This window comes from Camelus dromedarius, chromosome 16, assembly GCF_036321535.1.
Source record: "Camelus dromedarius isolate mCamDro1 chromosome 16, mCamDro1.pat, whole genome shotgun sequence".
In the NCBI taxonomy this organism is placed as follows: Eukaryota; Metazoa; Chordata; class Mammalia; order Artiodactyla; family Camelidae; genus Camelus; species Camelus dromedarius.
In genome coordinates, this window is record NC_087451.1 from 24,167,926 (window position 1) to 24,219,314 (window position 51,389).

At 51.7% G+C, this 51,389-nt stretch overlaps 1 protein-coding gene across 2 annotated transcripts; it reads right to left on the reverse strand.

The window, feature by feature from the left end:
• Positions 1-876: 876 nt before the first annotated feature.
• On the reverse strand, positions 877-28,075 carry PMP22 (peripheral myelin protein 22). Of its 2 annotated transcripts, none has more exons than XM_031467581.2 (5): positions 27,931-28,075; positions 23,694-23,805; positions 22,382-22,481; positions 8,554-8,694; positions 877-2,255 (listed from the first exon to the last, which is right to left on the reverse strand). In XM_031467581.2, exons 2-5 carry the CDS (start codon positions 23,769-23,771, stop codon positions 2,092-2,094), a joined length of 483 nt encoding a protein of 160 aa, XP_031323441.1. In that variant the 5' UTR covers positions 23,772-23,805; positions 27,931-28,075; the 3' UTR covers positions 877-2,091. The 2 variants fall into 2 exon arrangements, with proteins under 2 accessions (XP_031323441.1, XP_031323440.1); XM_031467580.2 differs by lacking the exon at positions 27,931-28,075 and adding an exon at positions 25,334-25,492.
• Between the last annotated feature and the right edge of the window lie 23,314 nt (positions 28,076-51,389).

The window sequence follows — 51,389 nt, forward strand, 5'->3', positions numbered from 1 at the left end:
TCTACCAGTCACGATGCCGCACGTTTACACGTATCTAGCAGCTCCTCTTATCTGCCTTCCTGTGAACTTGGCGTTGGCACCTTCATCTCACAGACAAGGGGACTGAACCTCAGAGTCTGAGGAGACTGTCCAGCTTCAAACAGAGGGCAAGGGGCAGGGAGCAGGTCCCCGCCCCAGGTCTCTAATTTATACACTCTTTGCTGTAATAAAGCCAAGTGTTTGCTTGTCCTCTCATGAGAATGCGACCATCAAGATGAAGTATGTCATTCAACAGCTCAACACAGGCGCTCCCGAACGCTGAGGAATACTGAGGTCCTCGTTAGCGTGAGGCGTTGCAGGCGCGCAATAAACGTGGGAGTGGGACACAGCTCAGGACCCAGGAGCTGGTGGTACGGCGGCCCCGGCCCCCCTGGGGACGGCATGGGGAGGAGCTGGTGCCAACTCACATCTGATCTGAAAGTCTGGCCGCGGGTCAGCATCACACAGACGTTCCACGTATCTTACCTGCACCCCCCCAAAGTTTAGGGGCCTGTGCTGTTCACCCAACATCCCCATCGGTTTGGTGAACGTGTGACGTGCTCCGGGCCCCCATGCGGGGCATCAGAGACCAGAACGCAAGGTGGAGGGTTCAGCTGAGTGACACTCACGTTCCTCCATCCGTTTCAGCTGCAATGCCCGGCCTCTCCAGTCTGCATAGATTTCTGGGAAGCATAATGTGCCCCCTAGAGCCTCTGCAAAAGCAACAATTTTGGTGCCTTAGCACCAAACTGCAACCCAGGTCCTCTGTCCAACGGTGGCGCTATGACCCTCCTCCCTCCACTCCAACACACCCCTCACACCGACACCGGCACCCCACAAAAACCCACGAGAGCTCAGTGAGTTACTCTGATGTTTATTTTAATGCATCTTAGTCCACACAGTTGGTATAAAATCAGAAAAAGCGAAGCAAAAAAAAAAAAAAAAAGAAAGAGAAAAGGTCTGGTGTCTTAGCATCAGAAGGGCACCGTATATACATCTACAGTTGGTGGCCAGTACGAGTCATTGCCAGACAGTCCTTGGAGGCAGAGGACAGTCTAGACCCAGCCGCGCCCTGGGCACCCACCGCCCCAGGGGGTCTAGAGGCTTGTCCTGGTGCTCCGACCATAAGAAAAAGGTGGGCACGATAAAGCCTGTGGTTTGCTCTTTATTTATTATAGTAATAATAGCAGCCTAGCTAGGTACAAACGCAGTTATAAACCATTTATATTACACAGAATTACTCGGGTCTCCATCCGACTTCATGTTGTAAAATTGTTAATTGAATTTCCAGTGAGGAGTTTAGATGATTAGTGATCGTAAGGAATGGTAAATACATAGCACCATTTCATAGGTTTGTTGTCACCGATTTCTCAACTAGACGCGTGACCGGGACACGTCCCCACCTTCAAGGGCAAGTATCCCAAAGCCACAAGCCATGGTTCTCCGAGGACTCCAGTTTGGGGCGGCGGAGGGGGGGGGGGGGGGGTCTGGCCGCGTGCACCAAGGTGGCACACGGAGGCACGGGATGGGCGCTCTGTGCGCCACGCCCTGGGTCACCGCAGGGAGCGGGCTCTGGGGCCATTCGGCGTTTCTCCCTGCGCTGTGGTTTCCTAAAGGGGGTGGAGTGGGAGGGATGTATCTTCTTCGATTGAAAGGGAAGGGGGCGAGACAGACTTCTTTTATTTCTGGGCCAAACAAAAACGAAAAACAAAACAAAACAGAAAAAAAAAAAAAAAACTGAGCCTGATTATACGGTTAGGATGTCAAGTTCCTTAGCTATTTCTTTAAGGTTCAACCCAAGGCTGATGGTCAACATGTAAAGCAAACAATACTATGTACATATATGTAAAAAGTGTTATAAATAGGTTTTATAAACCGTCGATATTATATACATCTTCAATCCACACCGACCACCCCCCGCCCGACTGCTTTCTGTTTGGTTTGGTTTGAGTTTGGGTTTTTGGCTAGCTCTTTTTTTCCTTTTCCTTTCCTTCTTCTCCCCTGGCTTCCGGTCTGCCGCCTCCCTCTCCGCGCGCGCGCAGAGCCCCGGCCGCGCCGCCGGGCGCAGGCGCCTCATTCACGCTTCCGCAGGATCACGTAGATGACGCCGCTGAGCAGGGCGAGCGGGAAGGCCACCCAGGCCAGGATGTAGGCGAAGCCGTAGGAGTCCCCCGAGCTGCCGTGCCAGTCCGGGTGCCGCACCGTGTAGATGGACGCCGCGCTCATCACGCACAGACCTGGGGAGGAGAGGGACCGGCCGGGGGCGGGGCCCCTCAGCATCCCCGCCCGGACCGGACCGGACCGGACCGGACCGGACCGGACGGGGGGACCCCGGGCACTGCCCCGCCCCGCCGCGCCGCGCCCTCCTCCCAGACCCGACCCCACCTCGCGCGCCCGCACACACACGCGCACACACGCGCGCACACACTCCGGACACCCGTCTCTCTTTCTTACGGAGCAGGACGTGGGCAGCAGGGAGGAAGGGCACCTCCAACCCTGGCAAGAATCTTCCTCCCGACCCTGAACTGATCAGAGGGGCTCAAAGGTACAGGAACAGGGAACGATCTGCTCTCTGCTTCTAACTGGCACGGCCCAGGTCCCTCATCCTCTTCTCTGCCTTTGTGCCTCAAACGGTCACCCATTCCCCGTAGACATGAGTGGGCCAGCGAGAAATCGGGTGGCAAGAGAAACTCACCCGTCTCTTTCCAAGGATGCCTGGGTGTGGGAGCCCCTGGAAACCCGCGAACCCCTCCACCTTATCTGCAGCCAGGGCAGGTGAGCTGACCCTTCACCCACATCTGGGCAGAGGCATCTCAGAAGCACTGGGCCCCCCGCGAGCACAGGGGCAGAACCCTGCTGTGCTGACCCCTGGAGGATGATCGCAACTTCAGAGACGGAGAAGCAACAACTACTGGCAGGACTAGGCAGACAGAGGAATCCCTGGAGGGGAGAGGGGGCAGGGGACACAAGGCAGAAAGACAGGACACTCGTGGGGAGCAGGCGGCAGAGGGAGGGGACGGTCACCAGCAAGCGGCCCAGCACCTGGTCTCTTTCAGCCATCCTCGGGGACCCCAGGTTGGGTCTGAAGCCCAAACGGGGAAAAGGGTATCAAAAGATATGCAGGCAGATCAGGCCACCCCACCCTTGTCCACCATGCAGCCTCGGGTGTGGGAGGGACAAGAAAAACCTCCACCTTGGGCCCCACGAAGCAGGCAAGTTCAAGCGTGACGGTCCATGCCCACGGTGGCGGTCAGCATCCCCTGTAGGGAGGGGGCCAGTGATGTCAGCACCCCTGCCTGGAGCAGCACAAAGCCAGCTCTGTTCCCTCCTAAAAACAGGGTCTTTGGCAGGCTCTGAGTGACTCTATTATAAGTCCAGCGAGCATGTGGGATTCCTGTGGTTCCAAAGCCCCCAGTGCCCGGACCACCTACCTCTAACCTCACTGCTATTTGGGCTATTTTCCTGGACACTGCAACTTTGTTCAAACAAAGTGCAGAAGTGGGAGCATTCACTGCCCTGATAAGACTGTTCTTCTCCAAGCCAGAGACAGAAAACTCCAACTCCACCGGCCCCCGCCGAGAGAGCCACACAACAGCCTCGGGACGACAGCGGGATCAGCTCCAGGACCCGCTACCGACGGGAATCCCGGGAGACAGCAAGGTGCCTGTGTCCGCGGGGAGAGCACGGCTGGTGAATCGTCGTGAGGGGGGAGGCTGCAGCTTCCACCTGCTGGAAACTCACGCTATTCACCTTGGGCTCCTCTCTCCACAGTGCTCGTTCGTTGTCTCCGGGGCTGCATCTGACCTGCCTACTGCAGAAGCGCTCTCAAAGGGGAGGCAGGGCTGAGGGAGAGGGAAGGGGTAAGCAGAGCCCCCAGATGCCAAGGCAGCCGTGTGGACCGCTGCGCCCAGATTTCACCGGCAAAGAGGAAACGCCAAAGAGAAAACACTCTGTCCGTGACCAAGAGGGAGGGGAAAAGGCAAGACACCCGAGTGCAGGGACTGAACGCTCGACGGCTTCATGACACGGCCTGTGCCCTGGGAGACTCCCAGACGGAAAGGAAGTTACACTCGCCTTTCAAGGCCAGCGAGAGGCTGGATGCACATTTTGTAATGACTGCTGTTGGGGGACTGATGTTTTAGGGGATATATCATTACGAGGCCGTCTGTCGGTAAAGCAACAGGCGTGCCCTGGCATGCAGGACAGGTGGTGACACACAACAGTCCCCAAATGCCAGACCGGCCTCCCGGACTCTGTCTCTGCAGCCAGGAGGTTGAGGTGCGGCTGCGAAGGTCCCGGCGGAGGAGGTAAGGGAGGCCGCTGACCATGCCCAGGCCCCGAGCCCCCTGCTGTGGGGACCACAGGGGAGCAGTCAGAGCCCAGAGTCTCTGGAAGGGAGCCACCAAGAGGCCAAAAGCAGGGGAAGAAACGGAGGGAATTCTCCACGCTCCCTTATCTGCATTCGGTCTGGCTCGTGCTGGTGTGATGAGTGAGGCCTCCGCCTGCCTCACCCTTCGGGCAGTGAGGTGGGGCAGGGAGGGCCTGGGAGGCCTGCCCCCGGCAGGCTCCTGGCTCGCTGTCTGATCCACACAGAGCTGCCTCTGAGCCGCTGGCCCTGTCTCCATTTTCAGCCTCTTCACGACCCCTGCAGCCTCAGGAATCAGATTGCGATCCGGGGCTGGCTAGGGCTGCATCCAGAATGATGCACTCAGAGCCAGCGCTGCTAAACGTAGTCTGAGCTTAAGCTGTCTTTGAACCCCTCAGAAGAGGGAGGGCCCTGGGTTTTTAATTCCACCTCCAAATGATTTAATTCCAAATGCCCTACGTCCACGTCCATCTGTATGTAAAAACCAAAGGGAACAACACAAACAGAAAAAGCGAGAGTCACTCAGGACTCTCCTTCGACCACCCTCACTGGGCCTCTAAACCACAAGAAATAGTAACTACACAGGCGGCCTGAGTTTGATTCTGCCCAAGGAACAAAGGATCCGGTCACCCAACCAGGCCGTCATTCGGGGCGTCCTGCGGGGTGTGCACGGAACTGGTTGCTGGGTGCAAGGAGTTAAATCAGTCGAAACACGGTCTGTATCAACATGAATTTCTTAATGCTTCCCCATCTGGAGCAACTGAACCCAACAGCTGCGGCCAGGGTAAGGGCCGTCTGGCCACAGGTCCTGACAGCAAGAATGACTCCAAAATCCAGATGTAGGATCAGGACGGCCCTTGCCTAAGAAAAGGGTTCAGAAGACTCATGAAATGAATGACTATCGGTGGGAATCGTCCTTGAAGACCTTACGGAGGGACCAGGGGCCATTCAGTGGCGACACTGGTGGTTCTCAACGCTGGAGGCACAGGAGTCACCCAGGACGCAGCTCCCCCACCCCAAGAGCTCTTAACTGAGACTCTCCAGGGATAAAGCCCCAGCCCTGGGGTTTTGTGAAAAGCGCCCCTTTTGTAAAAAGCTGATTCCGATGTGTAGACTGAATTAGACGAAGGGCCTCTCGCACGGTCTTCAGGAAGCAGCCAACCTAAGAAGAACGTAATCACGGAAAGCTGGCTCTTAAATGCGAGGCTGGGAGAACAGTAGGACGTGGAGAGGGATGAGACTGCAAACCAGCAGGGCTGTATCCAGTGCGAGGCAGAGACAGCTCCCAGGTCTGTCGTCGGCCCCCGGAGCCCCACACACAGCTCACTGCCTCCCCCGCACGTTGGGCCCTCCGAAGGGCAGCTCTGCACAGATAATCCAGCAGCAGCGGCCACACGGGACACTCAGATTCCGGTGGCTTCCACGCAAAGGGCTTCAGAGTTGGAAATGGCATCTGCGCTTCATGGAAGCCAGCTACGGCGGCCGGCTGCTTGTAGACGGCACATCCCATGACTGCAGGGTCACCTCCTCCCACCCGCCCCACTTTCTACTCTTCTTTTAGTTTTCTGTTTGTTTTCGCTTTTCTGCTTTGTCCCTTGTGGTTGAGCTGTCACCTCTCGGCTGCCACCAGTCCACATCCCCGACAGTCCTCACCTAATTGTCTCTCTTGTCCCTGGAGCCTTAGGGGGTCATGCACTGGGAAACACACGACCAAGGCAGTTTAGGGTTGCTGGACATTGAGCATTAGGACATCTCTAAGGGAAGACCCTGACCGTCTTGGTGCTCAACCTCCGTGCAAAGACCCTAAAGCAAGTTCAAAGAGGCATTCTAGAGAGCTGAGGTTTCTAGAAGAATAGATCTCGGGTCATTCCGACCAGAGGTAGTGAGCCCAGGACAGCCTTAGGACGTACCAGTGACAAACTCTGGCTGTAGCTTCGGGTAACTTCCTGTTCACATGGGGACGGCTAAACTGACCAACTGATAACCGAAGACTAGACCTCATGAGAGATAAGATGCTGGATCTGAAGAGGAGGATAACGTAAGAACAAATCATGTGCTTCTGTGTTCAGAGGTTTTCACAGCAGATTTCTAAAAGGCTTGTACCGAGTTTGGAGGAGAGTCAAAACAGTGAAGTGAATCCGGATTAGCAAATCAACTCTGGAAGATCAGAAACAGCTCCATCCCTAAGGGTGTTTGGACTGAACAGAAGTACTTAGCTCTGGACTTTGTTTTTTTTTAACCAAAAATGACATTGGCTAAAAAAGACATTTTTAGAGAATTTAAAGTGAAAATATCTCAGTGGGAAGAGTAAAGATGAGGCTCTCCTGCTCTGAGAAGCCCCTTCAGCAATGACTTCGCTCTGTCAGATGGTTTTAGCCTGACAGCGTAGACTCTGATTCATCACCGATGTCTGGGGACTTGGCAATAATGAATGGTGCAAATCTAAATTGATCTTCCACTGTAAATCAGGTTCCACGAAAGATCATAGAAAAAGCAGACTTCCTGCCTTGGATTTTGTGTTCCTTAAAAACTCTGGTGGATTCTGAGTCTCTAAATACAAGGAAGTACCTACTGATGTTCAGTCCATGTGGTATGGGAGGGAGTGGAGGCTTCCCACTGTCCTTGCAAGAGCTGAGTGTTCGTGTAGCCTCTCCCAGGCTCCATTTATTTATCAGTAAAATAACAAGCTGGTCTACATCACGTGTCAATATTTTATGAAACTTCTGGTTCCTGAGTTTCTGTCACTTTCCCTTGAGGACACTGTCAGGGATACAGTGGAGATGATCACCACTGATATCAAAGTGCAGACAGGGGGCCAAAAAAGGAATGCCTTCCAGTCTCTTGCCTTACTTCCGGAAATGGGGTTGGTGATGACCACTGCTCCTAATGTGCCAGAAATGATATCTCCCTGCAGAATTCGGACTTCAACAAAGCTGGCAACACTCGAGAAGCTTGGCTGGTATCATACAAGCTGTGCAAGCAGCAAAGCACAATTTGACTTGGAAATGCCAAGCTGTGCATGTCAACACGTTGTATTCAGGTGTTTGATGGGAAATGGCTCTCAAGTTTACTTCCTTTTTCCAGGAAAGGGCAGCTCTCTGGCTTCTAGAAAATGGCCTTGCCATAAAGCCATGTGTAAGCCATTGTATCTGCCTGTCCGTCCATCCATCCATCCATCCATCCTTCCATCCATCCGGACATGTGAGCTTTTATCAGCCCTCCAATGACTGCTCCTGAACACGGGGTGGTGTTTCAGCACCATGGACGGAAACCAAACAAGAGATGCCATGCCCTGGCCCACTCAGGGGCCAGAATCGAGAACTCTTCACAGTCCCCAGATGTACTCTGGGACGTATGGAGTTTGTGATTTATTAGCTTGGACATCTGCCCCCTACTTCTCTCCAGGGACCTGCTGACTCAGTCAACTGGAGGGTCAACAGACAGAAGGCAACAAAGTGAGAATGGCCAGAATCTAAGACAGAAGTTTGAAGACATCACTTCTAGGACTCCGCACACGGTGAGTGTGGAAAACCCATGCAAAGGGGGAGCTCAAAGACAGTTCAGGAAGGAGGTGAAGGAGACCCTGTGTCACGGTTCCATGTTTGGAACTGACAGCATGTGACACGGGGGTGCCAAAGTGAAGATGCCAGGGAATCGGAGCCCGGTGGACTCCAGGAGCTGGAGTAAAGGAGCGTAAGAGTTTGTCAGTGAGGCTCCATCACCATGTAGACAGAGGAGACACGGACCTGAGAGCAACCTCGGCAGCATGTCAGGGCCATTTCCACGCTGAAGTAGAGATGGTTCCTAGGGTGTAAGGTGATCTACAGAAACCACCCTCAAGACTTGCCTTTGCTCTACTGATACCCTCTGATTATGTGTCCAGACTGGAGCTTCAGTTTAGAGACCCTCCTTCCAGAGCCACTAAGTCCTATTTCCTATTTCCTTTGCACCTCCTTCCATGGAGATGTGGAGAGTCCCAGCTTCTAAGGTGCATGTACACACACACACACACACACACAGCCACACACACACACACACCTGTACTGGATGAAATCCATCCAGGGGAGGACTCAGGAACGCCAGTCACCCGGAGCCACGCCCTTCTAACCAATCATCCCATAGCCTGGGAGAGCCCCGCCCCCACATGGACTCTGTGGTCTCCAACTTACCAGCAAGGATCTGGAAGACCCCAGTGATGTAAAAGCGGCCCCCCTTGGTGAGGGTGAAGAGCTGGCAGAAGAACAGGAACAGAGACAGAACGCTGAAGATGACGGACAGGATCATGGTGGCCTGGACAGACTGCAGCCATTCTGGGGGGAGGAGACACTGGGTTAGGAAAAGCCAGCCCTGGCCAGGGTCGGGTAGGGGGTCTGCCTGCCCCCTGGGGGCGTGGCCCAGGCGCCAGGACTGCTGAAGGCCACAGCCCCCCTAGGCAGCAGCGACAGTCCTCTTGTGAACAGAACTCAGACGACTCACTTTGGTGCTCTTAAAGGGCACCTTTATTTCCTGGTTTCCTTTGGAGAAAAAAGATATCAATACATGTTCTTAATTGTGGACATTTTTTTAAAAGGCTGTAAGAAAATATGCAGCCCCACCCCTCGGAGTTAAACTCAAGTTAAAATAGACTGAATTCTCTTCCAGCCTTTCAGCCAGATGCGCTACTTACACATACGCACACGTGTTCCAGCGGGTCTGAGCCCCGCCGCCTCCCCTCCTTGCCCTCAGGGGGTTTGAAGGGTTTGTCTAAGGCACTGTATTCTGAGAATAGTTTCAAACCACTGTTCAAAATGTCAGCATTCCCCCAAGGAGACAGAGAGATCGTGGGGATGGCCGGGGAGAAGGAAACGGCATTGGAGCCAAAACTAATTTTGTAGAAAATTGGGAAAAAATGCTGGTGGAAAGAGTGTGCTTTATTTAGCTGTGAAGTCTTGCTTGGCCATGCTGTCCTTCCTCGGCTGATCGTGGCCCCAGTCAGAGCAGTTAGTGCTCAATCCGACCACCCGATAGGACCACATGTTACACTTCCTCGTCTTGGCTGAGCCTTTGATCAAATCTCCAAGCTTCCAAAAGAAATTCAGGCAAGGAAGAGAACTCTGTAGGTCATGTAGGTCACCATCCACTGCAAATTACTGTCATTTCAGGAAGGAACGAGCAAAAGGCAACAACCTGGGTTTGGCACTGGAGAGGGGAGCCTGCAGTGTCCTCCTGGGAGACCCCTCCAGTGGCCTCGCCAACCTGTCACCTGTGTCTTTTCTTCCAAGTACCAGGGAATCACTGGGGTGAATGCTGCCCTAAATGAGAAAGCACAACTGCAGAAGACCAAGGGTTTTACCCGCTCTGCTCAGTAACTGGCTGACGCACAGGGGCTTAGAGAAACACACACCAGTGCTTAAATAAACACAGCACACAAAGCTGTGAGAGCCAGACTGGTTATCCTCAATAATTCACAAAGAGGAACCTGGTGTGAGTTACCACTAGCTCATGGCAAAATTTTAAGGCTGCTCGTTTGGTGGACTGTGACTAGAGTTTCTCAGAAGAATTTTCCAGACACAGACTGCAAGCATTTTAGAGTTGGAAAAAGTCTGAGACACCAACTACCCAGCCCCTTGGTACCAAGAGACTTCCAGAGACGCTTGGATGAGTCCCACTGGCACAGCCAAAGCCGGGAGGCTCTTGGTTCTAGTCTAGTGTTCTCTCCACTGTGACAGACCACACGCTTCTTTTATCTTTGCAACTTCCTTGTCAATTAAGGCAAGAAAATGTCTAATGGGCACTGAGCCATCCTGACTTCATCTTTCTATCTCTCTAATTGAATCTGCTTGTCTTTAGCCAGCACAATGGTTCTACAGGAGGAGACGTCTGCAACAAAGCTAATATTGCCATAATACTATTTTTTCATAGACCAGTTATCCAGCTTTCTGGTAGGTGAAGCTAGAAACAAAGAAATCTGAGCCCCAAATCTAGAACCAAAACAGCGATTCTGTCTTGCTGGGGAATGTCCTTCAAGGCACAGCCTCAGAAGGCGCACAGTGGGCGCAGGTGACATCCTGGACTTCCTTCTCCGATTTTGGGATCTTTTCCTGAAGACTCATCACTAACAACAGGAAAACTTCTACCAGACCTCATATTTAGAGAAAACTCAAAATCGTACATGTTAAATCTACATGAATAGGAAAAGTCTTAACAATTTAATAATGTAATTAAGTCATTCTAGAAACTTCCTTACCAGTAATTTGAACTGTAGTGCCAACCTCATTACAACTGAGTTATTTTGCGATAAGTTGTTCTTCAAATCAGATCAGAATTAGGGGATCAAGGAAGCTTTTCTTCAGTGGGCATTGCCTGAACACCTACTATCTTGAGCCAAACCCTCTGGTGGGCTCTGGGGATACAAAGTTGAAGAAGAAAGCTTTCAACCCTAAGCACAAAAATAACACATAGATGATGAAAGTCCAGCCACACCATCAATCACAATATTTGTGAATGGATTCACGCCACTCATCATAAGATGTGGAACTTCATATGAATTACATGGTTCTTATCTGTGGTCTGATACAAGAGATACACCTAAAACGAATAACAGTTGAAAATCCAAACATTTTAAAAAAGGCACCAGACAAGTATTAACAAGAAAGCAAGCACAGTAATCACAGTGTCAGACAAAACAGAGTTCAAATTGAAAAAGATGAAAATGGCCAAAGAGGGATATTTCATAGCGAGGAAAGACCTACTTGGCCATGAAGAAATAAAAGTCATAAACTTGTATGCATGTAATAACATGGCCTGGAAAAAATATAAAGCAAAAAATAATTGAAATATGAGAAGAAGTCAAGAAAGCTACAATCATAATGGAAGACTTCAGCACACCTCTCTGGGCACAGATAAATCAAGTAGATCAAAAATATGGTTACAAGATAGATGATTTATATTACAGGATTAACCGATTCAGTTTAACAGATGTATAGAAAACGTATGTCCGTGTAACAAAGACTACGGATTACTTTCAGACACAAATGGGACAGTCTCACAAACTATGCAGGAGGCAGCAAAAAAAAAATCTCAACAAATCTCAAAGAAAGCAGCCATGTAGATACCACCAAAGGCAAACAATAAGCAGAAATTCAAAATAAATGAGCCAAAATAAATTTGGAAATTTTTAATAGTATTCCCTGGATGAGGACTTCAAGATAAGAAGTAAAACGTTCTTCAAAGGAACGATATTGACAGCACTGACCATCAAACCTACCGGCTGTGCCCCCAGCCACGCTCGGCTCATGCGCTCCATTAGAACAGGCCTGGGTACCACCTGCTTAACTTGCATCTTTTTGGCCTCCAATCCCTCTTCTCTAACAGGAGGGACTAATGATCCCACAGGATCATTGTAACGACCGAACAAAAGAGTTGGTATAAAAGCTCTGTTAAAGGACAATACAAAAAAACCCATTGAAAGGCTGGAGCTGAGGGCGTGCAAATAAGGATTCACAGGCTGTCCCAGGCCGGATCCCAGGGTGGGGGCCTCTCCATCTGGGCCACATCGAGGAATAGGGACCACCATGTCCACATAAGCCATGTTGGAGGGCACCAACCAGCACTCAAATAAAGACTTTAATTTGACATCAGTTCATGCAGCATCCTCAGCACAGAGGTTGGCCGCTTATCTGTGAAGAGTTAGACTGTAACTAGTTGAGCCCCTGCGGATCTTACGGTCTCCATGGTAACTACTCAAATTTGCCATCTTAGCACAAAATCGGCTTTAGTGCATACGCAGATGAATGAGTGTGACCTGGCCGCCTAATAAAAGCGTCTTTACAAAGTCAGGCGGTGGCCAGATTGGACCTGCAGGCTAGAGTCTGCCAACCTCTGCGATAGCCCAAAAAAACCGATGTACAGAGAACAATTATTAGAGCGGAGAGACCCATGACTCAGGGAAAAGCCTGTCGCTGCAGTCCTGTTTCACACAGACTGAACTGGATGTGAGGCCAGCATCCCAAGTGGCAAATCTGAACTTCCACCCAAGCCTGGGGCAGCGACACTCTTTCCTCCCAAACCCTAAGCTCACAGCCATCAGCAGGCCCTGACCAGCCCAGCACCGCTCTCCTCCCCCAGGCCTCGCTCGGGGCCCGGCCCCCAGGCAGATGCCCAGGGACGTCGTGTGGAACCCCCAGGGCCAGTGCTTTCGTCTCCGAACTTGGTGCTGGGCACGGGGACGAAAGCCCTGAAGCTGCCGGCAGGCCTGCGGTTCGGACAAGAGCGCCGGGCTGCTGACAGCTTTCTGGCGTGGGCCGGGCCGTGGCCTCCAGCAGAACCGCTCCCCCAGCAGATGGTCGGATTCCTGCCGCAGGACAGCTAAGCAATGGAGGAAATGCAGCTGCCCCCTCAGCTGTATTCTTAGCCCAGGGCCGACAAGCGGGTGAGCTGGGGCTCAGAAGGGATGGAATGCTTCCATGCTCAGTCCCTCGGTCTGCATCCCCCTGCACCCTTCCCTCCCAGCCTGGAGCCACCAGGCCCCTCGGGCAGTTCAGAAGAGCTCTCCTCGGACTCTGAAAAGAACAGGTTTTCCAGAAAGTGAATGGGAGGACTGTGGCAGGAGTCAGCACAGAAACTGGGGAGGCCAAGCCGCGAGGAAAGAGGCCCTGGGGGTCAGTCCTGACTGCGGGGGTTGGTCCCGCCCATCTGCCTAACGCTGGGCTGTTCTCAAAAGCACGTGACCCACAAGGCCTGGATCCCTACCCTCGAGCCTCTCAGTCCACTGCCAGCCCACAAATTGCCACTTCCCTTCCTTCTCAGGGTGAATGTCATCCCGGAGATGGCTGACCTGGCGGGAGCGGCCCCCACCCGGACCACAGGGCCTCTGCCGGGATGCTTCGGCCAGCCGTGGGAGCCTGTGCCGGGCCCGCGTGGGTCCTCACCCCGGGCTCCAGCTTCTTCCCACCCAGCCCAGCTGGGAGCTTTGAAATCAGGCCCAGGGCTGGGGCTGACTTGGCCTGTGACCCAGGCAGGATGATCCGGTGAGAGGGGACAGCTCCACGGGGCTCTCAGCCCACAGACCCCGGCCGGGAGCAACCAAGGGTGAGGAAGGCCGTGCGGAGGGCCCTTTCAGCTCACAATCGTGGTGGGTGTTTCGACCGGAGCAAAACCTACAGCCAACAACTAGTGGAACAAGCTTCAAGGCGCTGACAGCATCGTTCAGCCAACTTCTCTCCTAATTAAGAGGCTTCCTGGTGGGCACAGGAACCAGAGTCTAATCTCTATATGTGGTTTGATACCAACAGTCTGATTCCAGCCAGCCCTTAGGATTGAATAGGGAGAAGAACACGGTCACTGGGGCTCTGAGCTCACGGCAAAGATGAAGCTATTTCAGGCTTTCTCTGTGCCCTGGTTGGAAAACTCTGGCACAGGATGAGCAGGTTGGGCCACGTTTGCCCAAGAATTGCTGGAAGACATACCCCACCAGCTGATGAAACAGAAAACCAGAGGGTGTGGGTTCCACGTTCAAGTATATTAACCTCCCTCCTTGGACACGGCCGTGTCCAAGGAAGCGCTGAAGGCTTTCAGAAGTCTTGCCATTAAAAAAAGAAAAAAATTAGCCTGCATAACTTTTAAATCTCGGTGTTTTTCAAGTTGATTTATCAGAGAAGCCTTCTTATGGTTGTTGTTAAAAACAGGCCAGTTGGCAGTGCTGGGTTTGGCCGCAGAAAACGACAGCGGAGAAGAAAAGGGCGTTTTAGTACAAGCTGCCTGATCACAAGCTGCGTTAACAGAGATCATACGGGGGGTGAGGGGACGACTGGGCTATTTTCAAGATGTTTGGGCTGAAAAGGCATTTTCCATGTAAAAACAATCAGAGGCCCCCTCTCCTCTGCATTCCTAAAATATAATATTCCTAAATATCATGGACGTGGAGCCCCCACTCCACTCATCACAGCAAACCACGGCCCTCCTCTCGTCTCCTCCCCACGCCTAGTGAATTTCTTCCCGATTCCCAAGGCCCAGCTCAGAGGGGTCCGGCCACGTCACAGTGATGCCTGAGTGCACCGAGGCCCCAGGACCATGTGAGGTGATGGTCGCTGACTCCCATGTTTACCCTATTAGGCAGCCAGGGCGGCTGCCCCAGGTTCCCAGCTTATTAGAGGCAGACCCAGTGCAGAAAAGCAGGGAACTCCCAGTGAACATCCACTGGGGTCTCCCTACCACCCTGCGGTGCTGAGAAGGTCAATAGTGTGTTTGAAATCTAACGAATTAAATGATCCTACTGCCTGTCTTTAGGGTTGGAATCCACAGAAGACAGGGACGGGGGAGGGAGGACCAGATGGCAGAGAGAGGGGTCCCGCATCCTTTGTCATCCACCTGCCAAGCCAGACCACCAAGCCAGCAACAGAGGGGCAGGAAGGGGCCCATGCCTGCAGCTGGGACATCAGAATGACACCCCAAACTCTTCCTGCCTCAGGGCCCTGGCCCCTCCACCACCTCCTGGAATTTTCTTCCTGCGGTTCGTCATGTGACTGGTCCCTCCTGTCTTTTAAGCCTCAGTCCACATGATGCTGGCAGGAAGAGGCCTTCCGTGACCAGCTGCTTCCTTCCCAGCAGTGACTTTCTCTTCTATCTCTCTATCTGTCTCCTGCTGGGCACTCCGCCCACAATTACTCACTCCTTGTCTCTCCTCCATCTCCCCCCTCCCCTAGCAACTAACAGCTCCATCCACCAGGGCAGAGACGGGTCCTTCTTGCTCTGCTGCCTGCCTGGTAGGATGTGCTCCGTATATTTGAAGGATGGATGCATGGACCACGCTGTTGGCTCTTTGAAAATGGAAGAGGCTCTCTTGAAAGGTAGCGAGCTCCCCATCACCGGCAGGATGAGCACACAGTGGGCATGTTGTGGAGGGCTCTGAAGCTAGAGGGGTGGGGAGGCAGGCGGCCCTCATGGCCTCCCAGTTCCCTGCCGAGGCTGGAGTCTACGTATGTGTTGATGACCACGTACTCAGAAGACTTCATGCCGGGCATCCTTTTCTTGGGCACCAGAAACCCCCGTCCACACCTTCAGGCCGCCCACTCCCGAACTACGCGCGGTGCCTTCTCAGCTCTGCTAAAATCCTGGGAATGCAATTTACATTAAAAAAACAAACAAACAAAAAATGCAGAGACTGGGCTTCAAGGGCCATAAGGAGCAGACACAGGTTTGGACAAGCATTTTGAATTAACTCCTGGACGCTGGCATCGGGTGAGAGACCCCAGGGGTCGAGACATCAGCCTCAGGACGCCACGCCCTGGCCCTGTGGCCCCCTCGCCCGCCAGCGCTTCCGCATCCCCACGAGGGCCTGTGAGATCAAGAGAGCCATTAACGCGCGGAGCCTGTGGGCTGGCCCGGGGAGCCGCAGAGATTCTAAGTGGCAAAACATGAGCCCGTAAGTGCAGGGGGCCTCCCGGGTTTTCTCAGTTCTGACCAAAAGCTGAGCCACAGACGAGGAAGTGGTTTGATGTCCCTGCCGAAATAACCACGCCACCCAATGGATGAACAAAATACACGTGGGGTCACAGAGGACGCAGACACAGGGGACCACCGAGGGCTCAAGCTGGGGGCCTCCTGGGATGGGCGAGATTCTTTCTTCCTAATTTTCAGTCAGAAGCCTTGGTCTCCGCTCCCCACGACCTACTGCTGGCCGTGAGGTCGCTGCCACCGCAGCTGTTTAGAATGGGGAGGAAGGGCACCGAGGGTCATTTGCTTGGCTCCAGCCCACACTGCGCAGAGCAGACGTGCCCGGTGTCACTGGGGCAGGGGGTGGGGGGCACGTGCACAGCCAGCCTGTTACACCAGGGGTGCCAGGGGCTCTCTGGGGACAGGCTGGAGGAGGCCCGGTTTCTTCCTTCAGGCTTTCGTGTTGAAGGACCTCCTCTGTGATAATGAAAATGCTTCCGGAAAGGGTGCATTTTATGTTCCTAACACCTCGGGATGAAGAAGTCTGCCTCTTCTGGGACAAGAGAGGACGCTGTAAGTGGGGACTGGGAGGCGGGTTCTCCTGAAGACAGACCGGCCTGGGCCCGGCCTCAGTGTGATGCTCTGAAGGTGGGGGCCCGGCAAGGCCAGGGCCGTGCCCTGCCAGCTCCGGTGGCCTGACGGGGGCACTCTGACCCTTTCTGCCACACCCTGGGTCCACGTGGGTGACAGAGGGAGAGGAATCTTGTGTGTGCTCAGATGTCGTGTCTGGATGATTTGGAGAATTCAAAACAAAAAGCATTATCATCACAAGGCAAATGTTTTGCTGAAGCTTCTGGATCAGGAGATTTTTAAACCCCCCCGTGCTGGGACGCCTTGGGGAGACAGGCACCGTCAGGACTTGGGGGGAGGCCTGGCCGCCTCCCCACCCCCAGATCCCCGCCAGAGAGGCTCAGATCTTACTAGTTTGAAAACCAAGGCTCCAGGAATTGGCCTCGCCCATCTCTGGAGGGATGTCTGCTTGTGTGGACGCGACCCCGCCGGCCACACCCTGAGACGTCCCTTTCTGAATCAAGGCAGACAGGACTTGTTTGTTACTCAGACTTGCTTCCGAACGCGAGCAAGCCTTGATAGCTATTTTCTGATTGTGAAAATAAAGGATCTCGGGAGGACGCAGAGCAAGGCAGCAGAGGAAAAGAAAACCCCCACGTGAGTGGTAAGAACCCCCCGTCCCAGATAACCCCCAAAAGTGTGCGGGGGTGTCTCCACCAGTAAGATGCCTACATGCTCAGGACCGTGACCTCACCTTGGGAAAAGACAGCTGAGACGCGCATCTAAGACAGAGCAGGTCTAAATGAAATCGTGAAGATTCGAAACGGGTCCACTGGCACCAAACTGCTTCCTGGGGTCTGGGAGGTCCCACGGGCCAGCCTGTCGCTCTGCGCCTTGCACCCTCTGTTCCCACTGCCTGGCCTCTGTTCCTCAGCTCTGCCAGCCTCCTTCTCGCCCCAGAGATCCTGTCCTCTCGTCCTTTACAGTCCCTCGGTCTGGAACCTGCCCCCGATGCCTGTGTGGCTGACTCTTGGCAGCAAGGGACCTCAGAAAGGTTTTAAATTGAGAGTAATAAGATTAGGTCTGTATTTTGAAAATAGCACCCTGGATTCAATATGAAAAAGGAGCTACGAGGAACAGAGAAAGATCAGGGGTTGGGGGCTCCTGCAGTGGCCCTGATGAGTACCTGCAGGTGTGGCAGCGGGAATGGGGATGACAAGTGGCCGGTGGGACCTAGGAGGATTCTGAGAAGGGAGAAAAGGAAACACATCAGGGCAGAATCTGAGCGTTACGCTCACTGGACGGTGGGGCAGCGTTCACTAAAACACTGGAAATCAGCAAAGAGGTAGATTTGGTGGAGGAGGACGAAGACTGATGGGTTTGGGGCTGGCTGCCTCTGCGACACCGCGGCGGAACGATCTAGTGAGCAGCTGGATACGTTGGTCTGAAGTTCAGGGGAGAGGTCTGGGCTGGAAGGAAACAAGGATTCAAGAGACATCATGACACAGGAAGGCTTCATTAATGACCGGGGAGGTGGAGAGAAAGAGAGGGAAGTCACACCGTTTCCGGCACAGGCCCCTGTGATGCGGGGGGTGCCCGGGGTACGGCAGAGATGGCATGTTTGGAGAATCCTAAAGTAATTAAACTCTGCTCTGGAGCCCAGCAGGACACAGCAGGCCTACTCTAGAAGAACAGGACTGGGTATGGAGGGGTGGTCCGAGCCTTGAAGAGAAGTGCCTCAAGCCAGGCTTCCTGGGAGGGAGGTGCTTGCCGCTAAATTTCTATGAATTGAGAAGCCATGCTTCCTGCGAAGCCAAATGACTGCATTCTCAGCCTCCCTTGTCACTAGGTGTGGCTCAGAGACCAACTTCCAGTAAAAGATAGAAACTGCTGTGTGTGGTCTAACTGGAGACATTTCATTAAAAGGGAGTGGGACGCATTCTTCTCCTTCTCCTTTCTCTACCCTATTGCTTGAAGCATGGATGAAATGGCTGGAGCTCCATCAGCCTTTTGGTCCATGAGGATGAAGACCAAATCCAAAAGACGGCAAAGCAATGAGCCAGGAAGCGCTTGGGTCTCTGACAAGGTCATCAAACTGCCGTGTCCACCTCAGACTGCCTACTCCCACACTTCGTTTGAAAGAGAGAGAAAGAAACTGTCTTATTTAAGCCACTACCACTTGAAGATGTTCTGTTACATGCAGTCAACCGTAATCCCACCCGGGACCTCAGCCGACTGGTCTAACCCGCCCCCGCGCTGCCTTCCCCATGCTTTGGTCGCATCATTGCCTTGACAGGGGGCAGCCCCTCCTGGCCTCTACTTATTTAGACCCCGCCCATGCTTTGGAGGACGGCTCGGATCCCACCTCCCACGTGAGACTTCCCCTCCACTTCCTCCCCTGAACTCTGGCGCTGCCTGCCCGCCCCCACTTCTTGGGCATCTGCCTTCACAATGATTCATCCCTCTGCACTTGTCTTCTGACTCCGCACAGAGCTCAGGACCATCGGGGACAAGGTCCATGCTTCCCAAGGCCTTATGCACCCTGGGCCGAGAGGCATTCAAAACAAGGTCATGCTTACCATACGATCTAGCAGTCCCTCTCCTGGGCATGTATCTAGAGGGAACTCTAAATTGAAAAGATACATGCACCTCAGTGTTCACAGCAGCACTATTTACAGTAGCCAAGACATGGAAACAACCTAAATGTCCACTGACAGATGAATAGCTAAAGAAGATGTGATATATTTATACAATGGAATACTACTCAGCCATACAAAAGAATGAAGTAATGCCATTTGCAGCAATATGGATGGACCTAGAGACTGTTATTCTAAGTGAAGTAAGCCAGAAAGAGAAAGAAAAATACCATTTGATATCACACATATGTAGAATCTAAAAAAAAGAAAAAGAAAAAAGAGGACTCTAATGAACTCATCTACAAACAGAAACAGACTCGCAGACACAGTAAACAATCTTATTGTTACTGGGGAAAGGGGATGGGAAGGGATAAATTGGGGAGTTTGAGATTTGCAAAGGTTAACGACTATATACAAAAATAGATAAAAAACAAATTTCTTCTGTATAGCATAGAGAACTATATGCAATATCTTGTAATAACCTTTAATAAAAAAGAATATGAAAATGAATATATGTGTGTATCTGCATGACTGGGACATTGTGCTGCACACCAGAAACTGACACATTGTAACTGACTAAACTTCAGTTTAAAAAAACAAAAACAAAAACAAGGTCATGATAAATATTTCCCCTTTAAGCCTCTTTCACGTCTACCTGCAGCCAGGATCAGGATGGCGCCAGAAAGTATGTAAATAAATTTAGAAACTGGGAAAGCAGGCAGAATTGAGGGCATTTAGCAGAAAATCTAAAACTACTCTAAGAGCAAGCGGGAGCTTGAGGGAAAGATCTGGTGTGTCTCCTTCCAGCTCCATAACGTAGATGTTTGACTGTCATGAGGGTAACGAGGCAAGACACATGGTTCCCACAGGAAGAAAGTGAATGGCTCCGAGAGGTGCAGCTTCCCTGCCCCACGCCTGCGGAACAGTCCCCTTCCGAAGAAACCGTACGTCACATAAACCACCAGGTTGTCATGTGACACACTTCATGTAGTCCTCAAAAATCAGTGTCAGTAATAAGTTACTTTCGATTGCTTACATAAAACATATGTTTGAAACATTCTAAGAGCAAACACAGACCAAGGTGAGTGGTTTACAACTGACAGAGTTCATTTCGTCCAAGCAGTCTTACTCTTTTTAATTATGTATTTTTCCCACCTATTGTTTGGCACAGAAACTGTTAAAAGGCAAAGAAAAGGCAAAGGAGGTCCAGAGACTTTACCCCGTCAGAGCTGAGGCTGTAACACATGCTAATCCAGCAGGAAGATGAGAGCAGAGACACTGACCACCGAGGAAACATAAATGGAAACCTCTAACTTAGAATAAGTCCAAGGGCAGACAGGCCCAGCTTGCCCAGATTTCCTCAGAATGCCCTTCCTGGGAGAGCCGAGGCAGGTGTGCAGGAGAAGACCGCCCTGGGATCCCCAGGAAAGCACCCACGTGGACTTGGATGAAGACCCGCGGTGACTACCCCAAAGCCATCGCCAAGGAACCCAGGGAGGTGAACCAGCACATAGCCGAGGGGCAGGATGTCTCCCGCCTGAAATAACCCTGCTGCCGCTCTGAGAGGAGTAACAGACACTCCCGACCGCGCGAGACGCAGAAAACGCAGGTCAGTAACCGGCAAATGTTGCCGTCCTGCCTGCAGACGTCTGAGCACAATTTAGGTAACTGTTCCTCTGCCCACTCCCTTCTGTTGGAACCCAGCCGGGCTGGAACACGCCTGCCAGAACTGCCCCTTCCGGGCCGAGGAGTCATCCTCTGCCAACCCCACGTGGACAAATGCCACTCGGGAAAGGTGCCGGTGGACACCACGGGGTCTCAGGGAAAGCCGGCCCTTTCGGGCTCAGTCACCACGCCTGGCCACCAGGTGTCAGTCGCGAGTAGGGAGCCGCCCATCATGAGTCTTCAGGGACCTTCAGCCAAACCCCCCACCGGGAGACACCGGGTGCTGTGGCCCGGGCCCCAGCAGTGCTATCGCCACATGCGCAGGCCCTCCAGCATGCTTCATTTACCTGGCTGTCAGCTCACCATGCAACATCCAGGATGGTTTTAATTCAAGACCCCTCACTCACTCAAAGGACTGCTCCCTTCAGTAATGCCTGGGGTCTTTTCCTCTTCCCCCCAGAAAAGCGAAAACATCAAACAGGGTCTTCTGCTCCTCGGCCGCCCTCCCCGTATCAGCAGCACCAGTTCTAGCAGTTCCTCTTCGGACTGAGGTTGGAGACCTTCGGTTGGTGATGCTGCCCTGACAGCCTGGGTACCGCCAGGGGTGGAGTCCGTGGGAGCACCGTACAAAGCCGGAACTGACGGCCACTGTACTGCCTGCTTTGCTGAGCTATATCTGAACTGCCTTCTCTCATCGGAGGTGGCATCTTCAACAGAAATACTTGATCTAGGAGTAGCTGCAGCCACATGGAAACCTGCCCTTTATTGGACTTTCAACCCAGGATGTCAGGAAAGCTCTGTCAGATCTATAGCTACTTCCCTCTCCAGGCTGAGGGCAGGTACTTCGGAACATGAGGTCGTGCAGAGTTTGGCCCACTGTGTCCTCGACCCTTTCCAGGGTCCACGTGGCTGTCAGAAACCAACCAGCCACCAAAAAGAATGCATCCTATTCATCTCTGCCTCTCCAATTTCCAAAGACACCAGGCTGAGCCCTCCTTCTCTCTGGGCACTTGAAGTAGCTAAGTGTGTGCTTTCACTGCCAATTCACCCCTTAACTTGAATCCAAGAAAGCCTCGGTTCCAGGAAGCCACACGCAAAGATGCCCAGGACAGAGAAGAAACGTAATCTACTGGACGAAGGATCCTACGGGGCTCAGCTTAGGGTTTTGCAAATAGCTCCAGGGCTCCGTCTTGCCATGAGGAAGCACGCGAAGGTTTTGATGCTAGTAACACCACCGAGGCCCAAGACCTAGAAAGGCAGCCTTGTAACTGGGGAACAAACACTGGCCCATCTGTTCTTGGGACAGCCTCTCCATCGCTGCACCAGGAGGACACTCCTGGATATCGCTACCACCAAACCAAAGATGCTAGCCGAAGGTTTTGCACCATCATTGCTTATCTGTGTCCACATTTCTTTGCTCACATGAAGCCTTACACTAAGTGATGGGGCAGAGGGGTGTCTAGGGGTTCTCTCTAGGTAAAGAGAACGTACACTGATCCCCAGGACCCCGTGGAGCCAGTGGAGCCACTGCCCCCTTCCTTCTGTCTTGGACTCCCAGCCCCCCTGACAATCCACCCTAGCCTGGCCACAACTTCCCAGCTGGTATCTTCCGAGGACAAGTGCTTCCAGGTCTGGACAGAGAAACATGTCACAGACAGAAAAGGATGAGCTTGAGAAAAAGGCTTCAAAAAAAAAAAGAAAAACCCAGTCTCACCGTTGGCCGATGACATGAAACAGTGCTGGACGTTGCCTAAGGGGGAAGTGGTACAGTTTTGCCAGAGGTCGGTCGAGTGTCCGTTGCCCACCATCCATTGCTAGAAAGAACCAGAAGAGGAAAGTCAGGGGAGGTGGTGAGGAGTGAAGGAAAGGGGGAGGGAGCAGACCAAAAGAAGGCGAAGAGCATCCTCACCAACGCGTCCACGGGGCCTGCCACTGCCCTGCCCAGGGCTGCCCAGCCGGGGCCACAGCCATGCCGGATAAAAGGCAGAGGAGGCGACCTGGCCCAGACTTTGTGTTGAAGAGAGAACTAGGGTTTTGCCAGTGAAAAGCACTTTGTCAATGGAAAAGTGCCACATACGCATAAGATGCTACGTGCGGAGGTGTGCACCACGGGAGAAAGCCACAGACTTAATCCCAGGACATCCGCATCCAAGCCATCTCTCCTCCTCAACTTCTGGGTGTCCTTCCCAAAGCCAACACCTCTCTGAGCCCATTTCCTTACTTATAATTCATCTCAACCTGATGAGAGATTGGCCTAAGGCACAATTAAGATGTTGGAAAGATGATGGTCAGTGATGAACCAACTCACAAATCCCCAACTTAATTATTCTCAGCCTTCGAAACAGGCCAGAATATCACGCCTGGAACTTGCCTTCTAGTAAGAAGTCAAGGTCACAGTCACGTGACTGCCTGGTCTGTGCTCCTCTCCAAGAAAATAAGCTTAGAACCCCATGAGCTTGGTGTCTGATGGTTCTGTAAGACAGGTTATCCCCAGGAGGAGGTGACACCTAAGAAGGTGTCATGTCCACGTCATCAAGCGGATGTCGGAGCAAGACCCCTTAAGGAAAAGCCACTGCTACCTTCCCGATGCCAGGCCCTAAAGGCTGTCTGATGAACTCAGCCGCGCCTCTGCTCTACGATATTTGGAGAAAAGAAACCTTCATCAATACTCCACTTCCTTCCTCAACGAACCTGCAGCGAGAACAATGCTAACCAAGTTTATCACATGAAGGTGGGAGCCCCCGGGCCTGCACTGCAATCTCTGGCGGCAAGAGCGGCCTGCGCAGCTAACCTAGCCCATCGCTGGCTTCCTTCCTACCCCTGAGTCTGCTCTGGATTGCCCAAAACAACTGGAAAGGGGGCGGATTGCCAGAAACTGCAAAACGCCCTTCGGTGTCTGAGATGCGTTGTCTGCAAATAACGGCAGAGTCCTGGAGAGGAGGGGTACGGCTGGAGTCGCCGCGCGCAGGCCGAACTCGGGGTGAGCCCTGCGCGCCCCGGCCGCCCGCCGCCCGCCGGACACTCACGCTGACGATCGTGGAGACGAACAGCAGCACCAGCACCGCCACGTGGAGGACGATGATACCGAGCAGGAGGAGGAGCATTCTGGCGGCAAGCTGTGCTCAGCGGAGTTTCTGCCTGGCGGGAGAGAGCCGAACTGGACGTGAGGCCGAGCGAACTGGCCAGCGCGAGCGGGCGAGCGGGGGAGGGAGGCGCGCGCAGGGAGGGTCCTGCGCTCGGAATGCCCGGGCCTGGCGCCGCGCCCGCCCGCCCGCCCCGCCCGGCGGCCACCGGGAGAGGGCAGCAGCCGACCGTCGCATCCCCGCCCCGCAGTCCGCCCGGCCCGCCCGCGACGGAACAAATTTTGCTTTTGGAACAAAACAAGTGGTACGCACTACGCATGTCTCGGTCACCCCAGGAGAGGGTTTTCCAGAGGGAGGAGCAGGGGCCGCCGCACGCCTCCACCCACCGGGCGCTCCGAGGGCAGCCCGATGTGGGGAAGGGGGCAGAAGCGGGAGAGCACGCGTTCCCCGGGGCAGTGGGGGGAGGGGGGAGGAGGCGCCCAGATGTCTGCGAGGGGCCCGGGGACACCGGCGGCGCGCCGAGAGGGAGAGCGCGAGGCGGGGAGCCGGGGTCCCAGCGCCCAGAGCGCTCCGCGTTCCGTTAGGATCCCAGTTTCCACCCAGTTCTGCCAGCGCAGGGAAGCCGTCCGGCCCCGGCACAGCTTGGCATGGACCCTCGCGGTCCCGGGGAGGCGGCGCAGGGCGGGGAAGCGTGGAGAGGAAAGAGCGGCGGGGGAGAACTGCTCGGACCGGCGCGCACTGCCCGCCGCGCGCTTCTCCGGGAAGGCCTGCGGACCGGGCGGCTGCGCTCCCGGGACAGAGGCCCAGGAGCCTGTTGGGAAGGGGGGGCGGAGGTGATGGGTGGAGTTCCAGAAGAAATACGGCCGGTCGGAGCCGGCGCGACATCTAGCCGCGATTGTGCGGTCCTCGCCCCACATTTTACAGACTTTAGGGACTGAAGACCCCGCTGACCTGAGAGCGGGCTTTCATATTTGTGAGGACCAGCTGCGTGGGGGGGGGGGGGTCTTGGGCCAGAGACAACGTTTCAGTAACAGTTTTAAAAGTACCCAATCGCAGGCTCCTCCGTTCCTCTCCTTAAGCGACACATTCAAAAAAAAAAAAAAACGTGGACCGTGCAGGGAGAAATAAGCCCGGTTTTCTGATGTCTCCCAGCAGGTTTAAATTAAATCCAGTGATCCTAACGCCGAGCGGGGCTAAGAGAAAGGTGACCGGGTATATGGCTAGAAGTCGGGGGGGGGGGGGGGCACAGGGATCCAGTACCCCCGAGATGTCCACCGCAGGGACTGCTTTGCCAAAGAGTCTCCGAGTAGGCGCCTCTCCAGGGAGGCGAAAAGTGCTCCGCCCCTGCCCCACATCCGGACACCACCACCCGCGCCCCTCGCGGTTCACAGACCATCAGGCACGCCACACGGTATCACTCCAGGCCCCAGAGGAGCGACGCGAGACAGGCAGGGGTCTGCCCGCCCTCGGGACGGAAAGCTCGGGGACCGCGCCAGCCTGAAGAGCGAGCCTGCTCCGCGCGCATTCTGGCGTCGCCGAAGGAAGATGCCCACCTCCTCTGCTTTCCCTACCAACGCACTTACGTCCCAAAGGGATAGCTGTCCCCGATCCCCAGAGATCCTCAGAATGGCCTCTGGCACAGACTCGGTGCGTTCGCTCGGCTGCTGGCGTCCGCAAAGACAGCTGCGCTGTGGTGCTGCGCGCGCGAAGCGAGGGGCCAGAGGGAGGCTCCCGGCGTTCCCCTTTAACGGGAACTACGCCCTGTCTGCGTCGCTGCAGTAGGGTGTGTCCCTGGGTCAGCGTGTGCAGGGGGCGGGACGCGGGGAGGGGAGAGGGCAGTGGGGAGGGAGGGAGGGTAGGAGACAGTTATTCGGCCTTAACTGCGCCCCAGGAGAAAGTCGATGACTGCAAAACCGCTGCGGCTTTTACTCGAAACTAGGAGGCCGCTGAGCTTTCTCACCTCCGCTTCCCCTGGCTCTGCCGAGTTCATGGAGACCAAGAGTTGACCGATATATTGGGCCCTCCGCCCCCTCCGCCCACGTGGGAAAAGCCCGCCAGAGGTCGCCCCCGCGGGTGCCGGACGCCGGGCTTCGGGGCGCACGCATTCGGACCGTGCCTACGCGGGGACCCAGCCTGGATTCCCCTCCCACTGTTAGTGGGGAGGTGGCACTTGAGCGCTGGCAGGCATCCCTCCTCCCGGGTCCGGGCGCACCTGGCCTGCCCTGGCGTCCCAGCAGGGCGCACCGGCACCGCCGCCGCCCGCGCCGTCCCGTGTGCGCCTAGGCCGGGCGCCGGGTGCCTGGGATTCCCGGGACCGATCTAGCGGGCCTGCTTGGGTGAGAGTTGGGGGCGGAAGGAGGGAGAGGCTTGCCCACAGCAAGACAGCGCGCCCTGGGGTCGGCCTCCTCCTAGCCTAGGCAAATCCGGACACAACTGGGAATGCTCGAGGCGCGTTTGCCTGGCTGGGTGCCCAGCCTCGGCTGACGTCCCAGGCCGCCACTGGTGGGGAGTTGGCCATTTGAGGTGGGGGAAGAGCAGCCAGAGAAATCAGCTGATTCATAGCCGCCTGAACGCGGCCCGCCCAGGGTCACGGGGAGAGAGGATAGCCCTTCCGGGCGCAGGGCAGGTGCGCCCAATCAAGCCGCTCTGGGGGCCTGGCTGCAGGACCGGGAGCCGGCAGGTGATGCTAACGCAGCGGTTCGCACAGGAGACACCTCCACCTGCTAGCATGTGTGTCACCAAGCCTCATCGCTCTCAGTGACGCAAACCACGCCATTCTACTCATTTTACTCTTTCAAAGCAGCTGCTTATCGTAGCTCGTTGTATGTTCTTACCTTTAAGTAAAAATAATTTGAAAAATTCTTCAAACGATGGCCTTTTTAAAATTCTTACATTAAAAAGAAGAATACTTGTAAAGTTTTTGCTCACTGCCTGTTGCATGGCAGGCACCTTAGCAGGACGCAGGTGTGGTCGGTGAGGGGTCGTGTGGCCCCATGGTCAGGTGCTTTGGCTCTGGGCTCAGACCAACCTGATAAGCTGGCTCACTCAGAGTGGTGGCTTCGGGCACTTAGCTGACGTTTGGGGAACTTTGGTTTTCTCATCCTCAAACAGGACTAAGAATGCCCACTTTAAAGGGTTGTGTTCATTAAAGGAGACAGTGTGTGAAGCAATTAGCATTGTGTCTGGAGCAAAATAAAGGATCAGAACCCAGTAAATTGTCACTATTACTATTATTATTTCACACTTAATCCTCACAACAACCCTTCAAGGCAAGCCTGACCCCCTGAACTAAAATTGCTTATAAATCCCACAGAGTGAAAGCATGCATGTAGACAGAGGACTAACTGAAGAAATGGAAGTGACCTCTCTCCTCCTGGGTCATTTTCAGGGCCAGGTTTGCCCTGGGAATCATTGTCTCCCTTCATGCCTTTCAGACTTTCTATGTATTTAACCGACATGGATGTGATCACCATGTACCCGGACGCCATGGACTGTTCTAAGCACTTTATAAATATTAGCATATCTAACTCAGAACTTCCTTTCTCTCTTTTCCAACTAGACTTCTGAATGAAGTGTATATATCTAGAAAAGTGCACATGTTGTAAGGTGCAGCTCAATTCTTCCTTTCTGTTGAACCCAATATTTTAGTCAATAACCGGGTCACACCACACTGCGAGCTTCCGGACACCCGAATCCACCGGTCCCCGTCAGCTGGGCACCTCACTGCCTCTCGCCTGCCTCCTGCCTGCTCAGCCCCCAGTGGCAGCAGACGGGATCCCACCCAGTGCAGTCTCACCAGCTCAGCCACACCCGGGGCCCAGCCAGAGCTCTGCTACAGGTGGAAGCTTCTCTCCCTAACCTGCTTATCAATCTCTGGTCACCTGCCCAGTGTGTACGCGGAGCTGGAAGGCACAGCTGGTCTCCTTTTTCCCTGCAACTCTGGATGTACTGGGGTTTCTAGACACTTCCTAATGGCCCTTCTCGCCTCCCCAGCCAGAGTATCTGTCCAGCTCTTAACCAAGGATTTGAGAACTCCTCTGACTCTCTGGTCAAGTCCGACATGCGCGCAGTCTCCCCTGCAGTCCTCTCCATTTGTGGCTTGCAGGGGGTGGGGTTGGGCAGCTCTCTGTAAAGCAAAAACACACGCACTCCAGAGGCATGGTCTGCCAACACAACTCACCAGGCCAAGCAGTGTAACCCCTTCCTCTACGCGGCTTTCTTTGCAGTCAGACGTGAGGAATGCGGAGATAAGCCCCCCCAGGGCAGGGCAGCTGAGAGACCAGCAGCTGGCGAATCTAGCCCCACTGCCTCCAGCCAGGCTCCCCGAGATGCTCCCTGGTGGTGCTCCCCGTAACTGGAGCCAGACCAGGCGCCCATCCAGTTTATGCAGGGGCTGGTCCAAGGCTGGGATGTGTCATGGTGGCCTGAGAGCAGCTCAGCCTCCACTGTTTAAAGAGACAGCGCCCAGCCCTGTGTACTTGCTGGAACGCCGTGATCCCACGAGGCCCTGCAGCACGCGGAGCACCAGGTGGAACGGCTTTGGGTATGCCCGAAACCTGGGATGCCAAGGCCACGCTCGCTGAGAGTGCCAGCCTGTGTGAGAGCAAGGAGGCCCCCCAGTCCTCGGTGCCTCCCCCTGCCTCCCCTCCCCTCCCAGAGGAGTCTGCAAAGATGACCTGCACTGTCTGTGTATAACACAGTTTGCACTGTGTTCTGTGCGTGCAGGGAAGCTTCATGTTTAATCCACAACATCATTTTAAAGAGCTCGCACATTACACAGGTAATCTCTCACAGCATCGCCACACAGAACCAGGTCAGGTCCGCTGTCCCCAGCCCCGATTACCAAGGGCCCTTGCCACCTGCCCCGTCTGTCTAGTGCCCTCTCTGCTCTCTCACACGGGCAGATGTTGGCATACAGCTGTGGGAAATGGATTCTCCCAGCTCTGTCTCCTCTGGGCCCTTATTCGAGTCATAATTAAATGTTGACCTTTGTGAGATAATTCAGTTCAAGTAAACAAACCTCGGTTGAGAACATTCTAACCTGCCAGGCAGGATAAGCTGGAAGAGGAGTTGAAAAGCTATGGAGAGGTAGACAAATGATGGCCTGTTGTCCCTTGGGCTCTCTGTGGCTTGGACCCCTGCAAGCTCTCAGAAGGAGTCGACCATCTCTAGCAAGTTCTGCTGGATGGAGTTCTCCAAGACCAGGGGACTTGACTTCATTGAGTGAGTTTCCTGGAATTCTGGTAGTTTTCCCATCTCTTACATCAAGGGTCCCGCATCTGGAAGGCTCATGGGGTGTGGGGAAGCCCCTCCCTGCTGCAGACACGCTGCACAGTCAGGCGGGGGGCCCACTGGCCTTCTCCCCTGTGCTGCACCTCAGCCACCATCCTTCCTGTCCCCTGTGCTGCCCCCCGGCCACCATCCTGCCCGTCCCAGCCTGTTCTCATTTCTCAGATCTCAGCCTTGGCTGCTCCGTAGAATCACCTGAGTGCTTTAGAACATGGTGGGCTGGGCTGGGGCGCAGGTGGGGGTCACTTCTAACATCCCCTGGGGTGTTCCAGCATCCAGCCAGATTGTCCTGTGGCCTCAGATGGTCCCCAGTTTCCCGCCAGCTACCTTTCCTGTGGAACCCAAATCGAGGTCAGCCCCAGGGTGGGCTGCAGGCTGTGGTTCAGCCTTGCCGGCAAAGGAGGGGGGGGTGTGTGTGTGTGTGTGTGTGTGTGTGTGTGTAAGAGAGAAAGAGGAGTTTCCCACAATCCTCCCCTGACAAGGGGACAGCTGAGCCTGGAGACATCTGAGATCATTCCTGCTCCAAGGCCTGAGAGTTAGAAGAAGGCTGGGGCAGGGTGGGGTGGGTCTCACTTCTGGCTGGGTCAGGCCAACGTGATCAGCCCCCCATCCCTCTGGGACCTGCTTTCACAGCTCTGTGTCTCCTCCCATCCGTCCCTCCTGCATCCAAGCCCGAGGACCTGCTGGCTGTGACTTGTTTGTCAGGCTTCTTGAGTCTTCAGGGCACCGGGGCTTGTCGCTGGTCACTGCACTCTGCTGGCCCGTCCGTGGGTCCAAGCGCTGTCTCCACTCACCAGGGCCAGGCTCTCTGTCTCCCCACAGTCAGCGGAGGGAAATGCCTTCCTGGGCCTCTCTCCGCTCTTCCAGAGGCCCTCCTCTGCCAAAGGGGACCCCGCCCCAGGCATCTGTGCTGAGCAGCGTATCCAGAGGGCATGGAGAATATCCCGCTGGGCCACTTGCCGTAACATTGAATAGAACAGTCACCAAATCACATTTTTAATTTTTTTATTATTATTATTATTTCCTCCCATTTTGTAGACAGGAAAAATGAGAACTGGGCAGACTTCCTGAGGAAGCAAAGTGAAGTCACAGCAGACTAGCGAATCCCAACACCTGAGATTTCCCACTGCTCCGTCCACCTCAGCTCGTTGGTGAGAAGTCATCCATCAGCCACTGATGAGTGTAGCACCGTCAGTAATAGCTCGTATTTACTAGATGCTTACTCGGGGTGAGGCACCGTTCTGAACGTTTTGTGTGAATCCAATCGTTTCACGTCTACAGCAAGCTTACGAAACAGGCGCCCCACGACCCTCTTTCGTACAAGGAGGGGAGCCAGGGCGCAGAAGGCCCTGAGTGACCTTCTCAAGGCCTCCCCCAGAGAAACGGCAGGAGTCAGATTCGCACCGGCCACCTGGCGGCAGAGCCCAGGCCGGGTTCCCAGTGCTGTTTCGATGGTACTGCGTTCCTTCTTGTGTCCCGTGTTTTTCCCCCAAAATACTGACACATTGTATCTGTTGGCACATCTGCATTTCTTTTCTCATTAAAAAGAGCCTGGGAATGTCCTAAAGCCTCCACCAACTGCCCCAGTCCTGTGAGTCCCCCTTCCAAGCGCCCTGACTCAGCGGGCTGACAAGGTGTCTGTGTCCCTCACCTGGACAGCCAGCCCCGGGGGGGGTGGGGGGGCTGTGCCCGGCTGACAGTTCGATTTCACGAGACCATTGCTGTTTTCTGTGGGGAGTGGGATCCGAGCAGATTCTGGAAGTGAGAGGCAGCCCCTTTTTTCTCCACCTACAGCGGCTAAAATGCTGTTTCCTATCGTATCCGATTCAAAGGGAATCGTGACCACTTTCCAGCAGAAGACACTGAGGTTTGGAGAATTTACAGTGTTTCCTCCAGGGACCAGCAAGTACGTTCCTCTGATGGCCAAACCTGTGATTTTTCCATTATCCAGACTGGCCATAGGGAAAGCGGAGGTGAGTCTCAGCCAGGCGTTTGTCCACCCGATGAAGCTGTCGCTGGAGTGTCTGCCTGACCAGGCACTGGGGAGTGTTTACGCGACCAGGGAGGCCCTTCCTGCTGAAGGGCAGCCAGCGGCCCATGTGGGCGGACACAGCTGGCCTGAAAGGGTCCTCCAGCGGCCGGCTACTGCCCCATCCAGACTCATCTCGACCCTTCTGAGCAGCCTATTAAGAGAGCAAGGAAAGCAGGGGAAAGAAGGCAGAGGGGTGGGAAGGGAGGGGGGAGTGAGGGAGGGAGAAGAAGGAACAGGAGGAGAGGGGAGGAAGGAAGGAACAGAAGGAGCTGGTCTGACTAGACATGTCTGAAATCAGGTCCCCACCACGCCCCTGGAAGACATTCTCCATGAGCAGCAAGGAAGCAGCTAGAAGACAGCCTTAAGACACACAACAACACGGTCCTACTGCGGAGTGCAGGGAACTATAACCAGTTTCTTGTAATAGCACACAATAGAAAAGAATCTGAAAAGAAATATGTATATGCATGTACATGTAGACCTGAATCACTTGGCTGTACCCCTGAAACTAACATTGTAAATCAAGTAGACTCCAATAAAAAAATTTTTTGAGACACACAAATTCAGGCTGGCACAGGGCCATTCCCTAAATCACATAAATTTACAGTGTATCGTGGGATGAATCGCATTGCTAGCTTCTTCACCTGTGGGAGAAAAAAAGCACAAAGCCATCGCGTTGGGCCATTGGAATGCTACAAAATACAAAGAATTCTTTGTTCCCCAAAAGCATTGTTGCTTAGAAAAGCCAGATTCCGTAGATGCAAGTGGAGCGGGGAGGCGGTCTTTTCTCTGACATCTCACGAGCTGGCAGTGCAAAGATTCGGAAGCAATTTGAGCAAGAGAGGGTCCAAAATGGATTTGTCCTGGGGATTGAACCGTCTGAAACTTTTCTAAAATTCTGCTTCCTCCTAAGGAACATTCTTCTGCTCCAGGCAGGGAGAGGCTCACTGGGGTGGGGAAGTGGACAGTTTTGTCGCAGAGCAGTGAGGGGACAGGAGAGGCGTGGAAGGACCGTCCGAGCCCCCGGAAGGCAGCCGGCACTTGATGTCAGAGGTTGGTTATTTTTGAGAGAGGTGAACAGGAAGGTCCACTGTCAGCCAAGGGAAGGATTAATTCAGGGGAAAAAAATTTAATTGAAAAATAAACTAACCCAGGTGCATACAAACTGTCCCAGCAGGGGCCCTGGGGGAACATCCCCAAGAAGCATCGTTGTCCCCATGATACTTCCTTCTGTTCCGTGAGCCCCTCGGAGCCGGAGGAAGGAGGTGGCACTTAAAGTGAACTTGAGAGCATGTGTTTTCTTCCTTGTGAGTCCCTGAACCACTTATCAAGTGTGAAAGCTCAGCCAAAGCCAAGGAAGTTCACAGATAAAGGTCAAAACTTTTGGAGACATTCAAGGCAGAACTGGGCAAAGCTTCAAGTATTTTCACTCTTCACTGGTCAAGACTAGGAAATCACTCTCCCCGGGACAGTATCTGCGAAGGCCCGAGCCCTGTGTGGCCACGGCCTTAGAATTAATTCTGCTCCAGAAATTAAAATTCTGGAAACGTGTCTTAAAAGAGTCGTGGATATGCAAAAAAAAAAAAAAAAAGCAACTGTACGTGGCATGCCCCAGCTCTACAATCTCGGATCCTTGACCACAACTGTGTCCTGGGAGCCCCTAGGAGGGACTAGAAGATGAAGCAGGTTCTGCCTTTATCAGACCACGGAACGTGTGTCCCTAGATTCTCTGAGACTTCGAGTCCCCAGAACTGACTATTAGAAACACTGGGCCACGTGAGCCTCCCCGGCCAGTCACGCCTCAGTCCATCAAGACAAATGGAAGACATGGCATTTCCTCAGACTGACTACCGGCATTTCAGGAAACGAGGAGGCGGAGGTGGAGGCCAAGGACTGCAGGCCCGCAGATCTTCCCTGGCAGGGAAGGACCGCTTCCATGGGGGCTGTGATCCTGTGTAAGGAATCGGGCAAACGTAGACCAAGGTCGTCCGGGCCACGTGGTTCCCATGGCCACTCAGCCTCTCCCCGGTCGTATGTTTATTCTCCTTTTGGGGGATCACAGCATCTTAAGTCAGGGGGTGGCCTCGTCGTCCTTGGACCAGCACCCCAGAACCCAGTTACGATGCTGTAGGACTGATCCAAAGGACATCCCTACACTGCTTATGTCTTCACTGCAGGTGGAGACCTGGAAACTCAAAAGCCTACGGGCTGGCATCTGACTCAAATTTTTACACATTCGATTATTTTAAGAATAGCCCAAACAAGCAGAGCTTTCGTCCTTTAGGACCTGCCTGCTTTGCACACCCCGCGAAACCTCGCCCCACATCTGCCGGCTGTCGGGGTAGAGCCCTGTGGGCTGTAAGACCCCAGGCTGCCGTGGTCCTTCAGTCCTCGGACCCGGAGACTCCCCAGCGTGCAGCTGGGAAGCATCGATGGGACGCATAAGCCCCCTTTCAGACTCCACTCCCCGGGATTTCCCGCCCTCCATTCTGAATGGTGGCCCCTGACTGTTTACAGTCTCCTGCTATGAGGGACCTTGTCTCCGTGCAACCCTGCCCAAGAGCCACTGGATGAAGTTCGTTCTGTGTTACCACCCCTCGTGGACATTCAGTTTTTCCTAGATCAGTCTCCGGACCCTCTGATGAACCCCCGTGTATACAGAGAGGTGGGCCATGGAGGAATATTGGAGCTGGCGCACAGAAACCCGGCGATGCCCCGAGGATTCACGCTGCAGAGAAGGGCAGGAAGTCCCCCAGGGAAACAGAAGCATCCTGGCGGGATCATCGCACAGATCACCCCAGCTTCCTCGAACAACCCAGCAGTGAGAGTGCTTGCTGTGGATCACCAGTGATGGGACCCCACCTGAAGACCTTCTGGAAAAGACCCTTCACTCTCTTAAAATGAGGGAGAAGACCTGTTATGGGCTGAATGCACGGACGACTGGGCCACGGGGCTTTGGAAAATAACGACCTGGTGCTCAGGCCTGCAGGCAAGCCTGGCAGCCTCAGAGCCCGGCGTTCAGACAGTGCGCCACCAGGGGTGTCCCACTCGGGTGCCTGATGGAGCCAGTTCTCCTCTGTCAACTTCAGCGGCTGATGCTTCACCCTCATCCCGGAGCACACATGCTGAGCGAAGACCTGGGCAGAGCTGAAACGGGCTGGTGTTGTCTCAGCCACAGCTCCGGGGAGGTCGCGCTCCCGTCCACACCGGTGGCTGCTTCTATAAAGGAAACAAACGCCGTACAGCCCCTTACCACAGCCGCCGGGCTGAGCTGGCTTCTTCCACGATGACAGAGCAAACCGGTGACTGAGCGCTTTGGGCATCCAAGGCCATCCGTGGCCAGAAGCAGACTCTGGGAGAAGTGTGTTTTGAACATGTTAACCTCAACTTTGTAAGCAGAAGGACCACTGAGGCCTTTTCAGACAATACTCAGACAAGAGGTATTTAGTGAGCAGCTACTGTGGGCCCAAAGCAAACGATGCCACTTGGCCTCGTCAGTCTTCATTAAATGCAGAACCAGACGCCAAAGCTTTCCCATCCCCACATGATGACTCTTTGCAACACAGCTTTCCTCTTCCCTCCACGAAAAGCGGTCTGTTCCTCCACTCTCTGCGTCTGGAGCTGACTGTGTGACCTGCTTTGGCCCACTGGACGTCAGCACCTTGACATAAACAGAGGCCTAAAGGGCACGTGACCATTGGTAGTTACTCTCTTACTGCTGCGGGCTGGTCCCCCATCATCTGAGCAAACCCAGGAAACCCTGCTTGGGTACTGAGAGACCACGAGGAGAGCGACCCCAACCACCCCAGCCAACACACCAAGGCCCCAGACATGCGTTCAAGCTGCTGCAGGAGAGGACAGTGGACCCTCGCCAGACCAGAAGGGGCACCGTGCCAAGCCCAGCCGGCCCTCAGGACCATGAAGGCCAGTAATGTGTCATTTTAAATGTAATTTGGTGCAGCCACTCTGGAAAACAGTATGGAGACTCCTTTAAAAACTAAAAATGATGAAAAGGAATTTTATATATATACACACACACACACATACATCTATATGTAACTGAATCACCATGCTGTACATCAGAAATTAACACAACATTGTAAATCAACTATACTTCAATTAAAAAAACCTAAAAATAAAGTTACCATATGATCTAGCAATCTCACTCTTACGCACATATCCAGAGAAAACTCGAAAAGATACATGCACCTCAATGTTCACAGCAGCACTGTTTACACTAGCCAAGACTTGGATGCAACCTAAATGCCCATCGACAGATGACTGGAAAAAGAAGATAAATATATATGTATATGCAATGGAATACTACTCAGCCACAAAAAAGAATGAAATAATGCCATTTGCTGCAACAAGGATGGACCCAGAGATGATCATACTGTGATGTCAGACAGAGAAAGACAAATATCACATGATAGCACTTATATGTGGAATCTAAAAAATGACACCAATGAACTTATTTACAAAAGAGGAACAGACTCACAGACATAGAAAACAAATTTATGGTCACCAGCGTGGGAAGGGGGTGGGAAGGAATAAATTGGGAGTTTGAGATTTGCAGATACTAACTACTATGTATAAAACAGATAAACAACATATTTCTTCTGTATAGCAAGGGAACTATATTCAGTGTCTTTTAGTAACCTATAATGAAAAAGAATATGAAAAGGAATATATGTATGTACATGGATGACTGGGGCACTGTGCTGTACACCAGAAACTGACACAACATTGTAAACTGACTATATTTCAAAAAAAAAAAAAAAAGCTAATAACAACAAAAAAGCCCATTCTGTAGGAAAAGGTATTTTAAGGGCAAACAACCGGCTTATGAACATTTCTCGTCATTATCACTTTCCGTTGTTTCTGATCAGAGGGTGAATCTATGGCTCCTCCTTGGCCAGAAAGAGAAGTCCCTTTGTTTGGTTTTTGACCAGCATTTTCCAAAGATCCCAGGCTAGGTCTTTCTCATCTCTTGATCTTAGCCACGTGGCCGGTACGTGACTTAGCTTCCAAGAATCTGCTCCGAGATCACACCCTTCATGCAGCCTCTCCTGGTCCTTTCCCTCTCCTTCCATGCACTGCATGTAGAAGAGAGCCTCTCTGTTCATGAGGGACACCTCCTGAGCCGCTTCATGAGTTCCTGCATCACGGTCCATGGATGCAGCACCCCTGTTCTCTCTAAACACTCTGTTTTCTGGATGAGGACAGTCGCTTCCTTAGAGGTCTTTAATTTCTCCTCTTTTCCATCATGGTCACTAGCAGCTGGATTTTTCCCAAGGCTGTTTCTCACAACAATACTGAGAAAGGATTTTTTTTCACATTGTGAAGGTAACTGGGATGGTGCCCCGCTCCCCCCACCCCCCCAGAACCAAGCATCTCTGGGACAAGGCGCGAGGGAAGTCAGCCAGCCTCCTCGTTAGTGTGGTTTCTTGTTCCTGCCCATACGTTCCACGCCGTGCCCTCAGCCAACCACTGCACACTGCGCCTCAGCAAAATTAAAGTCACCGCGTGTATAAATAGACTGCAGGACATCCAGCCAATGGAACAGTATTGAACACACGCGCTCAGTGAGCTCTCAAGCTGTGAGATGACACGGAGGAGACTTTAAGGCATATTATTAAGTGACAGAAGCCAATCTGGAAAGTCTGCATCCTGTATGATGCCAACTAATTGACGTTCTGGAAAAGGCAAAACTACGGAGACGGTAAAAAGATCAGTGGTTGCCAGGTGTCTGGGGAGCGGCTAGGAATGAATCGGCAGGAGCCCGGAAGATTTCTGGGTCAGTGAAAATATTCTGTATGAGGTCACGAGGATGGGGACACATCGTTACACAGTGGTCCAGGCCCATAGGATGTACACCACCAAGTGAGCCCCAGGGGTAAACTGTGGACTTTGGGTAATGATGACGAGTCAGTATAGATTCATCAATTTTAACAAATAACGCCACCTACCACTCTGGGAGTGGGGATGTGGTGATGGGGGCGGTGCCTGTGTCCCCCCAGAGACCACACGGGAAATCTCTGCACTTCCCCCCCGTCTTGCTGTACACCTAAAATTTCTTTAAAAAATAATATATAAAATATATACCTGAATCACTATACTGTACACCAGAAACTAACACAACATTGTAAGTCAACCAGACTTCCATATAAAATAAATTCCAAAAATAATCTTTAAAAAAATCACCGTGTGTCACCGCCCTGTGTGGGGACTCGTTGACTGCCGACACCACGAATACCAAACCCAGTTGCTGAGACTCTAATTAGATTCACTGCATTTCTTTCCTTATTTATTTCTGTACCGGATTCCTCCTTCTAGGCTGTAAGCCTTGGAAGCCTGGAACTTGTCTTACAGTTGTCTGATTCCTAGGACTAATGACAATGCCTGGCATAAAACAGGCACTTTATTAATATTTGTTGAATGAACGGATGAGTGGGTGGTTAGAGAAAAAAGCACATCTCCCAGCCTCCGTATATGACTAAAATGCCTGCACGAGAACGCGGCGGCCCCGTGTTTATCGGCACCACACTTGAGCTGTTAAACAGTGCGTTGAGCTGTTCCACAACTCATTTACTTATGTTACTTCAAATATTTTATTTATTGTTTTAATGTCTGTGGGATTGGTAGTAATGATGACAATCCCTCTTTCATTTAAAAAAATTTTATTATCACTTTTTTTTTCCTTTGGAGTGGGTAGCAGGGAGGTAATTTGATTGATTGATTGACTGACTTGATGGAGGTCCTGGGGATTGAACCCAGGACCTTGTGGCATGTTAAGCACGCGTTCTACCCCTGAGCTACACCATCCCCCCACCTTACTTGAAACATTAAATTTCCAACCTAATGAATACTCTAGTTTCCTTTCTGTCACTTGGGCTTCAAGACTGGTTTAAGGCAAATAGAATTTGGTACAGTAGACACATAGGCTGTCTTGAGGATGCCTAGAGCCGTGATAAACTCTTCTTTGAAGGACATTAGTGTTTCACCACCACCCTCTCTGGTGCTTCCCGGATGTGTAACGTGCGGGCAGGAACGTTGAGAGCTTTCCTACAATAAAGTAGGAACCCTATTTGCTTTTTTGTAACTGAAGCGGAGTCAGTTTACAATGTTGTGTCAACTTCTGGTGCCCAGCATAGCAGTTCAGTCATACACATACATACACGTGTTTGTTCTAATCTAATTAAAAACTTCAAAGCCCTGGGTATGGAGACATGTTATTTTTATGATTCCCATTTTAAACATGAGGAAAGTGAGGTTCCAGGGAGAAAGGAACTTCCCAAGTCCATTAGCTGGAAAACCAGAACTGGACCCTCCTGTGTGAGCATTCACACGGTTTAATCTCAAACTTCGACTTTCTCCCGGTTCACTTTCTCTCAGAGGATAAACACTCTGCGGTGTCTGGTCCCTGGGTCGGCAGATCTGATCGTTCTTGACAAGCCACAGCCTGGCACGGGGCCAGGATTCGATGTGAGCTATGTGGAGGCCTCTGATGAAAGGCGGTGTGGTCTGAACGTCCAGTCATGGTCAAAACATCTGAGGGACTGACCTGTGTTCACCCAGACCGGGCAGCTCCTCTGCTCAGAACGACGCTCCTGGAGCACTCGGAGGGGTCAGTCTGTGCCAGAGAACGTGCCTCCAGCGCTTCTCCCAGGCGAGGGGGGAGGCCTCCGCCCTCCTCTGCCCACCTCGCAGCCTGCCCGCCCGTGCCTGGGGCCGCGCCGGCCACACGGGTTCCCAGGAGGTCCCCGCTGGGCTGTAGACGAGCCTGGGGGTGTGACACTGGCTTCTAGTGCTCTTCTCCTGGCCACAGGCTCCAGCCACAGGCCACTTGTGGTCTGAGTCCTAACCCCACTCTCAGCACGTGTGACCACAGGGCTCGGCAACAGAATGACGGAGCTGTGCCCGCGGGGCCCCTCCGGAAGCAGGAAGCAGCGAGAGGACCCAAAGGCATCCAATTCTTTCACAAACGGGGTGAGTCACTGGAGTCTTTAAAAAGCAAGTCCTCCCCTACGAGCCCGATGGATGACCTGGTTTGACCGTGGGTGTGAGGCGGGTTCCTTTCTGCCGTCTCCCGAACTGAACCGAATGTCTCCTCTCAGCCGGGCTCTGAGGCGGCAAAAGACGTCGCTGGCCACCCGCGCTGTGTCGGAGCGTCTTCCCGAGGCCTAAGCCCGTCCGCGCCGCAGTCGCCCTCTGAGAAGGACGCCCGTCATTGGGCTGAAGCCCACCCAGATGATCCCGTGTTAACGTATCTTTTTTTTTTTTCATTGTTTTTGTTTTTGTTTCGTGGAGAAAGATCCAGGGCGCGTTCACGGGCGCGGAGTGCTCGTTACCGCCTGCCAGGGGCGGGGCCTGCCCTGCGCAACAGCGCACATCTGCAAAGGCGCGCGTGTGGTTATTTAAATCTAAATTGTTAGATAAAAGTAAAACCTCAGTTATCTTTTTAAGGACCCTGTCCCTAAATACATCACATTCTGAGATACTGGGGTTTAGGACTTGAACCCAGAATTTTCGGGGGACACCTTCAGCTCGTAACCCATCCCTACACAGAACAGGGGTGCAGCTTTGGAAATTAAGGAGGGAATCTGCAAAGGGGAGAGAAATTTGAGAGAAGAGACTTGCAGCTCCTCGCCTGGCCGCCTTTCCCCCGGAAGAGACTCTCCTTCCAGAGCAGGCTTGCTTTCTCCTTTCTTTCTTCCTTTGTAAGGAGAATTATGTCTCTTTGCAGTCCGTCCGTCAGCCACACTCACTTTCTGCCAAACCTTATCCCACCCACCCCTAACTCTGCTGCCCCCCAGACCTGCCTCCTCCCACAGACTCCACCACTACAGCCAAATGCATCTTCCCAAAGCTCACAGCCCCCCCCTCACGCCTCCTCATGCACTGGGCAGTAAGGTTTATGCCCCCCGTATGCCTTCCCAGACATGTCCTCCCCTCCTGTGCCCCCCGAATCCGTCGTCCCAGCCAATGAGGACGCACACCCCCTTTCTACACCTGTGTTCACACTATTCCTGTCACAGTTCAGTCCATCCATCTGTCTCCACCTTTCAATTTCAGTATTAAGCTTTCCCAGGTCCAAAATAGAGCTCCCCCGCCTCCCCCACCTCCCTCCTTACCCGCTAAGACCCTTCCTCTGTCCTTCTTGAGTGACCTTCACCCTGCCCCGTCCTCGTGTCCTGCCTCCCAGGAGCCCTGGAGCACGAGGTCAGCCCTGTCCCCTCTCCACATCACTGTGACGTGCCCCGTGCCTCACCTCACCTGTGAGGCGCCCACACAAGTTGAGTCGGATGGAGTCACCACCCTCCGATGTGCGTCCTGCCGCCACGTTCAAGTTCTCTACTGCTACCACCGACTTCTGAGTCAACGTCCTAGTACATTCAGGTCAGGCTGCTGTAACAAAATCCCACAGACTGGGCAGCTAACGTACAGCAGAAGTTTATTTCTCGCCATTTTGGGGGCTGGAAGTCCAAGACCAAGAGGCCAGCAGCCTTGGCGTCTGGTGAGAGCCGGCTTCCTGGTCCACAGATGGGTGTCTTTTCCACCGTCACACGATGGAAGGGACAGAGAGTTTCTAGGGCCATATTTATAAAGATGCCAATTCCATTCATAAAGACTCCACCTCCCAGAGGCCCCCCCCAATACCGTCACCTTGGCTTGGGGGCAGGTTTCAACACATGAATGTTAGGGGGACACAAACATTCACCCATAGCAGTCAATAAACACGAGTCCTGCTAGAAGGAACACTTTTCTCGCCATTTCCTTATTTTCTTCACAGAAGAATGGACTTTCTCCTCCCTGTGGGAGGCGTTTGAAGGGAAGGTGGCCGGCCTCTCCCTTGTCCTTCCCGGGTCCTTCCCCAGGGAGGAATGGGGGCCACCGGCTCACTGAGCCATGAAGTTCATTCACGGCACTGGGGCCACCGGGGTCAAGCCACTGCTCATGTTTCTGGTATTTTCAGCGGCTACGTAAATCCTCACGCCTGTGCCAGAGTCAGTGGCTGAGTCAGGAATTCTCTGGGGACTCTCTCTCTGTTGCCATCTGAGAATGTGGTCCCTAGATTCCACTTCTGGGGTAACAGCCGGGAAGGAAGGAACCTCCGTCCTGTCCCACGCTCTGGCACTCGGGTGCTGGGCTCTCGGTTGGTGTCCCCAGACCCCCACTAAAAAGGAAGCGTGAAAACGAAGACGTCCCACTGCTGCTCAGGGAGGCCTGGGCACGCAGCCCGCAGCAGGCGGAGAGGAAGGCCACCAGCCTCTGCTCCCACCGCGGGAGTCTGCCGGGACGGGGGGGGGGGGGGGGCGTTAGGTGACTGCAGCGTCTCTTGCCATAAGGGGCACACGATAAACCCCCATATTTGTTGGGGGTATTGAGAGGGACATTGAGAGAGCGGGGGGTCACATTGTCTGGAGATTACAAGCTTGGCACTTTTCAGATTGTTCCCCATTTCCCGAAAATCAGAGAGTTGAGGTTTTCTACATTATCCGTCCTTGGGGACACAGAGCTTTGCTTATATTGTTTTCACGAATCAACTTTTATTGACTTGCTAGCCATCCTGCACAAGGACATCTACATAATTCATCTAAGCACCTGGTGTTGCTTTCTTCTTAAATTCTTCTTCGTTTCGCTCGCCCTTCTTTTCCGTCGTCACCCTTCTGTTGTATTAAATCCCCGGTTCACGGAGAAGAATCAATGACTCAGGAGTGGTTTGTTAAGCAAAAGAGTGTCGTGAAAATAGTCATATAAATGCTGCCGCTCAAAATAACATCACAAATATAAACAGGGAGAGGAATCCAGTCTGGTTCAAATATAGACTGCGCTCTGCATGTTCCAGAACGGGGGCAGGGGAGGAGACTGCCTACCATTCCAAATGGAGAGCTGAATGAAAAGTCCAGCAAATACATTTTTAATTGGGTTTCCCTGGACCAAGGAATTGATTCCTTTCTACTCTGCAATGATTTGTCCCGTTCAGAAATTTTATTAAAAAGGAGTAATAAGATTTTACATCGTTTCTCAACAGTGACCTTTTTTAAAATAAACCCATCGAGCATTTTTTTCTAGAACGCCCACAAAATCTTGCTTTCCAGTCTTAAATGACATAGTTTCATCTAAGGAGTCAAAAACTTCAAAGCCAACATTCAAAGCCCTCTCCAAAGCATAAACAGGTTTGAGTCAAAATATTTTCCCCAAGTTTGTAAAACCAATTTCATAGCTTTTGACACACTTATGGCTCAGAGAGGAAGTCAAATAAGCATATGGAAGTCATTAGGGCCATTCCCTACCTATTTGCAGTCCTTTGCCTTCTGCATGCCTGACAGCACCGCGTCTCCCTGCTGCCTTTGAAGTCAGGCATGGTCACGTGACCTGCTGCAGTCTGAGAAATGAGAGTGGAAAAACAATGTTCCGAGCGCTCTCTCTCCCGCTGCTGTGACAACTTGTCAGTGTTCCAACAGTGGTTATTCCACCAGCCTGGATCTCAGAATGAGGAAGACACTCAACAGAGTCTTCAGCTGCCCTGAGCTGGACACCATCCTTACTGGGTGAGATCCGGGGGCCATTTGTTACTGCAGCATAACTGAGCCCAACCTGACTTATACATAGCAATGGAATTCATTAATCGGTGGATGCCAGCTGGATGACACAGAGTATTAATAGCATCTATAATCTGGAAGAATTTCATGAGGGTAGTGGTGAGGCTTGTGTTTGGTTTTGGTTTGTGGTTGGATTAAACCACTGATGTACCAACTTTTGAACTCACTCGGAATATGAGTGACATACATTCAAGGAAGAGGAGGCTAGCGACTTTTTCTGTTGGAAACTTATAGTACGGAAGAAAATGTACTTATTTTAGTGAACAATTATTGTGTGAGTCATGGTGAGGACTGGAAAACATGGGTCGGGGCCAGAGTACACTAGCACTAACACTGAGGGAGAGGTTGCCATGTAAGTAAAAGAAATCCTTCCACAGTGTCGGTCTCCCCAGGACCCACACCGTGCATGTTCATCACGACACAATAAGGCAGGAATGACGCTCAAATCAGACATTAAATTCCAGTGCTGTGCATTTGGCATCCATGTCTTTTCAGCACCTGGCGTGAAGGTTTCTGCAGGAAGTACAGGCTGTACTTTCCACACAGACTGCACCGGGTAAAAGGCACTCAAATGAGCATTCGAATTTAGGACTGAGTTTTGGCTCTTTTTAAAGCCTTCCTTCAGGGCGCTGATAACATCAGTCAAGGCCACTTCAGCAGTGCCCAGGGCTTTGCACATGGGGGATACCTTAGCTATGTGTTTGGCAATTTATGAGGATTCTTAAAGAGATGAACACTTGGTGCAAAGGACGTACGGCAAGAATTGGACTCTCTCCCGACATTTGGGGATTTTATGATTACCAGAGGAATAGACAGATGACAGATTATTGGGTAGGCGGTGTTTTAAAACTGCAACCAAATCATGCCACAGAATTTGGAAAATTCAAAAGCTCAGCTCAACCAAAAAGTGCATTGTTACCCCGGAAACGTATCCCCGTTTCCCTTAAATTCCTGTGTCCTCTGGCCCCGCTGCTCCCACCCAGAGACCTGTTAAAGTTATCTGCCATCTCCTTCACGGCCTTCAAGCCTACTGGTCTTCTGCCTGTTGTGACCCCTTACAGGTCGCCACACTGCCTGGACCCACCTGTGTTCTCTCCACTGCCCTCCCTGGCCCTCCTCTGACTCTTCTGGGGGCACCTTCTCTGCCCCACCCCTTGCCTTGCTGCTCTTTGTGCACAATCTGTACACGCTGCTTACCTCCCCTCTCCCCCAAATCCAAAGAGCACGTCACGGTTTGGCTTACCCGCCTGTGTTCACCAAGCACCAGCTGAACATTCTCACGGCTCCGTCTGCCTTCAGTTAGCATCCTCCTGATCTGAAAATGAACTGCTAACTGCAGATTCTCCTAGAACAGTCTCCATCCTTGATGTTCCAATGCCACCATGGTCCCCAGTGCCTCCAGGACATCTTCTGGCTGCGAGAGAAAGGAGCCTCTACAAGATAAAACCTTGACACACGGTTTTCCAGGAAACCCTCCCACCCTTCCTCTCTGACCGCCACGAGCTTATTTTTCCTACTTCCTTCCTCCTCGGTAGCTTCCACTGAGGAGTTCATGAAAGCCTTCTCTGGCTTCCTGCTGTCAGTGGATCAAATCTAAATGTCCTAGCCTGGCCCTCAGGACCACCACAGTCTGCACAGACTTGGTTTGCAGCATCCGTACTCACTGCTGCCCAGATCTGGATTTCAGCCTGGACTCGGACTCTCAGTAGCTGCGTGGGCTTGGGCAAGGCACTTAGCCTCACTCTCACCAAACCAGGAGAAACTGGAGTGGCTCAGCTGGTGGGGTTTGCCGCTTGTAGCCTGTGTGTGTCAGGCTCTAAAGAACCTCCAGTGGTCAAGAGCCTTGCCTGAGCATCACAGACCCAGAACACAGCCCACCTGGTACCACGGCACTGGCCTCCCCTCCGGGCTCCTGAGGGCGAACACCGGGACCCTCCTTTTTTCTTCTTTGCCCTTAGAAGTCAATGAAGTGATTCTCTCTTCTCATTGCTCATCCCCCTCCTTTTCTCATGATCATGAAAGTTCGTATTTACTTATAAGGAAAATGTTATATGTACATGGCGGTGTATCCTATACACGGTCACGTGCACAAAGCCTGTGTGTACCTGGCTGCGTGTTTTTTATCTTTAATTGAAGTCTAGTCAACTTACAATGTTGTGTTAGTTCCCAATGTACAGCAGACTGATACAGTTATATTCTTTTTATATTCTTTTTCATCACAGGTTATTACAAGATACTGAGTATAGTTCCCTGTGATGTATAGTAGGATTTTGTTGTTTATCTATTTTATATATGATTGTGTGTATCTGCAAACCTCAAATGCCCAAGTTATCCCTCCCCCACCTTTACTCCCTGGCAGCCATAAGTTTGTTTTCTCTGTCTGTGAGTCTGTTTCTGTTCCATAAATAAGTTCATTTGTGTCATTTTTTCACATATGACTGGTATCATATGGCATTTTTTCCCTCTGTTTCTGGCTTATTTCATTTAGTATGATCATCTCTAGGTCTATCCATGTTGCTGGAAATGGCATTGTTTCATTCTTTTTTGTGGCTGAGTAATATTCCATATTGTGTGTGTGTGTGTGTGTGTGTGTGTGTGTGTGTATACACCATATTTCTCATTCTTTTTGACCCAATGGAGCTATTTTATTTCTTGGCATCCCCACAACATTCACTACACTTAACAGATGCTCCGTAAAACGTTACAAATAAATGGTTGCATGAGACCAGCCAGTCATAGCATAGAAGAAAGATTACTGAGAGTCAGAAGATGTGAGCTTACGTCTGGATTTGCCCTACTCTGGCTCTGTGACATGGAACCACTAAACAGCTTTCCTGAGATTTAGTGCCCTAAATTTTCCTGTGGACCCTTAGGCAGTATTCGATAGCAACAGGTGGCTGGTTGCTACCATTTTGGACAGAGAAGATGTAGAGCCTGCCCATCACTGCAGAAAGCTCTGTCAGACAGTGCCGACAGCAAAAGTACCACCAGAAGAAGATGCTGTGGCTGGAAATAATCTCATAAAATAGTATTTATGGGAAATGCCTAGAGCAGAAGCTTCACTAACAACAGAAACATTAAGTGGAAGAGACAGCAAGTGTCTGTGGTGTGTCCTCCATGGCATCTGGGAACTGGATTAGTGGGGATTCAGACAAGCAACTGAAAAACCTCATCGTATCATCTGGGATTTAGCTGAGCTCCAGGAAGAGGGAAGCGTAGCCCTACCTCATGGGAGAGTCCAAGCACAAGTCCAAATCCCTAATCATAGTCAGCTGGTTCCAACCAAACAGTCTCTTCCAACTTTGGGATGACGGGTTTGGCTACCTGGGTTTCTGCTCAGACCTTCAGAACGGATGCCCCGCTACACTCTAGAGGCTAACCGCTCTTAACAAAACGACATTTCCCAGACTGTCTTGCAACCCCAGCTGCAGATGTGAGGGGCTGCACTAACCAGGCTGTGCCCGTGTGAGGCCTGATGTGGGGTCTCAGCTGTAGGGGAAGAGAGGAGAGATATAAGGTGTGGATTTTGCCCCTGAAGATGAGGAAGGTATGTCCTGGGGGTTGGGAGCTGCATTCACCACTCCCTGATTTGGCAGAGGCAGCTTTCTGATTCCAATAGAAATAGTTCTGGATGGAGTAGCCGGAGAGGTGGCTTCTCAACTGGATGGGAGTTTTCCTGGTCCGATAAAGGCGTCTTCCTTGGTGGCCTGGTTTCGCAACGTGGTCTGAGATTTAGGAAATCAGCCAAGAGTCTGTTTCTTCAAGAAACAATTTAATACCCAAAGTCCCTTTCTGTCTTATACAGATAGATTCTTCCATCATGAAGCTGACCAACAGAGATGATCATTATTTCAACACCCATGGGTCCTTCTGTCTCATCCCTGAGCCTCTGAGCGTCCCCCTCCCTAAGAGATAAACATTAGCCTCTCTTCTTGAAGGATGAACAATAAACACATCTCAAAACTTCTCTCCTCCTTGAAAGTAATTACACATCCTGAGTACCAACCAGTCAGAACTCTGATGACGCTCGACATTCTCCCTAGGCAGCACTGCATCTGCAGGTTTGGGGTTTTCATTGACTCCTCATCTCTGTATTTCACACTTAGACTCCCTTCTATGTCTCCTAACGCTGTTACCCCACAACATTTGGTCCTCATTTTATTAATACATCCCTGTGTATCTGGAGCTCCAGGCGAGCAAAGAAATATGTCGTGAGCTAAGGGTCTTGAACTCCACAAGGTCAGATGAACAGAATCCAAACCAAGGTAAGAAAGGGAGGGACCTCGTTCTAAATTCTCCTTTCTCTCAAGAGGAAGTTAGCTATTTCTGAAGCTATAACTCCCAGCCCAGGTGACAGCCCAAAATGCACACATAACGGGAAAGAACCTATTTTAGTTAACTGGCACCAAAACGCCGCTAAATGTCACAAAACACAATAAACTCTCATTTGGGACTGAATGTTCTTTAAGGGATATATGCTGCCAAGACCCAGGCCCAGGGAGGGCAGTCCGACGGTCCGTGAGCGTCCGCGGTTTCCGCTAGCAGGATGCTAGACAAGGCTGATTTCTGGAATTGAGTTACCTTCTGTCCTATGGTTGGAGAGTTTTTCCTTCTATCTGCCAAAACCAAGTTCACGCGCAGATATTATCCTTAAATTTTAGTTAAAGACAGAATCAAAGAAGTTTAGATCTAAGACTTCACCATTGTTCAAAAGATGATACCCTCATTGAATAGCTGTTGGAAAAACTAACACATTGGTTTTAAAATAATTTTCTTTAAAAAAAAAACCCGTACAACCATTGATAATGTCTAATTGATTCTAAACAGAGTTCCTTCCTCCCTCTACCACGATGCTACCAGGGTCGCTTTTTGGTCACAGTGAACAAGAGCACGGTTGGAAGGTCCTTGCTAAAAGGAAAAAGTTGGCAGCGGAAAGGATCTCTTATATTCTCTTAGCAAAATTAGCAAACAGCCGGGTCCTGAGGGGGACGAGCCGTTGATCACAAAAGGCAAACCTTCCGATGTTGGGAGAGAGAGATCTGAGCTGAGGGAGAATTCAGAACTGTGCAGAGCGGAGATCACAGGATCCGTGCTGCTGCGTGTCCGTCCTGGACCCCTGCTGACTGGACCAGCCTTTGGACCTCTAGGTCCTTACCTGTGTGGCCTCAGAATCCTTCTCAACACTCCAGAGAAGGGTGGCTGTGGTCTAGAGCTGGTCCCCAGGGTAAAACAGATTTTCCGTCCTTGGTGGAGAGAGTAGGTGTTGTCTCTTTTGCCCAGAGTGCGTGAATACACAGGGTTCAGGGAACACCGTCAGAACATCCCGCGCAGAAGGCTGGCCTTGGCAATCTCACCACCAGCGGTGGACCCAGCTCTGCTGGGAACAGTTCACAGGCCGGGACTAGAAGAGAAGAGACCAACAGGGCAATCTGGGGACCCCAAAAACGAGGAACAACTCCACCTCCTCCTGCACTGGGTCAGCCCTGCCGACGAAAGGAAGGAACCCATCCCCATTTTCAGTGCAAAACAAAAATTATAACCTAGAACCCGACCCCACCACAGCTATTTACAGCATGAACTTGGGACTCAAAAGTGCCTGGCGAGGTGTTTATGACAACACTCTCCAGCGACATAAATGGAAATTACTAAAATTATAGGTGCCGTGGCTATTTAGGGGCAGTTACACACATGTCTAAATCTGAATGATGCTTGGGTGGGTGGAAGCCTGTGGCATTCCAGCAGCCCTTCTTAAAGCCACGTGATATTAAAGATAGTTGGAGCCTGAATGTATAAAGCCAGGTCACGTGTTGATCCTTGCAGACCTGTGATCCTCACACGGGATCCCACACTTGGCTGGTCAGGTCTCCAGCATTCGAGTATTTGCTGCAGCGTGTAAGCCCAGAAACCCAATGTTTATTTGTGGCATTGAGCCTTGCCCACAGTTTACCAAAATAACAAGAAAACGAGCCTTTTCCTATGTCTGAACGACATTTTCTTCCCCTCACATTCCTGTAATGCTGGGAACGCATGTTTAAGTAAAAGGACTCCACACTCACATATTCCTCGAAAAAAAATATGTATATATATATAAAAAACAAAAATGATCATTCATGGAAAAAGTCGGCAAGATTTTCCCCAAAACATGTAACAAGTGAGACGTGGAATTTATGTTTATTCTCACTACTGTCTAAAACCGATGCCCACCAACACTTGATTGCTCTAATTGCTGAGTGTTTCAGGGGCACTTACATATCTTTGTTTCCATTAGAAGCAGAGGGAGAATGACAAAACCTACAATTTGATTTCTAAAATGATACACTGAGGCTGCGAAAATAACCCTAGTACAAGTTTATCATGCTTTCTGTTTACCAGCATTTTGAGATGCTTTGTGAAGTTGACCAGCCAATGTCTGCTGAAAAAAATCCTTTAAGAAACAGAGAGACAGAGAGAGAGAGAGAAATGGGGCTTGGGGTTAATAGACAGTGGTTAGGGCAGAGCAAGGAAAACCCAGGCAGGAAAAAATGCTAACAGAGAGAGAGAAGGGTCTTGCATCCACATGCAAGGTGCCAGCAGTGAGACGTGGGAGAGGAAAGAGAGACCCCGGCCCTCCAGTCATCTCATCTTCCCGTTCTGGAGCTTCTGGATCAGAGCGAGCTCTCTGCCTCACAACAGATTGAATTCCGGATGGTTAAGTGCAGTTAAAGAAGCCATGAAAGGAATTAGAAGACACCGTAAGTAAATCATCTTGGGGTGAGGGAGAGCTTTCCTGGTGTAACTCCAAAGAAATAAATCATAAAGGAAATGTTTACACAGTTCACCCTCCGAACATTAAAAACCATAAATGAAGTGTAAAGGCCAGGGGCACATGCAGAATATATGTTCAGTACCTGTGATGAAGGGGTCATATGACTGATACTGAGGGAACCCTTAAAAACAAATAAAAAAAGATACAGACGCAGGGGAAACAGGTAAGTAACAAGGGCAAGCGGTTAACAGAAGAGATTCCAGGGCCCATGAATAACGTTCTCCATCACTGCTCTCCACAGGCGAGATCTGAAAGCAGCAAGACCATTCTGATTCCGTAGGAAAGAAAGATAACAGGGTTATCAAGATGCAGAAAGACACGCCCTCTCCTAGGCGGCTGGTGGGAGTGCCAGGTGACATAAACTTCCAGGAGGGCGACTTAACAAGCCACCATAAAAGCCTTTGTCGGTGTGTGTACAACTTTTGATGTCATGGTTCCCGATCTAGGAACTTACCTTAAGGAAAATATCAAAGATGTTTGCCAACACTTAGCTAGTGAGACTAAACCATGGTTACATGGTGATAAAGAAGGGCCAGGCACCATAAAAATACCCAACAATGGGGACTTGGTCGCAGACCATTCTAGAACCTCAGTATAATGGACTATTAAAAAGCCGTTAAAGTGAAGCTGTGAGAAGAGGCTTAATGACATGGAAGGAGTATGTATTTTCACATGGGAAAAACACAAACGAGCCGAGGTGAGCTGGGCACGGAGAATGAGGTCCGTCACCAGCAAGTGCTTTGTAAGGGCTGCTTTATTCAGGATTCCATTTTTGCAAGGAAAATATGCACAGAAATAAGGAAAATAAATACAGAAATAAAATACAGGTATATCAAGGCATCTGGTGAGTCTAGAAATATGGAAGATTTTTATTTTCTTCCTTTGTCTGTGTCTCATCTTTTTGTTGAAGTACAGTTGATTTACAGTATTAGTTTCAGGTGTACAACATAGTGATTCAATATTTTTATAAATTATACTCCATTTAAAGTTATGGGATTAACAGATACATGCTACTATATATATAAAGTAGATAAACAATGAGGTCCCACAAGGAACTGCATCCAATATCTTCTAATAGCCTAAAATGAAAAAGAATGTATGTATATGTAAAACCGAATCACTACGCTGTACACAGAAACAGACACAACATTGTAAATCAACTACACTGCAACTGAAAACATAAAAAATAAGTAAAAATAGTCATTACAGCATAGCGGCTGTATTCCCTGTGCTGTGCAGTATGTCCTTGACACTTACTTATTTTATACAGAGCGGTCTGTATCTCTTAATCGCTCACCCCCTCTTGCCCCTCCCCTCCCCCTCCCTTCTTGTAACCACTGCTTTGTTCTGATGTCTGTGAATCTGTTTCTGTTTTGTTACATTCATTCATTTTCTTTTTTAGATTCCAGTAAAAGAAGTCAGACAGAGAAACATGAATATGTTACTGCTTGTATTTCTGGAACTTCCGCAAATGGTATTTATCGTTTTGAAAGACACTAAAGGCAGAGTTTTAAAAGGTGATGTTGTGCATGAAGAGCTAATGACATGGAAGCCCATTTATAATATTTGAATAGGGAGAAGGAGATTACAAATCAGCGGTGTGGCCCCAAATATTGTTATTAATTATGAATTTAAATAGAAGCCTTACATGCCACACCTACTTGCAAAGAAATATAAATAGTGCAAGTTACCTATGTAAATAAATGTTATATACACATATAAAAGTCACACAAAAAGACTGAACGCACATACCATAAACTGCTGGCAAACGTCAGGGACTATTTCTGGGTGTTGCGATAGTGAGTACTTTTGAGGGGTTCTGTGTGTGTGTGTTTTCTCTATTTTCCAAAATACTTATCAGTAAATGTTAGTAATAAAGAAAAAGTTATTTAGGAATAAATCAATAA

Coding starts and splice junctions, on each gene's coding strand:
- PMP22 (XM_031467581.2), bottom strand. CDS start 23,771: ATGCTCCTCCTCCTGCTCGGTATCATCGTCCTCCACGTGGCGGTGCTG. Junction 8,695..22,381: donor TTTCATGTCATCGGCCAACG/GTGAGACTGGGT, acceptor TCCTCCCCCCAG/AATGGCTGCAGTCTGTCCAG. Junction 2,256..8,553: donor GGTCTTCCAGATCCTTGCTG/GTAAGTTGGAGA, acceptor TCTCCTCCCCAG/GTCTGTGCGTGATGAGCGCG.